We start from the raw sequence: 72,089 nt of genomic DNA, 5'->3' as shown, positions 1-72,089 counted from the left end.
TACCATGATACTTGTAGATTAGGACACTATAGGTAAAGAAAATTATAGACCAATATCCCTAATAAATATAGATGCAAAAATTCTCCACAAAATATGGGAAAACCAAATTCAATAGCACATTAAAAGAATCATACACCATGATCAAGTGGAATTCAACCCTGGGATGCAAACATGGTTCAACATATGCAAATCATTGACTGTGACACACATTCATAGAAAGAAAAATAAAAATCATATGATCATCTCAATAGATGCAGGAAAAGTATTTGAGAAAATACTTTCAAGATAAAAATTCTCAGTGAAGTGGTATGGAGGGAACACGCATCAGCATAATACAGGCCATATATGACAAGCCCAAAGCTAATAACATCCTCAATGGTGAAGTGTTGAAAGCCTTCCTTATAAGGTCAGGAACAAGACAAGGTGCCCACTCTCACCACTCTTGCTCAACATGGTACTGGAAGCCCTAGCCAGTACAATCAGGCAAGAAAAAGAAATAAAATGCATTCAAGTAGAAAGAGTGAAACTGTGTTTGTTTGCAGATGATAAGATCTTTTATATAGAAATGCAATAAAAAGCTGCTAAACTAATTGACAACTTCTATAAAGTTACAGGATTTGAAATCAACATACGGAAAACAGTTGTGCTTCTATACTTCAATGACAAAATATCTAAAAAAGAAATAAAGAAAACAGTCCCATTCACAGTCACTTTAAAAATAATAAAATACTTTGGAATAAATTCAACCACTAAGTGAAAGTCTGTACATTGAAAACTATAAGACTTTGATGAAAGAAATTAAAGAAGACACAAACAGATGGTAAGATAACCTGTGTTTAAAGATTGGAAGAATTAATACTGTTAAAAATGGAAAAATGAAACAAGACAAAACCGGAGAGGGAGACAAACCATAAGAGACTCTTAATCTCAGGAAACAAACTGAGGGTTGCTGGAGGGGAGCGGGCTGGAGGGAGGGGTGGCTGGGTGATGGACACTGGGGAGGGTAAGTACTATGGTGAGCGCTGTGAATTGTGTAAGACTGATGAATCACAGACCTGTGCCCCTGAAACAAATAATACATTATGTTAATTAAAAAATGGTAAAAAAATAAAGCCTTGGATAAGGCTGAGTACAAATGAGGAAATTTTATCTATATAAAGGATTAAAATTAAAAATCTGAAATACAAAAAAAAATGTCCACACAACCCAAAGCAATCTATAGATTCAATGCAGTCACTATCAAAACTTTAGTGGCATTTTTTCACAGAAATAGATAAAAGTCCTCAAATTTTTATGGATCCACAGAAGACCCTAGTAGCCAAAGCAATCCCAAGAAAGAACAAAGCCAGAGGAATCATGCTTCCTGATTTCTAACTATACTACAAAATTATAATAATCAAAAAAGCATGTCACTGATGTAAAAATAGACACATAGATCAATGGAACAGAATTGAGAGCCCAGTAGGAAAATCTTGCATATGTGGCCAACAAATATTTGATAAGGGAGTCAAGAATACTCAATGAAATTGGACCTCTCTGTCACACCACTCAAAAATTCACTTGAAATGGATAATAGACTTAAACGTAAGACTCAAAACGGTAAAACTCCTAGAAGTAAACATAGGGGGAAAGCTCACTGGCATTGGTATTGGCAGCAATTTCTGGGTATGATACCAAAAGCACAAGCAATGAAGTAAAAAATCAATGAGACTACATTAAACTAAAATGTTTCTGTTTAGAAGAAGAAACCATCAACAAAATGAAAAGCAACCTATGGAACGGGGGAAGATATTTGCAAATCATATATCTGATAAGGGGTTAATATCCAAAATGTATAAAGAAATCATCTAATTCAATGGCAAAACCAAACCAAAACAAAACAACAACACAAACACAACAACAACAACAAAATAAACCCCACAAATAATCCAATTCAAAAATGGGCAGAGGAACTGAATAGACAGTTTTCCAAAGAAGACATTCAAATGGCTAACATGTATATGAAAGGGTACTCAACATCACTAAATATTAAGGAAATACAAGTCAAAATTACAATGAGATTTCACTTCACACCTGTTGGAATGACTATTATCAAAAAGACAAGAAGTAACAAATGATGAGGATGTGGAGAAAGGGGAGCCCTCGGGCACTGTTGGTGGGAATGCAAACTGATGTAGCCACTATGGAAAACAGTATGGAGGTTGCTCATAAAGTTAAAAATAGGTGATCCGCCAATTCCATTTCTGGATATATATTCAAAGGAATTGAATGGAATATCATTCAGCCCTGAGAAAGACAGAAATACTGCCAAGTGGGGTAACTTGGATGAATCTTAGGGGCATTATGCTAAGTGAAATAAGCCTGGCAGGAAAAGATAGACTCTATGATATTACTTTGTATATGAAAGTGTAATATAAAAGATGAACTCAGAGAAACCAAGTATCGTGGTGGTTATCAAGGGCTGGGGAGCTGGGGAAATGATGAGATATTGGCCAAAGGGTACAAACTTCCCGTTATAAGTCTAACAGATTCTGGGGTCTAAGGTACAGCATGGTCATTATAGCTAATAATACTATATTGTATACTTGAATGCTGCAAAGAGAGTAGATCTTAAATGTTCTCATTAAAAAAATGTTAATTATGTTGCAGATGGAGGTGTTAGCTAATACTATGATGGTAACCACTTTGCAATATATAAATATATCACACCAACATGTTGTACACTATAAACTTACACAATATTATATGTATGTGAATTATATCTTAATAAAATTGGAAAAAATAAAATACAATAGAAATAAATAAATTCAAAGAATGTAAGCCCATCTGGATTCCAAAAACATACACACATACATCTCACCATTAGCTATCTTTAGATTATATCAAATGAGGCCAAATGATGTCTCCCATGGGATTTTGAAAATACTATAGCAATTCAACATCTGGACACTGGAGTGCATATCAAATCAATCTGAGCACATGTGTCTTGGATAAAAAGATAAACAGACTGGTATTAGCTACCATTTATTGACCATATGCTGTGTGCTGTACCTTTTATATTCATAATCCTTTTTATTGTCACAATAGCCATAGAGATAAGTAGTGTTGTCCTCAAATGCTGAAGCTTACAGAATTTCAGTGACTTGCTCAATTTCACATTCTATTAAGTGGCAGAACCCAGGAAGGTCTGACTCCAGAGGACTTGCTCTTCACACTACATTAAACTACTGGTGATGAGGAAAACACAATTAGAAAAGTCTCTCATCTGCTATTTGCATTTCTCTTGTTGTGGTCTTTTTTCTTCTTTCTCTTAGGGAAAAATGTCTACTTTCCTTAAAATTAATAACATCCGCAAACAAATGACAGAGTAAACACATTCGACAAATGTATTAAATCTAAAATGTTTATTTTCTAAGGAGAGATTTAGGAGGAGCCCATTCATTTGTTACATATACAATATTCTACTGATGCCTACAATCAGGACAATTATTTGTTACACAAAATTAAGCTGTTATCTATAAGCAAGACAGAGAATTTTCAGCAAACTGACAAGTGATTACATTTTACACTAAGAAAACCCCCTGGAGTCCTATAGAACACTCCTTAATTGTTTCTCTATCATTTTATTTAAAATATCCTATCTTGAAATATAGCAATGTGCATGAATGTCATTTCAAAGCTTATTAGGTTCATGATGGTAGGGCCCACTGTCTGCTCACTTTTGTATACCCTAGAATATCCAGTCCTTTGTTCTTCCCAAAGGGGTAGGAATTGGGGTGGTTCCCAAAAGTCTGGCATCATCTGGGAGGTGGGCAGATGGAGGAGGATTTGTCATAGTAGAGACTAATGTTAATAAAGGTGATCTCATGGGAAGTTGAATGGCATGTCAGGGCAGTGTGTGTAAATCTGTCTGCTGGACACTGAGGATGTTTCATTTGGGATAATTGCAGAGCTATGGACATAGCCCACCATCTCTGTCAATATATGCTGTGCATGGAAATGGAAACTCCATGATCGTAGAGGCGATCTTTGAGATGTAACCAGAATAAAAGTGAGCAGTTTCAACAGGCAAACCTGTTCAATCAAGTTCTTCTCATGGAGGGTCTAAAAAAAAATCAGTGTAGATTTTTGACCAACATTTCCTGGTTGATCCCCCCCAAAATTCAGGGGTTTGGGAGGGTAAAATCTTGCATTGTAGTGACGGCCTATTATGTACATGCCTTCCTGATTGTTTATAAACCAGAAAATTGTGAAACGTGGACTGGCTCATTTGGAAGCACCGTGACAAAGCCACGAATGCACTTAAATGTGTATCTGAACATCTGTTATGTGCGTCACACTCCTTTTCTCTGGGCCAGATAGCAGCTCAGTGGCTTCAAGGAGGGTGGCGAGGCGCAGGGGGGCTAAACCAACCCAGTCACTGGATATGCTGGACACAGTCCTTGTGTCTAGAAAGATTTTTATTTTTTTCTTTAAAAGGGATCTGTAGTTACTGTCTTTCAGTCCTACTGTGTTTATTACTCTAAAGACATTGATTCACTCCTTCACTCAATAGATAATCATTGAGCTGACGTGACCAAAACCACCATCAGTGCAGCAACAGGACTTTTAGGAGTCCTTGTCACTTTCGTCATTGTGAGCCCTTATTCTTTCCTTTGAAAAAAAAATTCAAACATTCTGTTTTACAACTACACAGATATAAAATAAACATAATCCAGGCTGGATTCATTATTATATGCATGTTATATATAACATTATATATATAATGTTAAAAATAACATTACTATTGTATTCATTTTTGTCTTCAGATTTTAAATAAATTAAAATGAAAATCTTTTTATGGACCCTAAAAGCATAGAGGGCCTTGGCACTGTGCCCTGTGCCTAACAGAAATGTTGGCCCCGACCACAGTGTGCACTCCCCTGTGCTATGCACGGGATCCAGTCTCTTGTGCACTCAAAGCATAAGTGATAATACTTGCATTATTTCTCACGGTCATACATATTTAATTTAGCAACCAGATAGATCATCTGAAAGTGGAATCCACTCTTTCTATGGATTTTGTGGATGACTTCCTCCTATTGTCCAGCTACATTCCTTTATGGATAGCAGTGAGTTTGTGAAGGTAAAATCAGGGTCAGGATTAGGCCGCTTCCTCCACCTTCTCTAGTAGTTAGATGGTCGAGAAGATACAAGAGGTGACCAGGACCAAAGAAGCTCTGTGCATTCATTCTCTTGTGATATCCCCTCTGCCCCAAGACGGATTTCCTCAAGTGGGAAGAAACCAGTCTCAAGGCACAGGGCTGACTGCTCTTGGGGACTGATTTGTGCTACCCAAGCCCACAGGAAGCTAATGCATAAACCAGACTATGTCATTCTACCAAATTGCTCCCTTTGTCTTTGTCATGATACTTGTCATTATGTGAGATTATCACACTTATTTCTGTATTAGTTCTTTCTTCCAACTAGAACGTCACCTTCTGAAGCATCTTATATTTCTACCATGCCTCAAAAATAGTAGGCAATTTTGATGCCTCAAAAATAGTAGGCAATTGATTATTATTTATCAACTATCTTACTCAAATATTCATGCTTGAAAGTGTTGAAGAACTTTTCAAGGAAACATACACAGTTCATTGTGTGTTAATCAGGGCTTTGCTAAAATACAACTTTGCTTCTGAGATCCTTTCAAACACCCTCTTTCTGAAGCGCTGAGATGTTCCACAGATTCTAGGCATTTCAGGTTAAGACCTTTAATCACGATGCACCTTGTCAGGTGAAGACTGTTGGGGTTCTTGAAGTGGCATCATCAGAGATCAGTTGCTCCAAGGTTGGGCAAGGTCAAGATTTGCAAAGGTGATGTTCTGTACAAACAGAAAACACTGATTGCAGGCATGGAGGAGGGGCCTCATATGTGAAGTTTTGGGGGGACATTTGTGGTCTTCAAAAAATCTTTCCCTGTCCACTAGAGTTTATGCTGGCAGACCAATACCATCTGAGGACATGAGTGGGCTGGCCCAGGCTTAACCGCAGTGGGACAGAGTAGGACAGGAGAGGCCAGGACAGGTTCACTGAGTCTGAAAAGACAGTGCCAGTGGTAGATTCTGGACATCCTATCTGAACCAAAGGCAGTAACAACAGATAGGAGGTAGAGTTTCTCTGAGCAGATGGGAGACTCAGCACCAGTAACCTAACATCTTGAGAGTGGGGCAGGCATAGAAAAATATACATGACCTGGATGGACAAATAAATATGAAGACTGAAGCCTGTCAGCCCTTAGAATAAACAATAAAACACAGCAAACAAAATCAAACAAGCCAAACAAAACCCCAAAATCAAACATCTCAATGAGGAAGGCATCGGTCTTCCCTTGGAAATGGCCAGTTTCCAGTTGAGTGCGCAATTCTTAAGGCTAGCATGGAATTGATAGAGATGACCCGGTTGCCTTTGTTGGCATGGGCTCTTTAGGATAAGATAAGAGGACGAGTGACCCTATCTTTCTGCATAGACCAGGCCAGAGAGCCTACCTTTGTGTAGTCTCCTTCCCTGGCTCCTGTAATGCCTTGTGTTCACCACTAGTATTATACAATACCCTGGAGTGTTGGCTTATTTACTTTTCTTCTCAGAATCTCAGAGTATGGGCTGGCTCAGGGAAGGGGGCAGACTTCTATGTGCCCAACATGGTTTAATGCTCTCTTGCAGATGGCTGTTCTCTCCAGGTGATCCAAGGAAACCATCTGTGACAGTTCCCACCATTAGCCAGCCAGGTTGCTGCCGGTGGTTCCTGACCCTTCTTGGCATACTCGTCTGCCTCTGTTAACAGCAGTTTACCCAGTGAAGGCAGTTATCCATCTGTTATTGGACCCCCAAGACCAGGTTCTTGAGTCTCAGTGTCGTAGAAGTGAGCAGTGAACTCGAGACAAAGAAAGCAGGCAGTTTATTAGAAATAGCTGTGTACAAGGGAGCCGACAAGAAAGAGGAATGTCACTCCCCGAAGGGGTAGTATGCAAGCCTTATAAAGGCACTTTTCCAAGGAGTGATGGATTGGGAGTAGGCAAGCATCCTTCAATCCCACTGTCATCTTGTGCTTGTTACTTTTTAGTGGACACAAGACAATCACAGGATGCCTTTCTCCATGGTCGACATTCTTTTAGGGCTCCCGGAAAATAGGAAGACTTGAGCAAGCAGGTTTTAAATTGTTACTTCTAATTTTGCCCAGACAACCAGTACTCCTGGACGGCTGTTATCTCTCATTTCTTCTCTTTTTCCCAGCAGGAGTATTTGTCTCGAAGCCTATGGAAACTTTTAACCCTTGCCTCAGACCAGTGACTTCACAGGAGTTAAGCTCTTGCTTTCCCTGTCTCACATCTGCCCACCATCTAGGCTTTTATAATTCATTCATGGCTACCATTCATTTGTTTGTCCGTTTACCACAAATGTGTGTCAGTATTGTGGGAGGCAGCTTAGGATGGTGATATGATCTTGAACAGACTTGGTTTGAATCCTGTTTGGGCCATTAGCTTACGTAGCCTAAAGGAAACTACTTATTCGTCTCTAAGTGTCAGCTTACTTTTGATGGAGACAATACTTGCCTTTCTCCTTCCCTTTCATTATCCACTCACCCCAAGGTGGCGGTCCAAACCAATTGGGGTTATGGACAAATATTAAATATATTTTCAAAGTATGGAGAGCAATAAAGAAATAGAAGGAAACATGCTGTAAGTTTTTAAAGACAACATTCAAATAAGCAATGCAAAATCCCAAGTAGCTGCAGTTCCATTAGAATGAGATGAACATCTCCTCAAGGTGACCCAAGGAAGGGAGCAAAATCTCTCAGGTTGTAAAAAATCAAGCCCATTTGTTAAAAAAAAAAAAAAAAAAAGGTAGCAGGGAGAAAAAAAGCCAGTCATCCTACTTTATAGCATGTCTCATACATTTTCTGTTTCAAATCTCACTTATACTAACAGATAAATGTTTCTTTGCACCACTCCAAAAATGTTTAATTTAAATGCTGCATGTTTAGTTCAATCCAGTTTTCCACTTAGAACAAATAGCTTTTTTAAACTATATGGAGGATGAAAATGGCAATTATACTGTCCAGCATTTGACATAAATACACTCATAAAATTTGGGACAAAATAATATAGTTAAATTTTCCTTTCAAATCATAAAGTGGGACAAACTGCTCAGAATTAGCTTCATGTTTAGAATGAAACTTTTAGCTATAAAGTGCACATACATTTGCAGCCTGATCAGGGATTTGCCTTTGTGCCATCCTTGTTTCCCTGTTCCCCTAGTGATCCTTAAATTGTTAACAAAAAGAAAAAAGAAAACAGAATGAAAGTGCTTTGGGTGCGATTCCTTTCCAGCCATTTGAACATTGCTTGACAAACCTTCCCCTAAGCTGCCCTCTTCTCTGTCGGGATTGATCACCCCGACGGAAGTCAGATTGGAGACCAGAGAGCAGACCCACCATTCACAAAGTATGTCTTGAAACAGTATCAGTTTCCCCTTGTTTTTAATTTTTGTGTATGGGTAATGCATTTATGTGATTTAGACATCAAAAAATTACAAGAAGGAAGACAATAAAAAGCTCCTTTCCCGCCTTCCCCATTTTCCGTATCTGTTCAGTCTCCAACACCCACAGCAGGCAACTACTGTTCATCGTTTCTTCCTGTATAGTTGTATATGCAAGCCTTTACAGGCATGCGCATATGCATCTACATGCACACCCTCATAGACACATATAAGTTCATTTGATTAGTTTTCTCTTGCTGCTATATCAATGGCTTAAAATAATCACATGTATTCTCTCATAGTGTTAGCAGGTCAGGAGTCTGGACATGGCTGACCAGGGTCCTCTACTCAGGGGCTCACAAGGCTGTAGTCAAGGTATCAGCCAGGCTGGGTTGGTAGCCTGGGGCACCTCTCTGAGTACCCATGGCTGTTGGTAGACTTCAGTTCCTTGTGCTTCTGTGGGTCTCACCTCCGAGCGGCTGTGTGAAACCCTAGCACATGGTCTTGTCTATAAGCTGTTCACATCATGACAGCTCATGACTACAAAGCCAGCAAGGAAATCTTCTTAATTCTTAGGGAGGGTCCAGTCTCTTTTAAGTATTATGCCTTATTAATTCAGACCCAACCAGGGTACTCTCCCTTTTGATGGACTCATAATCAACTGATTTGAGGTTTGCAGTTTCTGCTTTGATAGACAAAATACTTGGAAATCACTTATATTTTAACAACAACTAAAAAACATGAACAAACCAAATTAACACTTTTCTGAGATCAGAGAGTCGAGGTTACAGGGCAAACTGCCAACCCAAAATTGGGCAAACAGATTACAGTGAAACACAGCATGCTGGGAGCAAAAGCCTGGGGGTGTGGGGGCGGGGGGCAGTATAAACTGAAAGGAAGCAGAAGGAGAGAAATAATAATGGAGGCCCAAGATGGTGGCATAACATCACCTCCTCCCATGGACATACAAAATCTACAGCTATATATGGATCATTTTCTTCTGATAAAGATCTGAAAACTATTTGAACTACTTCTCCACAACAAATAATAGAAGGAGCACCTCAAGATGGGTAGAAGAGGCAGCAACATGGTCTCACAAAAACAACTTCACTTTCTGCATAGAGACACATAATAGGGAGGGATCTCACCAGTTAGGCAGTTACTTCTCCTGGAGGAGGGAGGGGCTGATGCTGCACATCAGACACCAAGGTCCCTGGGATCTGCACTGAAGAGCCAAACCCTCTAGAACATGTGGCTTGGAAAAGCAATGGGATTGATGTGCGGGGTTCTCGAAATGCTAGAGGATACTGAGATTCCTCTCTTGGAGGACTCATGTGAGGTCTCACTCACCCCAACGCCCGGCAAAGAAACAGCAGTTTAAAATGCTAGGACTGTACGTGAGAGGGATTCATTTGCTAATCTGAGGACATTGGCTGGAGGGGCAGGGCTAGTTGAAATGCTCCCTGGAGATGGAGGCCCTGGCAGATGCCCTTGCGGCAAGCTCCATAGAGCCTGACAGTGCGGGCTGGCAGGCTTGCACATGGCCCTGGTGTTCTCTCACTCCCCAGCTAAAGTCTGTGAGCTCAGGCAGTTGTGACACTTCCCTGTCCCCAGCATGGACTGGCAAACACGAGTGGTAGCAGCATTATCCCACTTCCAGCCTAAACCTGGAAACCGAGCTCAGACAAGTCACTCTCCCGCTGCATTCGTGGAGCCCACAGGCCATACCGCCAAGTTATTGTCCCACTGTCTTTCTGAAGTTGGCAAATGTGTCCCACCCCATACACTCTCCAGTTGCCTTGCTAAAGCCAGCAGGAGTGCACAGCCCATAGAGGATACCCCTTGATCTCCTGGCCCTGGTGACCAAGGGGACTAGTGTTCCAGGGCTCCCTGGGACTGTAACAGTTGGAAACACAGTTGTGGCAGGCCACCACCACCAGGGCTCTACATAGACAAACTAAAACAGGACTCCTGTCTTCCCATGGAAAAGATCTATTTACCTGGCGTGGAGCTTCAGCCTGAGGGACAGGCTTCAGGTCTTCCACACATCCAGAGGCTAAGGGGGTGCTCCCAGGGAATGTAAATTGGGAGACACCATGATTATGTACTCCCTTAGCCTCACTACACCTTGATGAGACTTCCCAGAAAGAAAGTTAAACATTTGTCTGGGGCCCTGATTTTTGCAACTATCACCCAGGAGAAACCTCCAAATCACCTTGTCTGGATGCCAGCAGGGGTTATAATTGCAGCCCCACAGGACTGTATATATTTGCTTATATTAAAAGCCTGCTGCCTGAGGGTCGGACTTCCAATCAGCCCGAAACTCGGTGCTAAATGAGATTTCTCCTCTTGGATCACTGAGAGGTCTTGGCACACCCTCAACAATGGAGGTATATCATGAATAAATCAGGGGGGTTAAACAATCACAATGGCTCAAGAGACAACCAAGAGCTAGGGACAAGTTGAATGAGAAGGATCATCAACTGCACAAGCCCATTCCTTCAAAACAGAGAGAGGTAGCCGTTTTTACTTATTAGTACATAAAAACATAGAAAGTCATGCAAAATGAAAACATAGGGAAATATGTTCCAAATGAAAGAACAAGACAAAGACCTTAATGATACAGAGGTAAGTAATTTATCTGATAAAAAATTCAAAGCAATGGTCCTAAAGATGCTCACTGAACTTAGGAGAAGAATGAACAAACACAGGGAGAACTTCAACAAAGAAGTAGAAGATATAAGAAAATATAAGAAAGCACTAGGGGCACCTGGTTGGCTCAGTTGGTTAAGCATCTGCCTTCAGCTCAGGTCCTGGGATCAGGCCCCGCATCGGGCTTTCTGCTCAGTGGGGAGCCTGCTTCTCCTCCCCCTTTGCCTCCCGCTCTGCCTATTTGTGCTTTCTTTCTCTCTCTGTGTGTGTCAAATAAATAAATGAAATCTTAAAAAAAAAAAAAAAAGAAAATATAAGAAAGTACGAAACAGAAGTCACAGAACTGAAAAAATACAGCAAGTGAACTGAAAAATACATGAGAGGGGGTTCACTTTGGACTGGATGAAGCAGAACAGATCTGCAAGCTGGCAGATAAAGCAGTGAATTCACTCAGACAGAGAAGCAAAAAGAAGAAAGAATTTATGAAGATGAAGATGACTGAAGAGGCTTATGGGACATCAAAGGGGAATAGTACTTGTATTATAGGGGTTCTGGAAGGAAAAGAGAGAGAGAGAAGGGGGCAGAAAACTTATTTGAAGAAATAATGGTTGAAAACTTCCCTAACTTGGGGAAGGAAAAAGACCTCCAGATCCAGGAAGCCCAGAGAGTTCTAAATAAGAACCCACAGAAAGCCATACCAAGATACATTGTAATTAAAATGTTGAAAGTTAAAGATAAAGAGAGAATCTTAAAAACAACAAGAGAAAAAGAAGTTCTTACATAGAGTTAGAAAATAAATAAGGCGACATTGGCCTTAAATGACACATTAGACCAAATGTACTTAATAGATACATATAGAACATTCCACCCCAAAGCAGTGGAATAATTTTCTGCTCAAGTGCACATGGAACATTCTCCAGGATAGATCATATGTTGGGCCACAAAACAAGTCTCAATAAATTCAAGATGGAAATCATATCAAACATCTTTTCTGAGCACAGTTGTATGAAACTAGAAAATTAATTGCAAGAAGAAAACTGGAAAAATTTACAAATACATGGAAATTAAACACATGTTATTGAACAATTATTTGATCATAGAATAAATCAAAGACAAAATAGGTAAAATATTTAAAGACAAATGAAAACAGAAATAAAACATACCAAAATCTATGGGATACAGCAAATATGGACTTAAGAGGGAAGTTCTTAGCAATACAGGCATGCCTCAAGAACAAGAGAAATGTCAAAGAAGCAATTAAACTCTACACCTAAAAGAACTAAAAAAAGAACATATGAAGCCCCAAGTGAGAAGAAAGAAGGAAATAAAATTCAGAGCAGAATTAAATGAAATAAAGATTAAAACGACTAAAGAAAAGTTAGGGAAACTAAGAGCTCGTTCTTTAAGAAGATAAACAAAATTGACAAACCCTTATCTAGACTCACCAGAAAAAAAAGGATGGGGTTCAAATAAATAAAAATCAGAAGCAAAACAGAAGTTACAACTGATTACCACAGAAATACAAAAGATTATGAGGCTACTATAAACAGTTTAACATCAACAAATTGGACAATCTAGAAGAAATGGATAAATTCCTAGAAATTTAAAATCTTCCACAGCTAAATCATGAAGAAATAGAAAATCTGAATGTATCAATTACTAGTAAGGAGGATTAAATCAGTTATCAGAAACCTCCCAACATACAGAAGTCTGGGACCACGTGGCTTCACTGGTAAATTTTACCAAACATCCAAAGAAGATTTAATAACTATTTTTTTTTCAAACTCTTCCAAAAAACTGAAGAGGAAGGAAACATTTCAAAATCATTTTATGAGGCCAACATTATCCTGACACCAAAACCAAATGAGGATACCACAAAAAAGAAAATTACAGACCAATATCACTAATAAACAGAGATACAAAATCCTCAACAAAATATTAGCAAAATGAATTCAACAATACATTAAAAGGATCATACACCAAGATCAAGTGGGATTTATTCCAGAGATGCAAAGATGGTTCAACATTCATAAATCAATCAACATGATACACCACATTAACAAAATGAAAAATAAAAACCATACGATCATCTCAATAAATGCAGAAAAAGCATTTGACAAGATTCAACACCAATTTATGATAAAAACTCTCAAAAAGGTGGGTATGGTGGGAAAGTGCCTCAATATAATAAAAACTATATATGACAAAACCTCAGCCAATATCCTACTCAGTGGTGAAAAGCTGAAAGCTTTTCCTGTAAGATCAAGAATGACAAGGATGCCTACTACCCCCACTTTTATTCAGTATAGTATTGGAAGCCCTAGTCACAGCAATTAGGCAAGAAAAAGGGATAAAAGGCATATAAATTGAAAAGGAAGAAGTAAAACTGCCACTATTTGCAGATGGCATGATACTATATATAGAAAATCCCAAAGACTCCACTAAAAAAACTGTTAGAACTAAAAAGTTAATTCAGTAAAGTTGCAGGATACAAAGTTAATATACAGAAATCTGTTGTGTTTCTATACACTATTAATGATCACAAAGAGAAATGAAGAAAACAATTCCATCAAAAAGAATGAAATACCAAAGAATACATTTACATTTATTTAAAAATAATATGATCATCTCAATAGATGCAGAAAAAGCATTAAAAGCACTGAAAACTATATGACATTGATGAAAGAAATTGAAGACACAAATAAATGGAAAGATATTCTGTACTCATGGATTGGAAGAATTAATATTGTTAAAATGTCCGTACTACCCAAAAAATCTACAGATTGAATGCAATCCCTATCAAAATTCCAATGACATTTTTCATAGAACTAAAACAAATAACTCTAAAATTTATGGGAAACCATAAAAGACTCCAAATAGCCAAAACTATCTTGAGAAAGAACAAAGCTGAAGGTATCTTGCTCTCTGATTTCAATCTATACTACAAGACTATAGCAAACAAAACTGCTCCAAGGCTCCAAACTCTTAGCATATGCTCCATTGTTTCAATAGACTTCACTTAAAAAACACAAATTCGAAGATAATATTATTAAGAATTTCAAGATGGTGACCATTAGAGCATTAAATCCCAAGTATGAGGCTCTTCTGAGTTGGGAGGGGGTCTACATTGGTTCCCTGGTCCATGAAGTCAGCTAAAGTAGTGGTTTATAGAGTGGTTCCCCAGGTCTATTTTGGAAACTATGTCAAGGTGCTTTGAATTGTCACAGTGATTTTGGGCTGTGATTGGCATTTTGTGTGTGGTGGTGTGCCAGAGACACCAAACCTCCTGAATGTGCAGAAAAAGTCTCATATGATAAACATTTGTCCATGCCCCCAAATCATGAATGTCGATGGTCCCTAGGCAATCATATGGATGAAAATCTACTCACAAGGCTCTGAACCTAGAACCTAACTATGTTTAGCATACAATTTTTATATATTTTTTGCAATTTTAATATACTTTGGGTTTCCAAAGAAAGCAGCTGCCAAGTAAATTGAGAGAAAGTTGTACTTTGTGTTGTTTGGAATTTCCTTATTTATCATTTTGGAACATCAGATCTCCAGTGACACTGATCCTCAGGGTGTTTGAGTCACCACCTTTCCTGGCTGTCACAACTGCAAGGTCATAGAGACTTATACCTATATGGACACGGGTATGCTTATTTATCCCTTACATCAAAATGTCAAATATAAAGAAAATTATTGACATTATTCAGTTCAATATTTGTATCCTTTCCATTTGCAAGTTATTTATTATAATTAGGCATGTACCTATGAATATTTCATTTGTCTTCAAATAGAAGAGTGACTACCCATTTGCATATGAAATATAAGCCATTTTTTAAATGTAAAATTTTATCACAGTGTGGTCATAATACTGATTGACATTTTCTTTTGAACTTTTGTGCGGAGGTAGATTATCATCTATGAATTACATTCCAGGATGGGTTAGACTGCCACACACATAGCATCGAGTCTTCATCCTGACTTTAGTGGGAAGGCTTCTAGTGTTTCCCCATTAACAATGTGCTGGCTTGGGGACAAAATAGCTATATTTTATTCCTTTTATTGACTAAAATCTTTAAAATCAGGAGTGAATATTGAGTTTTGTCAAAACCCTTTTTGCCATCTGTGGAGATGATAAAATGATGTTTTTTTCTTTATACCTAGTTGATATGCTGAATTATATTAATAAATTACCCATCATTGAGCAAGGTTTCCTGGTTTCTCTAGTATAAACCCTATGTAGGCATTCTTATTGGGAGAAAAACAATGCAGAGGGAGAAGCTGGGCTGTTCATAGTCCTTCCAGCACACCGATTTCTAAAATGCAATTTGTGACTTGGTAAATTTACAAACACTGGTCAATCCCAGGGTTTGGCTATAAAATCTGCAAATGTTCCAGAAGTTGACCACATATGCTGGGATAATGACTGAGCATCTACCGACAAAAATGGTTTTGGAGAGAGTGAGAATGTCTTTATGCAATCCCTTTACAAGATTCCTAACTCATTGTCCCTGGGATCAAGTTCTCTGGGAGCATTTCTCTTCTTTTCCCTCCTATGAACCTCTCACTGTTTGTGACCTTCTTGCACAATGCAAACAAGGAGAGTGGAGAGAACACATCCACTCCAAACAAGTCAGCCAGGTTGAAGGCACTTGTTCCTGCACACATGGCCTCGAGCAGAAAGACAGACAATGAGCCAATCAACCAGATGACTGGATGTGAACAGCCAGTGTGTTCACAGAAAGCCTTTCTAGGCAATACCTGATTTTCCTTCACAGCAGCCTCTGCATAGGTGCCGTCACGATTCCCACACGACCCATCAAACATCTGAGACTCAGGGTTCTTTGGAGCTCAAGAACATGGTTAACAAAAGGCAGACCAAGCCTGGGCCCTGGTCCAAGCTCCTCACTCAAGAAGCCTTCTGGAGTATACACTTTGTTGCTGGCTGAGTGAAGTTACGGCAACAAATGGCCTCAGGAAAAAAACCACTCAGCTTGTTGAGTATGGGGCTCCTAGAAAGTTCAAGGGAGAATGCAGCAGTGGGAAGGAAGATCATGGGACTCCAGCTGGGGGGGTGGGGAGAAGGTGTGGGGGAGGCCCCGCCTCTGCTGATCCAGTGCTGCTTCTCCCCATCCTGTGGGTCCTAGGAAGCTCTCCATGGCTCTCACTCTCCATCTCCATGACTCTCTCTCTCTCTCTCTCTCTCTCCTCTCCAAGGAGGAAGCAAGAGAGAAAAGGGAGGAAGGAATACATGCAGTGAATTCTGTTATTGTTTTATTTTTATATTTTACTTAGAAATAATTTCACAGAAAAGTTGTCAAATACTACAAGCAATACCTGTATATATTTTACTCAGGTTTAACTTTTGTTAATCTTTTATTCCAGTTGCTTTCTCATTCTCTCTCTCTCTGCATGCATGCGTGTACATATGTGTGCATGAATACATGTGCAGAGACTCACATAACATGTTATGAACCACCTGAGTGCAAGTTATATCATGGCCCTTCACAGCCAAATAGTTCAGGGGGTATTTTCTGTAAATAGAAATATTCTCTTATGTAACTATAGTACAGTTAACTACCTCAGTAAGTTCAATAAATTTAACACCAATACACCATTTTCATCTAATCCATTGTTCATATTCCAATTTTGCTCATTGACCCAATAGTGACCTTCAGAACATTCTTCCCTCTCCTTGTTATAGTTGTCATGTCTCTTGTGTCTCTTTAATCTGGACTTCTTCCTCAGCCTTTTTTCTTTATAATATTGACATTTTTGAAGTACGTCTGATCTTGTTTTTGTTAGAACATGCCTCGTCTCAGGCTTGTCTGATGTTTGCCCCTCATCTAAATCAGGTTGGGCATTCCAGATGAGAATACTGCGTAAGTGACATTGTGTCCTCAGAGTACCACGTGTGGAGGCTCATGGTACAGTTGCAATTCCATTTTAAAAGGGGCTGAAATGAAATTTTATTTAGAAGGGAAGGAGGGGCACCTCTGGGTGGCTCAGTCAGTTAAGCGTCTGACTTCAGCTCAGGTCATGATCTCAGGGTCCTGGGATCTAGCCCTGCATCGGGCTCAGGACTCAGTGGGGAGTCAACTTGCCCCTCTCCTTCTGCCGCTCACCCTGCTTGTGCCCTCTCTCTCTCTTTCTCTCTCTCTTTTTCAAATGAATAAATAAAATCTAAAAAAAAATAATTAAAGGAGAGGTGTGAAGGAGTCCCCAGTCTCCTGGTTCTGCTCACCCTTCTCGTAGGTGCCCACATGATCTTTTTAAAATACCAAGTGACACTACCGTCCCGAAATCCCTTCTGAGACCTGATCCCACACCTCCTGAATCAAGTCCTACATTGGCCAGGCTTCCATTCCCATACATAAATCATTCATGTTTGTCATTTTTGCACATGGGAGTAAATGTTCAATAAATTGAATGCATTAATTAATGAGTAAACGGACAAAGCTGTGCCAATGGCCAAGTTCATCATTTGGTTCAGGGTATGCTTTCTTCATCTTATGACGGAAGAGGGGGATTGCTTTAATTGCTCTGGATAAAACAGCACTGTGGCCAAAAAACAAGGAATCAGCAAGAAATAGTCAATTCAGCCCTATATGTAAAGACTGCTAGGGTTACAGTTAATGCTTTCAAGTAATTTCATGGTTTCAGTGGCTTTACATCTAGTGATAAAAACTTTTTATTTACTTATTTTTTCTAAGAAAGCCCATCATATATTCAGTACTAACCTTCCTCTCTGGAAATACTATTGCAACAGCCACTTTCTTGGTTGGGAAATGTTTATGTTATGTCGTACTCATATCTGACTCATTCTAACACACAATGACCAGGTTATGTAAAGAAGGAAACTCACCTTTGTGCACTGTTGATGAGATATAAATTGGTGCAGCCACTGTGGAAGACAGTATGGAGTTTCCTTAAAAAATTAAAAATAGATATACCCTATGATCCAGTATTTCCACTACTCATTATTTACCACTCCCCCCAAAATGAAAACACTAATTCAAAAAGATATATACACCCCTATATTTATTGCAGCATTATCTACAGTAGCTAAGATATGGAAGCAACCCATGTGTCCATTGATAGATGAATGAATAAAGAAGATGTTGGATATATACACAATGGAATATTACTCAGTCATAAGAAGGATAAGCTCTTGCCATTTGTGACAACATGAATAGATCTAGAGGGTATAATGCGAAGTGAAATAAGTCAGACAGAGAAAGACAAACACCATATGATTTCACATATATGTAGGATCTAAAACAAAACAAAACAAACCAAAACCAAAAAACTGAACAAAGAAACAAAAAACTGATTCAGATACAGAGAACAAACTGGTGGTTGCCAGAGGGAAGTGGCTGGAGGGATGGGTGAAATAGATAAAAGGGATTAAGAGATACAGACTTCTAGTAATAAAATAAATAAGGCATGAGATGAAAAGTATAACATAGGGAGTATAGTCAATAATATTATAATCACGTTTAGTGACAGATGGTGGCTACACATACATGACAAGCATTGAGTAATGTATAGAATTATTGAATCATTATGTTGTACACCTAAAACTAATATAATATTGTATGTTAATTATACTTCACTTAAAAATAAATAAAAATAAAGAAGGAAACTCATTCACTTGTAGTGACCTTAAACAGAAGCTAACTTCATTGTTTCAAATTAGGCAATTCTCTCTCTTTTTAACTCTGAAACATCTTGGACTGCTTGGACTGAGGTTTCTTTGAATGCACACTTATCCTGGTCCAGCTACATATATATTCCTCCCTTGTTCTCCCATAGAACCTACAGGGTCCTCTCTCTCAGCCCCTACCTTACGGTGTTTGTCTGTTTATTGATGCTTTCCCAAATTAAATAAAAATGTCAGGAGACAATTGCTTTTTTCAGTTTTGCATCCCTTGTGCTGAAGGGGAGCTCAATTGGAACAGTGAATATTTGTTAGTTGAATGGATGGAGGGACAGATGATGTTGGACATGAGATAAGTCTTGAACGATTGAACGATCCTGGAGGCAGTCTGCCAGAAAAGAGGGAAAGATGGAAGGCAAATGCAGAAGCTCCAACTTTTCTTTCTTTTTTTTTTTTGAGAGAGAGAGAGAGTGCACACGAGCAGGGGGGTGGGGAGTGGGGCCGAGGGGAGAAAGAATCCCAAGCAGGCCTCACCCCTAGGGCAAATCCCGGCATGGGGCTCTATCTTATGACCCTGAGGTCATGACCTGAGCCGAAATCAAGAATCCGATGCTCAGCTGACTGAGCTGCCTAAGTGCTCCTCCAACTTTTTAGTAAATCCTACAACCCTTGCTTGCAGGCTTGGCTCTAACATAGTTGACTGTGCAGACCAGTTGTCTGAGGAGGCTATCTGCTTGTTCTGGGGGTTCTGTCATGCTTCTGCCCAGTTTGGGATCACCTCTGCGAGAACTGGTTCTAAGTCTCTAGCACATTTTTCTGAAAGTTCTTTTTGCTGGCACATCTTTGTTTTTTGAGATATGATTGAAATTTTGGAAACAGGTCAAAGACATTTCAAGCAGAAACTTTTTTACTTCGGAGTTCCTAATACGTACAGTAGCGCTAGCCACATGGTGGGTGCTCAAAAATGTTTATTGAATATGAATGAAAATATTCTTTTACTCCGAAATCAAGCTTGACTGAAAATAATTAGGCTGTTTTTCTCATGTGACTCAGAGGCTTGATCCAAGGGCTGTTCCCATGGAGAATTCCAAAAGTGTTTGAGGAGAAAGAGTAATTGAATAAGACTGTAGCCACCGAAGTCATTTCAAGGGACACTCAGATAAATGATCATTGAAAAAATATTAGTCTTTTTATATTGTAGTTGCACCTATAAATAAATGTTTAATATCCATTTTCAAGGTACAAATGAATTACTCAACACTAGACCACTGAATGGGTGGGCTGAGGATTTCTGAGGGTACAGGTGGAGCTGAAGTGGCCTCCAACGCATTTTCAGAAAACGGTTTCTCTGTATGAGATTTTTAAAAGTTAATTTCTTTACAGAGAAGGATCTAGAAAAGGGAGTAAGGACTCAGAGACAGGTAAAGGTAAAGGTAAAAATGTGTAAGTGAATGCAGACACAGACTTTTTCTCCAGCTCTGTCCAGGAGGAGTATACAAACACCTTTCTTGACGTGAAGGAGGGAACCAGACTAAGAATTGACTACATTTTTTGGATGGTAAGGATGTTAATTGTTCATGCTAAGTTATTACTGGTTGTAAAGAATGTTCAGACAAAACATTCACAGTCATCCTTTACTCCTAGCTTTCTCTCAAAACTTGTGTGGAAGGCTTTAGAAATTCCGTTAAGTACAATCTTAAAAAGAGATCAGACCACTTTAAACCAAAATTCCAATCCATTAACATTGCTATTTAGTTTCATGACCTGAAGTTTGAAAAACAGTGCTCTAGACAAAAGACTGAAGAACTTTGCAACTCAAGCCCCTCAGACTATAAGAGTATCATTTGGTGCATTCTCTCAGATCTAATTAGACAGTTTTCTCTCACTTTTCATCTACTGTTTGAAAAAGAAACTTGTGATTTCCTATGTTGAAATTACTTGATTACTATTTGAGTAGAGGAAAATATTTGTTTCACCATTTGCTGGTGTAAAACTGCCCTTCACACTCAGGAGAGATTTTAAGTCTTTAGATTGCTTTTCTCCTGCTTCCTGTGTATGCATTTGCCTAGCTTTTGTGAAGAATGTAACACATTAAAAAATACCTTATGGAACTCAACTAGAGTATTTATCGATCGAAAACCAGCGCTGTCTCAGTGCAATGCTGCCTCGCGGTTGGTCTGTGTTCACAGGACATTGGAAAACTAGTGAGAGCTTGAATCTCTTGCAGTTTATTTCAGGAATAAAAAGTAGGACCTGGGGAGGGTTGACTGGTGAGGGAAAGTTTCTATGTTTCCCTGTCCTCTTCAGAGAGAAATGATAGGTAGCTAAGATCAGGATTACAAATGAGCTATGAGGGATTACTACTTCTTAACATCAAGGGAGCTTTCTTGTATTAGTATTGTATTTGTGTTATGTTATTTGTGCGTATGAGTCATTTCCCCTCTGTCCTAGGTGCTCTCTGTGAGGGCTTTCTCATCCAACTTGGCCTATAACAAAGTCTAACATACAGAAAATGGTCAACCCATGTTGGTAAATCGATGAAATAAAAACATGTATTATATACTGCTTTGATGGACAGGTTGAAACAGTGGAAAATCTATGAAAGAGACATGATACATGAGCAAACACACAGGAGCGATTCTTAGAAGGAGCAAGTGCAGAATAAACAAAGAAAAGGAATAATAATGGAGGCTGAGAAAAAAAGTGGTTTGTTTTAAGACACTTTCTAAAGCCCAACATATTTTATTTGAAATGGAAGAAACCTCCATTCTTTACTTTATTATGATAGACACAAAGGGAGTGCCGTAAATTTCCTCCTGGAATGACCATTTGGTAAAACAGATTGGAAGTCCCCACCCCACCCCCCACCCCCTGCTCATGCCTGGAGTCCATTCCCTTCTGGCAACAGGTGGACACTCACTGTCAGCCTTGGGAGCATTCTGGCTGCTCTTTGGGGAAGTTCTGCTCTCCCTCTCACTTCTCTGCTCATGCTAACCCTTCTGGCCACTCCCCTGCCTTTCTCATTCATTTCCTACTGCTCCTGGTACTGCCTCCTTCCTGCCTGGCCCTCAGGCTCAAATCAGTAGCTGGGTTCTCACCTCTACCTACACCAAGTCCCATCCCCACCAGATCGAACTCTACACGTCAGTGTAACTGCACAACTCCTGGCTCAGCTCCGCCCACCCCTGGGTTTTGATGCCTCTCATATTTCTTTTCTGGTTCCGGTCTGTCAAAGGCGTTCTCAGTCCATTTTAGGGCAGTTGGTTCTTTATCTCCTAAACACATTGCTCTCTGTCAACCCTTAGAAGCCCCCACAAGATGTAAAAGGCCAGCAGTGTTGGCCTTTTCCTGTAGCCTCACCTGTCCCAGGCAGAGCCAGCTTGTAGGTGGATGACATTGTGACTGACCCAGAAGGTCACTGGGAGGGTGCAAATTTAGCAGCAGGTGCTGGAGGGAAGGGACTTTGGAGGAAGAGAGGCCTTAGGACTAGAAAGGCAGAAGCCAGGGGCCAGGAAGCTTCCAAGATGGAGAAAGCCTGGAGGTAGTGTCAACTAGTGTCACTCCCTGGTGTGGGACAGCTACCATGTCTCAGATCGTGTCACTCTTGATGACCACACTTCATTTCTACAAGTAACGCCTTTTCAGAACTCCTCCAAAAGTATTGCGTTATTAGGCAGGCTTTGAGGGAAACTGCATGTAGAACCAGTGCTCTTTTACGAAAGCAAGGAGCAGTTTGCAAAAGTAGGAAAGGAGTTTACAAAACTGAAACAGGAGGATTAGGATTTTTGTAAGGCTTGGAAAAGGTGCGTTCAAGGTCGGTGGGTGATCAAATCTAATGCAATCTAGATTTCCAAGGAATTCCGGCCTTAGTTGACAAGAGACTGCACAAACGATTTGTTTTACCAAGTACTCAAGGATCTTGGCCCTCGTGGACTTTCAGAAATTTTTACTGAGGTAGAGTTTTAAATGTAATTTTTTTTTATGTTGTAAATAGGCAATAGGGCTTGGGATTTCAGGGAACATTGGGATCCTTTAATCCAATGGTGTTGCACATCATGGTCTCAGTCTTTTATTGCCTATAAAATGAGTTTAATGGGTCATCTAACCAAAGAATACAACAAAATAGGAAATGTCAGCATCCATCCCACATGGTAAGGGTAAATATTATTTAAAGAAATTTCCATTTCCTTTACGTACATGTACATATGTGCATTTACATGTACATATGAGCTCAGCAAAGGATTTTTCTTTTGGCAAATGGCTAAATGTTAAAAATCAGTATTTGGCTGAAAGAGATAAAATTTGATGACACCATGAAAAAATAAATTTCTTTTTTTTAAAGATTTTATTTTATTTTTTTAATTTAATTTAATTTTATTATGTTATGTTAGTCACATACATCATTAGTTTTTTGATGTAGTGATACATAAGAATAAATCTTAATTTAAAAATATATTATTCTCTATTACAAGCCTTTCAATGGTCATTTTTTTTAAGGATTTTATTTATTCACTTATTTCAGAGAGCGAGAGAGAGCATGAGTGGGGAGAGGGGCAGAGGGAGAGAGAGAATCCCAAGCCTGATGCGGGGCTTGATCTCAACAACCCTGAGATCATGACCTGAGCTGAAATCAAGAATCCGAGGCTTAACCGACTGAGCCACCCAGGTGCCCCAATGGTCATGTTTTTTAAGGTGGGCTTTAGGTACAGGAACAAATGTTGAGCATCATCAGTGGCTGGACTGCTTCTGAATTCACCGTACTGCACATTTGCAATACCGGAAAGGACTAACTTTAATTGAGGTCGGTAGGTGGCAAGCTATTTTTGGGTACCATCATTTCTCCTAACAGTCTATTCTTTTCTTTGCTTTCTTATAGTATTTATGTTGCCTGTGTACTTCAACTGACTGAGAATGCACCATGTCCAGGGCTCAAGGACAAGTCACATCTGAATACCTGGGCAGTTTTAGAAGAGTGCAAAAAATGATACAACAGTGTTGGCCCCCACACTGAGGGAAGTGGTCTGGACTTCGTACCTCTGTGTCAGTCAGTTGTGGGCAGCGGGCTTGCCCCTAGGGTTGTGGTATGGGGGCGCGGTGTGGTAGTAAATGACTCTCTGGGACAGGGTCTCCCGTTTGGACAAGTGCATTCTCAGAAGAAAGAATTGGAGGCATCTGTGATTCGTAAGCCAGTTAAAGAGGACAGAACAGGGAACCGGTGATATCATGGCAGCATCTCCCCACCTTTAATTCATCTTCACACACCTAGATTGTGAATCATCCTAGCCTCCTGTTTATTTGTCTACCAACTCCATTTCTTCTTACGGCTAGGCACCAACCACTTCCCTGAACTCCATGTGAGAGCTGTCTAATCATGTGCAGAATGATGGTGTCTGTTGATGAGGTGCTATATTTTAATTAGTGCAGCCCAGGAGCTCATTATCTTTTTTGGCACCGCCTCAGCAGTAAACACAACTTTTGTTTTTACGTGCTGCAGCAAAGCAATATTTGTCCCATCTTCCATTTCTAGAGCTATTTTTTGGACCCAAGTGCAAGTCATGTCATCTTTTCCTTATTAAATTTCAACTTGTCAGATTCTGCCTATCATTTTATCCTGGGAGCCCTGATCCAATCAGCCAACACAACTGCTATCTTGTTGAGCTTTAAAAAAGACCAGGAATGTGATGATCATTTCTCTAAATTTTAATCCAAGGCCTCTCTCCTTTTCTACATACTCATAAAATGTCCTGGACAAGTTAACTTAGTTATGGTTTATGCCCACCACTGTCTCCTCCTTCAAAGGCAAAGCCACATCTATCCATCAGCAGCTACAATGTGTCTTTCCCATTCTTTGCCCTCCAATAGGAATCATTAGTAGAGGGGCGCCTGGGTGGCTCAGTCGTTAAGCGTCTGCCTTCGGCTCAGGTCATGATCTCAGGGTCCTGGGATCGAGCCCCACATCGGGCTCCCTGCTCAGCGGGAAGCCTGCTTCTCCCTCTCCCACTCCCCCTGCTTGTGTTCCCTCTCTCACTGGGTCTCTCTCTGTCAAATAAATAAATAAAATCTTTAAAAAAAAGGAATCATTAGTAGAGACTTGGTGATTTCATTCACAATTTCCTCAGTGACTGGCATATAATCCATTTTTGGCATCGACATCAATCTGTTGAGTGTTACTGGGTACAATCACACATAGGCAGAGACATGTACACATACATGTGCACAAACATATTCCATGTAGCTTATATTTCGATTCTCCTTTATAAGTGATTGCTTCATTCCCTCTAATCTCTAAGTCATTTTCCTCAACATGGAAGATTCAAGTTTTCTTTTGACATCAACCAGACTTTTTCTAACAATGGGACATCTCCATCTTTGTTATCTTTGTTCTGAATATGACTTCTAAGAAGTATTTTTGAATCATTGGTTTGGTGATTTCAGATAGTCTTTTCATTTTGTGAATCTTTAGGACCATATTCCCTTTATTTTTTATCATTTTATTCTTTCTTTCTATATTCTTTTGGGTCAATGTTGAAGCCCTCCTTCTCTGTTAGTCCAAGTCTTTCTTCATAGTTTTCCAACTGTCTTCCTTGGACCAGCCAGTGGGTTCCCATGTTGGCTGCTTTTCCAGCCCTTGTCTGTGACTTGTCCATTTGTGTGCATATATCCTTGCTCCTAACTGGGAGAATTCAGTTGCCTCTTCTTTCCAAACTTTTGCTGCCGAGATGCATTATCTTTTTCTGCAAAGTCAAATTAATCCCTCTGCTCCAAATTCTTTTGCTGCACTTGATTTCTGCTGTCACTTGATCTCCCAAAACAGCATGGTATAACCCTTCTACAAATCAAGTAACACTGTTCATAAATAAACATTGGAAATGAAATAAAATTTATGTAACTGGGTAACCCCTTTGCTTCCTTTGCATTTATCATATTTAGACTATTCTTTTGTGTCTATGTCAGAATTAAATGAGAGTTGGAGAACAAAACAGAGAATCAGTACTAGGAAATTCATTAACTAAAGTCATGTTTGCATTCTTACTGTCAATTTCATTTGAACCAAATTCTCCTAAATTTAATGTGATTCTTAAGCTTTCTTAATAAGAAATAGTATGCCTGAGTTTTTGACTACATGCGAGTGCAGGAAACTTGCATTTCTAACAGAATATTTAATGAATTAACTGAATAAAGTATTTCGAACAATCCCTGGTATGTGATAAGTGCTCAGTAAAAGCTAGTTTTTAGAATAATAATTTTTTTATTCCATTGGCATTTTCACATTATGAAAGGTTGTCACAGTTCCATTTAATGATGTATACAATCGTTTTAACAACAATAGAACAGGAATCTACACAATGACTCTGCTGATTGGCCTTCTCCTATTCTATCTTATATTACTTATGACCCTTAATATAATATTGTCATAATCTACACTAGAGTTAAATATAATATTTTTAAATGTCAATTGTTAAAGAAATATCCTTGTCCATGAAGCCTTATGTACTGAATCCAAGAATAGAAAATATATAACTCACACCAAGAAAATTTACTTTTGGGTTTCTCTAAGTAACCATGTCTACCAGAGTAGCATCCAATCCTTGATGTCTGCGATCCTGGTTAATGTGTATTTAGGGGACTTGGGTCAGAATTTTAATCAACACACTACTTCCTTCATCAAAAAGGCCTCCCTACTAAAAAAGTGTCAGATAAATAAAGAGGGTGCCTCATGATGCAGTTGATTTATATGAAACCAGTTGGCAGTAGCAAACCACTGAAGAACTGGCAGTGGTTGGCAGGACACATTTTTGAGTAGTATTGCACTAGAATATTTAAAATAAGTCCATTTAAAAATTTGCTTCTTAGATAATTCAACCTGTAAGATGTATGCTGAGAGGCAATAAATAGTTTATATTATAATTAAGCAATAAAATGACATGACTTTTTTTTCTTTCTTTGGTTGAACGGCATTAGACTATGAATTTTATTACTGCCATTCCAGGTTTGCTTATGATTATTACACAGGTAGGGTTGCTGGATATAGCAAATAAAACTACAGAACACCCAGTTAAATTTGAATTTTAGATAATCAGTAAGTACTCTTTTAGTATAAGTGGGTTCCATGCAATATTAAGGACATACTTTTACCAAAACAAAAAAAATGTTTACTGAAAAATAAATTTAACAGGGCATCTGGTAAACCTATAGATAGACCTATGGGCTTACTCTTAGGAAGTACCTTACTACAATATTATAAGTGACCAATGGCCACAAAAATGCCTTTTTTTTCGCCTCCAAAATCTCTGACTTTAATTTCCTGGATTGACAAGAAAGGTTAATTCATTGATGTTAAGAGTTAAGAAGGATGGGTAAATTGTGAAAGCCTTCATGAAAGGGAAGTTTCTGTTTTATTATCCATTAATCTTGATATGGCAGGTAACTAGGGAGATTCCTTTCCAATATTGTTCAAGCATGAAATGACAAAGCTGATAGACAATTGAAGCAAATATCATTTTTGATTGCATAATGAGTTTTGGGCATATTATTAATAACCATTTTACTTACATTAATTACAGGAGCTTTATTTCTCCTGCTGGGTTTTCAGGATAGAGAGTATGCTTTAAGATTCTCTTTCCATTTAAGAATTCAGTAGAGTGAAATACGGAACACAGAAATATGAGCATGATCCAACTAATTATATCAGTTAATCATAATTGAGGGTAAATAGAAATGAGATGAGATCGTTTTAGCTAACTTATGTCTATAAAAAATCTACTATGTGTTAGACAGTTTCACCTGTATTTATTTTATTTAAATGCATAATAACACATAGAATGTAATTAGCTGATATTTGGACTTGAATCCAGGTATGACAGCTTTAGAGCCCCACAGTTCGAACCATGCTGCCCCCCTACATCCTTTCCCTAGGCTAGAACAGCAGCTGGCTTTAGTGTTACTAATGGCAATAGCCAATGATCTTCATTTCCTACCTCATTCCCCTAGAATCATGCCATTATGTACGTATTCTACCTTCATGCTTTCTACAATTCCCTGTATCTTTAAATTACTTACTACTTCAAATTAGTGTTTGAGTCTACTCTTAAAAAAAAAAAAATCAAAATCTCATGGTAATCTTATAGAATAGGAATTTGGGGCTAAGTGACCAGTCTAAGCTTAAACTGTTAATCATGAGGCACCAAAGTCCAGAATATGTAGGGGCACCTGGGTAGCTCAGTTGGTTAAGTGTCCTACTCTCGATTTCGGCTCAGGTCATGATCTCAGGCTCCTGGGATTGAGTCGGGCTCTACATTCAGTAAGGAGTCTGCTTGAGCTTCTCTCTCTCCTTCTCCCTCTGCCCTTCCTCCTGCTTATGTGTGTACTTTCTTTCTCTAAAAACAAAAATTAAAAAATAAAGATAAAATAAAGTCCAGAATATCTAACTCTATTAAAACAACAACAATAACAAAACCCAATGGATTGTATTTACTTATACTGTAAATACATTTTATTAGAGAAAAATATGCTTGGTGAATTATCCGTAAGTGAACACATTCATATAACCTTACCTATGTCAAGAAAGAAAATAACCAGGCTGTCAGAGGCACTCTCTTATGCCCTCCTGATTCCTATTTATCCAGCTTCTCCAGAAATAACCACTGTCCTGATGTTTTACTCCATAGATTAGTTGCTCCTGGTTTTGAACTTTTTAAAAAATGGAATCATGCATTATATATTTGTAAAAAGCCTCCTTTACTCAACGTGATATTTTCGTGATTCATCCACACTGTTGCATGTAGCAGCAGTCTGCTCATTTCAAATGTTGGGTGGTACCCTGCTGTAGGAATGTATCAACTCTCAGTAAATCTGTTATGCTCTTTCTATTTTTAAGGTACTATAAGTAATGTGGCAACGAACATTCTTCTACTTATCTTTTGGGTATAAATATACACATTTCTGTTGATTTCATATTCAGAAATCTAATTGTAGAATAACAGGATAAATGAGTTAAGGTTTGTGCAAGAAAAAAAATGGCACAAGGAAGCTGGAGATAATTCTTGGCTTTTTTATTTCCATGTGAATTTTAGGATGTGCTTGTAAGAAAAAATTCTTGATATTATGATTAGAATGGCATGAATCTATTGGTTAATTTGGGAAAAATTGATACTTTTATATTTAGTTTTCCAACCCAATGCATATAGATTATTGATCTATTTATTTAGTTTTATCTCCTTCGATTTTTTTTGAAATGTGCCACCTTATTTTATTTTATTTTTTTATTATGTTATGTTAATCACCATACATTACATCATTAGTTTTTGATGTAGTGTTCCATGATTCATTGTTTGCGTATAACACCCAGTGCTCCATGCAGTACGTGCCCTCCTAAATACCCATCACCGGGCTAACCCATCCCCCCACCCCCTGCCCTCTAGAACCCTCAGTTTGTTTCTCAGAGTCCATAGTCTCTCATGGTTTGTCTCCCCCTCCAATTTCCCCCCCTTCATTCTTCCCTTCCGCCTATCTTCTTCTTCTTCTTCTTCTTCTTCTTCTTCTTCTTCTTCTTCTTCTTCTTCTTTTAACATATAATGTATTTTTTGTTTCAGTTCCATCATGGAGCTCAATCAGGGCTTGAACTCATGACCCTGAGATCAAGAGTCAGATACTTAACTGACTGAGGTACCCAGGTGCCCCTATTTATTTAGTTTTTTTAAAAATAATGCTTTAGGGTTTTTTTCTGCAGAGAAACACTTTTATTTTCTAATTGATTCTGGTTTATTAAAATATCATTACTATTTGTATCTTGATTTTGTATCCAGCATTCTTGTTTAATTCATGTGTTAATTCTAGCAATTTACCTATGAATCCTTTTGGAATTACTACATATGCACAAACTTTAGTTCTATAAAGAAATGACAGTTATATATTTTCCTTGTGTCATTTCTTTTCTTTTCTTTTTCCTTTCTTTTTCTTCCTTTCTTCCTTTCTTTCTTTTTCTTCCTTTTCTTCCTTTCTTTCTTTCTTTTTTTTTTTTTTTGTCTTACTGTGATTTGAAGAGATACTATGATGTCAGACAATCTTATCTTACTCTTTGGCTTAAGGGAAAAGATTTTAATAGGTTACCATTAAGTATAGTGTTCATTTCAGGGTTTTTGTATATACCTTTTATTAAATTAAGAAAGTGTTCTTTATCAAAATTGTTTTTCTGCAGCACTGCAATGAATACACACACACACACACACACAGTTAGTGAATGGTGAATTATACTTACTGATTTCTAACCTTGTACTTGAGGAATATATCTTTCTTGGTTCTGATGTATTATTATTTTTATATTACAATATATTCAGTTTGTTAATATTTTCCTTAGTACATTTCCATATGGTTTCGGAAGAGTTCACCTGGATTTAAGCATTCAATTTTTTTTAAGTTTTCTTTAAATCCCAGTTCGTTAACATACAGTGTAATTAATGTTGTACATACACTGATGTACAACACAGTGATACCTCACTTCCGTACATCAACCAGTGTTCATCACAAGTGCTCTCCTTAATCCTCCTCACCTATTTCCCCCATCGCCCCACCCACTTCCCTGCTGGTCCTCCTCAGTTTGTTCTCTATAGTTAAGAGTCTGTTTCTTGGTTTGTCTCTTTCTCTCTATTTTTTTCCCTTTACTTTCTTAACAGCCATAGAATGTCCTTTTCAGAGATTGGTACCAAGGTTATGCTGCACTCATAAGTTGATAAATGAGCACTCATAAGTTGATAAGTTAAAAATAGAACTACCCTATGGTTCAGTAATCACACTATTGTGATTTACCTAAAGAATACAAAAACAGTAATTCAAATGGATCCATGCTGCATTATTTACAATAGCCAAATTATGGAAACAGCCCAAGTGTCCATCCATAGGTGAATGGATAAAGAATATGTGGTACAGGGGCACCTGAGTGGCTCAGTCAGTTAAGCATCTGCCTTCAGTTCCAGTCATGATCCCAGGGTCCTGGGATCAAGACCCACATCAGGCTTCCTGCTCTGTGGGAGCCTGCTTCTCCCTCCCCTCCCCGCTTGTGCTCTCTTTCACTATCTCTGTCACTACCGGTCTCTCTCTCTTATCATAATGATAAAATCACTGAAACACTAGAAAGACAAAAACACTCTAAATGTATAGGCACTTAATTATATAGCCTCAAGATATATTTAGCAAATATATACAGAATTAAAAGAAATAGACAAATCTAGAATTATGGGAAATTTTAATAAAAACCTCTTAGTATATAATAGAAAAAGTACAGGAAAAAAACAAGTACATAAAAATATGAGGTGGTATCTCATTGTTGTTTTGATTTGCATTTGTTTTGATTTGCATTTCCCTGATGATGAGTGATGTTGAGCATCTTTCAAGTGTGTGTTGGCTATCTGTATGTCTTCTTTGGAAAAATGTCTATTCATGTCTTCTGCCCATTTTTAATTGAATTATTTATGTTGGGGGTGTTGAGTTGTATAAGTTCTTTATATATTTTGTATATTAACACTTTATTGAATATGCCATCTGCAAATATCTTCTCCCATTCAGTAGATCACCTTTTGGTTTTGTTGATTGTTTCCTTTGTTGTGCAGAAGCTTTTTATTTTGATGTAGTCTCAATAGTTTATTTTCATAGGGAGCTATACACTTTTGTTGCAAGCATCTCTCTTGTATGTAAGTTATCCTTAAATAAAACATGTTAAAGAAAAAACAAAGTTTGTCAGACTGACAAGTTGAAAAATTTTAGGAAACATAACCATATGCTACTTAAAAATATTAGGATATAGAAAGGTGAAAAGTAAAAGGACTGAAAAAGAAAGAAAGTTATAATTAACTCAAGCTATAATTAACTCAAAACAAAGTAAATACTAAAGCAATAAGTATTACTTAAGTAATGCAAATCAAAACAACAATGAGATACCACCTCATACTTGTCAGAATGGCTAAAATCAAAAACACAAGAAACAGTGTTAGCAAGGATGTGGAGAAAAAGGAGCTCTCTTGCACTGTTGGTGGGAATGCAAACTGGTATAGCCACTGTGGAAAACATTATGGAGATTCGTCAAAAAGTTAAAAATAGAACTACCCTATGGTTCAGTAATCACACTATTGTGATTTACCTAAAGAATACAAAAACAGTAATTCAAATGGATCCATGCTGCATTATTTACAATAGCCAAATTATGGAAACAGCCCAAGTGTCCATCCATAGGTGAATGGATAAAGAATATGTGATACAGGGGCACCTGAGTGGCTCAGTCAGTTAAGCATCTGCCTTCAGTTCCAGTCATGATCCCAGGGTCCTGGGATCAAGACCCACATCAGGCTTCCTGCTCTGCGGGAGCCTGCTTCTCCCTCCCCTCCCTGCTTGTGCTCTCTTTCACTATCTCTGTCACTACCGGTCTCTCTTTCTCAAATAAATAAATAAAATCCAAAAGAAAAAAAAAAAGAATATGTGGTACAGGAGTGCCTGGGTGGCTCAGTCATTAAGCATCTGCCTTTGGCTCAGGTCATGATCCCAGGGTCCTGGGATCGAGCCCCACATCGGGGTCCCTGCTCCGCAGGAAGCCTGCTTCTCCCTCTCCCACTCCCCTGCTTGTGTTCCCTCTCTCACTGTGTTTCTCTCTGTCAAATAAATAAATAAAATCTTAAAAAAAAAAAAAAAAGAGTCTGCTTCAGCTTGGGTCATGATCCCAGGATTCTGGGATCAAGCCCCACATCAGGCTCCTCACTCAGTGGAGAGTCTGCTCGTCCCTCTCCCTCTAACACTCCCCCTGCTTGTGCTCTCTGTCTCGCTCTCTGTCTCTTTCTCAAATAAATAAATAAAATTTAAAAAAAAGAAAAAAGAAGATGTTGTACATATATACAATAGAATACTACTCAACCATTAAAAAAAGAAGAAATCTTGCCATTTGCAACAACATGTATGGAGTTAGAGAGTATAATGTTAAGCAAAATAAATCAGTCAGAGAAAGACAAATTTCATAGGATTTCACTCATATGTGAAATTTAAGAAACAAAACAAACAAGCAAAGGAAAGAGAGAGAGAGAGAAACCAGAAAACAGAATCTTAACTATGGGGAACAAACTGATGGTTGCAAGAGGGGAAGTGGGTGGGGGGATGGAGATTTAAAAGTACACTAAACATGATGAGCACTGAGTAATGTATAGAATTGTTGAATTGCTATATTGTACACCTGAAACTAATGTAACACTGCATGTTAGCGATACAGGAATTAAAAAAGTAATAATAAAATAAAATTCAAAAATTAATTAACTAATTAATTAATTAATTAAATTTTTAAAAGGATATAGCTTCCTAAATTGTCATCGATAGAACACACCTGTGTTACCATGTCTTGGATGAAGGAACAAAATATAACCAGCACTTCAGCAGTCCTTCTGTGCCCCTTCCAGTCATTACCCATCCAAGGGCACCGTAGAGTAAAGGAAGCCACAGGCTGTAGCTGTCAATTCACCATTCCCTCCAGGGTTTTCAACTCTCACCAAGATTTTCACACAGACCCTTGCCCATGGAGGGTCTTGGTCTCCCCAGCACTGGGCAATCTCCACTCTTCCAGAAAATTCCACTCTTCCTCTGTTAGGACAAGTCCAAATGCCCAGAGTCAGTAATTGCAGCCAAAGGGCAACTGAAGGTCCTCAACTCACCTCTGAAAATTTCTCTTCTCTCTCTGGAACCTGTGTTCCTCTAGTTCTTGTGCAAACAACTTTCAAAGTAACATGATTTCATAATGGAATCAGTTGTTCTCAGTGGGTCTGTTAGAATGCCATGACCTATTTCATCTTACCTGACAGCATAAGCAAATGTACATTTTTCATCTTTTTGTCTACTCTGTTTAAATTGAACAGAATGACATATATTTGGTTTTAGACCTTCTATCTTTCTACCCGATTTTTATTTTACCCATCTGTTCCATATTCTATAGCTATCATTCTTTGCCTTCTTTGGGATTATTTAAGCATATTTTATCATTATGTATTTTTCTTCTAGCTCTATTGCCTTTTTAGTTATATATGTGTTTATTATTTTTTTAGTTGTTACCCTAAGAATTTCCACATATATTTATTCTCATGACATTTTGAACAGTAGGAGGACCTTAATAAACTTGATCACGTTTCTCTTCTCCACCAACTTATGTCTGTGCTTTTCATTCTTTTATCATTTAAATGCCACATTATTATTATTGTATTTCCTACTATACATACAGATATTTTTACATATATTTACCCTTTCTGTCACTTTTTATTGCATCTCTGAGCTACCATCTGGAAACATTTTCCTTCTGCCTGAATTTCATCATTAATATATCCATTAGTGCATGTCTGTTGGTGATAAATTATCTGACTTTTTTGTTTTTCTGAACAAAATGTTCCTATTCCATTTTCAATTTCAAGAGTTGTTTTCATTCTAGGTTGCTGTTATTTTTTTTCCCAGCAATTTGCAGATATTTTACTGTCTTCTGGTTTCCTGGTTTTCTGTTGAAAAGTTTGATATCAGTCCTATTGTTTCTCTTCTGTTTTTAATTGGATGCTTTTACATGTTTTTTTCTTTGCCAATGGTTTTTAGAAGTTTAGAATATGCCTAGGTATAGCTTTTGTTTGTTTGTTTGTTTTTTGTTATGTTTTCCTGTGTGTATTTATCTTACTTTGGGATTAGTAGAACATTCTCAACTGATTTCTAGATACAGTGCTATCAGTTTTGGAAAATTCTTAGTCATTAAATCTTTAAGTATTGCTTCGGTCTATCCATTCCTTCCTTTCCTTCTGGAATCCCAACTGTAGATGTTGTAGAACATCCCCCATTGAGGTATGTATCTTCTGCTTTTAACCCCATCCAATGAGTTCTTCATTTAAGAGTTTTAATTGTTGTATTTCTTTAGTTCTAAAATTTCATTTGATTTTATTTATAGTTTCAATTACCCACGCAAATACTCTTATTTTTTAATTCCTTGAACATATTCACTATAGTTATTTCATGCTCTGTTCTGAAAATCTTATTTAAATTTTTGTAAATCTCTTTTATTGTCTGCCTTTTCTCTTATTTACCTTATCCTGTTTTCTTGTATTTCTAAGCCTTGTTATTTTTTATTGAATGCCAGACCTTTTGTATAAAAATTCTAGAGACAAACTGAGATTTTGAATCATCTTGTTTCTTTGCGAAAGTTTTCACTTTTGCTCCCAATGACTTTTAGGCTATAAATCTAGAAATCCTAAATTATCTTAACCTAATTAGGGCCTGAGGCAAATGAGATGGGCTCTGGCCCATGGAAGATTTATTTCTGGTTAACTTGTACTCCTAAACATAGCTTTTCATTGTTCCAACTGTAAGTCTGGAATATTGAAACTGTACTTCCTGTTTGGCACTTCCTGATTCCACTTTTGCCCCTTTAGCTGGAAACGCTGCTCAGCTGCTCAGCCTCTTAAGGATTCCTTCCAGAATTGACAAATACTCCAGAGAGAAAAGCAGCACAAATCCTTGTCTTTTCAGTCTTCATTATGTAAATTCTTTGTGCTTACAGGTTACTTTTTTTTTTTCTGTTTCTTTCTTTCTTCTTTTTTGTCTAATTAATCTTGTTTTTCTTTTTATGGCTGGTTGAGTTAATGAAAAACTGGTATATTGTGCGTGGAAACACAAGTCCACTTGGTGGAATATTTATGTGCCAAACATCAGAAATTCTAAATATATTAAGTGAACATTGATAGAATTGATGGAGAAATAGATAGCAGCATAATAATAGAGACTTTCATACCCAACTCTCAATAATAGATAGAATAATCAGACACAAGATCAATAAGGAAATAGATCACTTGAACAACTCTATAGACCAACAGAACCTAACAGACATCTACAGAACACTCTATCCAAGAACAACAGAATAAACATTCTTAAACACATGTGAAGCACATCTCCAAGACAGACTACATATGAGACCACAAAGTAAGTCTTAACTAATTAAAAAGATTGAAATTATATAAAATATCTTTCTGATCATACTGGAATGAAACTAGAAATCAGAAGCAGAAAGAAAACTGGGAAATCCACAAATACACAGAAATTAAACTACACACTCATACACAAAGACTCAAAGAAGAAACACAAGGGAAATTAGAAATTCCCTTGTGACAAATGAAAACAAAAACACAATATAACAAAACTTATAAGATGCAGTGAAAGGAGTACTAGGAAGGAATTTTATAATGATAAATACTTACATGAAAGAAGAAAAAATATTTCAAATCAATAACATAATTTTACATCTCAAAGAACTACACAAAACAACAAACAAAACCTAAAGCTAAAAGGAAGGAAATAATAAAGATTATGGCAGAGATAAACAAAAGAGAATAGAAAAAAAATCAATGAAATGGAGTCAGGTTTTTGAAAAGATCAACAAAATTGACAAAACCTCATTTAAATTAAGAAAAAAAAGGCTCAAATAACTAAAATCATAAAAGAAAGGGGGACTTGCAACTGATGCCACAGACTAACAAGCCAAATTCAACAGCACATTAAAAAAAATTATTCACCACAGCCTAGAAGGATTTATTTCTGCAATGTGGGGATGATTCAACATATGAGGATCAATGAAAGAAATATAATACATTAACAGAATGAAAGACAAAACCATATGATTATTTCAATAAATGCAGAAAAGACATATGATATAATTCAACACTTTTTCATGATAAAAACACTCAACAAACTAGGAACAAAAGACAACTACCTCAACATAATAAAGGTCCTACATGAAAAGCCCAGAGCTAACATCATACTCAATGGTGAAAGACTGAAAGTACTTCCTTTAAGATAGGGACAGACGAAGGATGTCACTATCACCACCTCTATTCAGCACAGTCCTGGAAGTCCTAGCCAAAGCTACCAGGCAAGAAAAAGAAGTAAAACTCATCCAAATCATAAAGGACAAAGTAAAATTATCTCTGTTTGTAGATGACACAACCTTACATTTAGAAAACCCTGAAGATTCCATAGAAAAAGCTATAAAAATTAATGAATGAATTCAGCAAAGTTATAGGATACAAAAAAAATGCAAAAATCAGTTTCATTTCTATACAATAACAATGAACTTTCTGAAAAGGAAATTAGGAACACAATTCCACTTACAATGGCATCAAAAAGAATAAAATACTTAAGAATAAAGATCTCCACAGAGGTGTAAGACTTGTACAATGAAAACTACAAAATTTTGCCAAAAGAAATTAAGGAAGACATGAATAAATTGAAAGACATCCTAAATATATAGATAGGAAGAATTAATATTGTTAAGATGTCAATACTACCTGAAGTGACCTACTCATAATAATATCATGAGTAATACTCATACTTCAGGTATGAGTATTAAAAACTCATACAACTCAATAGCAAAAAAATAAATATTTAATTTTAAAAATGAACAGAGGAACTGAATAGACATTTTTCCAAAGAAGATATACAGTGCAATCCTTATTAAAATCTCAATGGCATTTTTGCAGAAATAGAAAAACCCATCCTAAAATTCATATGGAATTATAAGGGACCCGAAATAACCAAAACAATTTTGAAAAAAAAAAGAACAAAGTTAAAGGTCTCATAGTTCATGTTTTCAAAGCATATTACAAACTGATAGTAATCAAAACAGTAAGGTTTTGGCATAAAAATAGACCTATAGACCAATGGAATAGACTAGAGAGTCCAGAAATAAACCCTCATACCTATAGTGAAGTGATCTTAGATGAGAATGCCAAAGCTACCCAATGGGGAAAACATAGTCTCTTCAACAAATGGTGCTGGAAAAATGGCATATATATGCCAAAGAGTGAAGTTAGATTCTTATTTTACTCCATATACAAAAATTAACTCAAGATGGATGAAAGATTTAAATGCAAGACCCAAAACAAATTTTCTAGAAGAAAACATAGGGGAAAAGCTTTATGGCATTGGATTTCACAATTAATTCATGGATTTGATACCAAAATCACAGGCAACAAAAGCAAAAACAATCAAATGGGACTACATCAAACTTTAAAATTTCTTTGCATCAAAGAACACAATGAACAGAGTGAAAAAGGAAACATGTAAAATGGGAGAAAATATTTGCAAAACAAATATTTGGAATATATAAAAAACTCCTATAGGTCAACAGCAAAAAAACAAACAACCCCATTTTTAAAATGAGTGATTTCAAGCTATATTATAAAGCTATAGTAAACAGAACAGTATGGTACTGGCATAAAAACAGATACATATAACAGAATTGAGATCTCAGAAATAAACCCACGTGTATTCAGTCAACTAATATTTGACAATGGACCCAAGAATACTCAGTGGAGAAGAGGCACTCTCTTTAATAAATAGTGCTGGGAAAAGTAGATACTCACATGTAAAACTATGAAACTAGACTTGAATCTTACATTATACACAACAATTAAATCAAAATGGATTAAATATTTAAACAAAAGCCATGAAACTATAAAAGTCCTAAAAGAAACACATTAATAAAGGCTCTTTGATATGGTCTTGGAAATGATTTTTTGGATACGACATCTAAAGCACAATCAACAAAATAAAAAATTAAAAAAACAAGTAAGATTACATCAAACTAAAAAGCTTCCTCACAGCAAGAGAAACACTCAGCAAAATGAAAAGACAATCTACAGAATGGGAAAATATTTACAGATCATATTATCTGATTAGGATTAATATATAAAATATTTAAAAACTCATACAACTCAATAGCAAAAAAATAAATATTTAATTTTAAAAATGAACAGAGGAACTGAATAGACATTTTTCCAAAGAAGATATACAGATAGGCAACTGACGCATTAAAAGATGTTTAACATCACTAATCACCAGGGAAATGTGAATTAAAACCACAAGATATCATCTCATACCTGTTAGAATGACCATCACCAAAAAGACAAAAGATAAACGATGGCCAGGATGTAGAGAAAAGGGAACCCTTCTGCACTGTTAGTGGGAAAGTAAATTAGTGCAGCCACTATGGACAACAGTTTGGAGGTTCCTCAACAAGTTAAAAATAGAACTACCATATGATCCAGCAATTCCACTTCTGGGTATATATCCGAAGGAAATGAAATCACTATGTCAAAGAGATTTTTGAACCCCCATGTTCATTGCAGTATTATTTGCAATAGCCAAGACATGGAAACAACCTAACTGTTCATTGACAGATGAATAGATAAAGAAATTGTGGTGTATATATACAGTGGAATACTATTCAGCCATACAAATAATGAAAATCCATTATTGACGTCAACATGGATGGATCTTTAGGGGATTATGCTAAATGAAATAAGACAGAGAGAGAAAGATAAATACTGTATGATTTTGCTTTCATGTAGAATATATTTTTTAAAAAACACACCAAACTCGGATTGCCTGGGTGGCTCAATAGATTAAGCATCTGCCTTCCGCTCAGGTCATGGTCCTGGAGTCCCGGGATGGAGACCCGCATGGGGTTCCCTGCTCGGCGGGGAGTCTGCTTCTCCCCCCCCTTCTGCTGCTCCCCCTGCTTGTGCTCTTTCTCTCTCTCTCTTAAATAAATAAATAAATAAATAAATAAATAAATAAATAAAATCTTAATGAAAAAAAAACACACACCAAACTCAAGAAAAAAAAGATCAGATTTGTGGTTACATAAGGTTGGGGGTGGAGGGGTGGGGGGAAATTGGATGAGATGGTCAAAATGCACAAACTTCCAGTTGTAAGATACATAGATACTGGGGATGTAATGTACAACATGATGACCAGAGGGGCGCCTGGGTGACTCAGTCGTTAAGCCTCTGCCTTCAGCTCAGATCATGAGCCCAGGGTCCTGGGATCGAGCCCCGCATCGGGCTCCCTGCTCGGTGGGAAGCCTGCTTCTCCCTCTCCCACTCCCCCTGCTTGTGTTCCCTCTCTCACTGTATCTCTCTCTGTCAAATAAATAAATAAAATCTCTAAACAACAACAACAACAACAACATGATGACTGTAGTTAACACTGCTGTATGGTATATTTAAAAATTGCAGAGTAAACCCTAAAAGTTCTCATTATAAGGATAAAAACATGATTTTTCTTTTCTTTTTTTCCCTCAATGAGGTGATGCTTGTTAACTAAATGTATTGTGGTAATCATTTCACAATATATGTAAGTCAAGTCATTATGGGCGCCTGGGTGGCTCAGTTGGTTAAGCGACTGCCTTCGGCTCAGGTCATGATCCTGGAGTCCCAGGATCGAGTCCCGCATCAGGCTCCCTGCTCGGCAGGGAGTCTGCTTCTCCCTCTGACCTTCCTCCCTCTCATTCTCTCTCTCTCAAATAAATAAATAAAATCTTAAAAAAAAAAAAAAAAAAAACCTTTAAAAAAAAAAGTTGAGTCATTATACTGGACACTTTAAATTTATACAGTATTTATGTCCGTTATATCTCTGTTAAACTGAAAGAAAAAGAGAGACGTGGCTTAAATATATATTACCCCAATTATGATATACAAATGGCCAATGAACATATAAAAAAGGGTTCAACATTACTAATTATTGGAGAAATACAAATTAAAACCAAAATATGATATCACCTCACATCCATTAGTATGGCCACTATAAAAAATAAAAAAACTCAGAAACTAACATGTATTGGTAAGGATGTGGAAGAATTGGAACCATTGTGCACTGTTGGTGGGAATGCAAAACTGTATAGCCACTGTGGAAACCGGTGTGGCAATTTCTCAAAAAATTAAAACTGGAATTTATATGATCCCTCAATTCCATTTCTGGATATCTACTTAAAAAAATTGAAAGCAGGGTTTCAAAGAGATATTGTACACCCATGTTCATAGCAGCATTATTCACAGTAGCTAAAACATGGAAGCAACCTAGGTGTCTATCAACAGACGAATGGACAAGCAAAATGTGATACATACGTAGGATGGGCTATTAGCCTTAGAAAGGAAGGAGATTCTGACACCTGCTTCAATATGGATGAACCTGGAGAATATCATGCTAAGTGAAATAAGCCAGACCAACAATGACAAATAATGTATGATTCACTTATATGAGCCATATAAAGTTGTCAAATTTGTAGAAACAGAAGTCAGAATGGTTGTTATCAGGGGTTAGGTGAAGAGGACAATGGAAAGTTACTCTGAAATTGGTACAGAGTTTCAGTTTTGCAAGATGAAATAGTTCTAGAGTCTTGTTGCACAACAATGTGAATATACTTAACACCATTACACTATATACTTTAAAATGGTTAAGACACTAAATATTTTTTTTCCACGACTTAAAAAAAAAAACCTTGAATGGTTAAAAAAATAATAATCATAATCATAACAGTCCCTGAGCCCACAGTATAATCACACTGGTATTGGAGTTGGGTTGATAAATCTCCAGAAGGAAAAAGGAACAAGGACTACAATGAACTTAGCAGGAGGTAACATGATAACATAAGTACAACTTCCATGACATGATAGAAAAGGAAAAAAGTCAGAGAGAAATTAAATACACAAAGGATGGACAAGGTGGGACATCAGAAGGGCCTTGAAGCATGCCTAAGATTTTGACCAGTGAAGTTGAGGGGAGAAATCCCACTCATGCCCAGAGAACAGCTCAAAGAGCATTGGGATATGCGGATGCATGGTGGGAATTGAAACTGGAGATGTTTGCCGTAGTCAAAGCCCCGAGTCCAAGATGAGTGAGCATGGTGAAGACTTGGTAGTGGCCAAGGGCAGATGGAGGTAGTTCAGGGCTCATGTTATTTGACAAAGGTGGAATACCCAGCAGGAGTGGATAGGCTGACAGGCTGTGCTGTGGGAAAGGAGTCTAGTCAGGAGGCTCACAGCCTGGTGACCAGGACACTGACACACCGAGGGGGCTTTCAGCAGGGGCTGTGGCTGCCCACCCTGTGCCTGACACCACGGCGCTCTGCTGAGGGGAGGTGTGGACTGGAACCTGCTTGCTTTCTGCTCTCCAAACTCTTCCCCTGCACAAAGGAGGCCTTTTCTTTATTTGCAGGATGGTGCATTATGGGAAGGCAGTGACCTGGGTACTAGTAAGGCAGACCTAGAGACACTGGTTTTAGGATGAATCACAAATGCCCTGGGAAGTTCCTGTCGGTGAGTCAGTGAGAATAGAGGTGATAGTAATAGAAATTGGGCAGGGGACAGGGGGGAGTCAGGAGAGGATGGGTATGTTTAGGTGTGTAGGCTTTTTAAGAGAATGTTCAGAGCTTCAAATATTTCAAAACAACAAAAACAACAAGATCTAATGGAAACACGTTGCAATGAGGCATGTATATTACATGACAGTAGATATTAATGGAGGTCTGCAGATACTGGGTAAGAGCAGTTCTTTGGATGTGCTAATAACCCATATTCTCTCCATTTTTTTTTTTTTCTCCCATGCCGGCTAACAACTCGGTGATTTTAGAGAACCCTGTGCAAAAAAAAAAAAAAAAAAAAAAAAAAAAAAAAATCTTTCCCTCAATTATTTTTTCCCACTCCAGTAAATTACAAGTAAAAGTGTAATTTATTTACAATTTATCTGAGTTGCAAAAAAAATAATACACCTTGATTTGCAGCAGCACTAGGGAGAAGTGATCAGGATGAAAGGAGCAGGAAGCATTCCCATAAACACCTTTGTTTTTCTGAATAATACTGCTGCCACATTTTATCAAAAAAAAAAAAAAGAGTTTTAGGTAGCTTTAAAATTTAATTAAATTTTTATATGGAAAATTACAACTTACACAGAACTTGCAAGAATATTACAAAGAAGTCGCATATATCTGTTCCCTAGAGTGACATATTGTTAACATTTTCCCTTATCTCTCTCTCCTTTATATGTATGAACACATTTCAATTTTTATTTTTTATGAACCATTTGAGAGTAAGTTACATAGATCATGACCCTCCATTCCTAAATATTATCTTAAAAATATATTCTTTCACATGTAAATGCTTTTAAAAAGAAAAGAAGAGAGGGAGGGAGGGAAGGAGGGAGAATGAAAAGAATCAGGGAGGCGGAAAGGGAGGGAGAGTAAGAACATTGAAATAATAGAGGAGACTCATCCTTTCATTCCATGTAATGAGCTTTTATCTGAGTGAGGGTCTAGGGTCTCTTCATTTGGTCTCAGGGCCCAGAGGTCTCTTGTAGAATGAGCATCTAGGTGCACTGAGCCTAAAGATAAATTTAAAGAGATAATAAAAATTTTGGCTAAAAGTGAATTTTCTTTGTGCATTGCCTCTAAGAACCTAAGCTCCATGAAGCACGTGAGTCCACCGTGCCAGCTGACCGCAGGACATTAGCAGCAATTTTATAACTAGTGATTAATCATATTTCTGTGAATAGTCTTTTTTACTGCTTTTTAGAAAAAAATGGGTATTGAATGAAATTGCTCTATAAAATGGACTGAAGGTCAAAAATCAGAGGCACCTGGGTGGCTCAGGCCGTTAAACATTGGACTCTTGATTTCAGCTTAGGTCATGATCCCCGGGTCGTTAAGAATCAAACCCCACGTTGGGCTCCGTGCTGGGTGTGGAGCCTGCTTGGGATTCTTTCTCTCCCTCTCCCTTTGCCTCTCTCTCCCTCTCTGAAAAACAAAACAAAACAAAACAAAGCAACAACAACAAAAAAAACCCAGAGATCAAAAATGAGTTTATTATAAAATAAGAAAAAGAATTTTATTTTACTTTTTTTTAAAGATTTTATTTATTTATTTGAGAGAGCGAGAATGAGAGAGAGAGAGAGAGAGAGAGAGCACATGAGAGGGGAAGGTCAGAGGGAGAAGCAGACTCCCTGCTGAGCAGGGAGCCCGACGTGGGACTCGATCCTGGGACTCCAGGATCATGACCTGAGCTGAAGGCAGTCGCTTAACCAACTGAGCCACCCAGGCACCCAGAAAAAGAATTTTAATCACTTGAATGTTAATCCATTTTGTGATCAAAAGCAGAACAATCAAGCTGACAACATATGAAATAGAAAACACATGATGTGTCTTTCTTCTATTGGAATCAACTTTGGTTTCATTTAAAAAAAATTAGATTTTTTTAAATGGAGATTTTAATTCTATTGGCTGTCTCATTTTGTTTATATGGAATTTGTAAATTTCTTTTGTATTTATTGCTGTATGAGAGCTAGACACATTAGACTTTTTATTTTTTTTCTTGGTGTTTGTAACATACATTTATTGACTGAACTTAAACTAAATATAAATAACTTTAAAAGGCAAGGTTATCCATGGAATATTTCATTAAAGGGCACAAGAGTTTTCCTTTCTGCTTTTATGTAAAGGACTTTTTATATTCAGTTATGTTTACATATTTAACATCATAAAGGTTGATGCTGGTGTTTGGCAAGAATTCTTCCACTGGAAGGGAGAATATTGCTCAAGTTTGAGATGCACAGGCATAGGAGGCCAGTATAGAATATGGGCTCTGCCGTGCAAATTCAAACTTGCATCTGTCTCTGAGCCTCAACTTACTTATCTGTAAAATAGGGAAAATACGTTATAGGAATATGGGGAGCACTGCGTGAGATCATGTGAGAGCTTATCAAACCGGGCCCAGTGCGGAGTAGCCATCAACCCCTCCCACTTCCCTCCTGTTTTCAGCTGATGTGCACCCATTACCCCTCCTTCTTTCCACAGCTCCCAGGGCACAGTGGCTAGGGCACGAGGCAGAACTCTGTGGGCCCAGTCAGTGGTTGTACTCCTTATTCCTGGAGATCAGTGGGTGGCTCTATGTGTCCCCTCTGTAGGGATCTCCTGCCCTGTTCACAAAGTTTCTCTATTCCAATCCCCAACCCTTCTTAGTTGTTTGAATGTCTTCCTTTCAGTCTTCCCATCATCTGCCTCTCTTTCTGGGTGCCTTCCTGCTTCTCAATCTTTCTATCCAGCCCTACATGTTCATTCATTGACTTATTATCCACACACTCATTTTTTTTAAGGCTCTGTGCTGGGCAGGATTCTAAGATATTCCCCAAGATCCCAGCCCCAGGTATGCATGCCCTGTGCAATATCCTCTCCCTGGCATGTGGGTGGGCCTGACCTAATCAGAGGAATGTTTTTAAAAGAGAGTTACAGGTCAGATACAAAAGTCAGAGAGATTCCAAACTGCAGTGGAAGCTGTCTGTTGGCCTTGAAAGAACAAGCTACCATGTTGTGCAGAGAGTCATGGGGCGGGAAATCACAGGTGACTTCTAAGACCTGAGCACAGTCCCTGTTGATGGCCAACAAGAAAGCAGTGGCCCATGACTACAAGGAGCTGAACTTTGCCAACAGCCACATGATCTCAAAAGAAAACCCAGACCTCCAGAAAGGAAGGCAGCCGGTCCAATATCAGGCTTTTGTTTGTTTCAGCCTCTTGAGACCCTGGGCAGAAGATCCAGCTAAACTGAATTGACATTTCTGATCTATAGAAACTGTGAGATAATAAATGCGTGTTCCTTGAAGCCTCTATATTTGTAGTAAGTTTTTGCACTGACATGGAAACCTGATACCAGCTATGCATGATTCCTGTTAATTCATCTCTGGACCCAAGTTCTAGAGCTTCCCAATTCCCTAGTCCTCTTACACAGTGCTGGCACCACTATCTTCCTTTCCAAAAGCATAACCAGGATTCTTGATTCCCTGGCCTTGCATGGAATTCTCCCCTGGGAAACTCCTCTCTGCTTTGCTGATCTCCTTGTTTTGACTTAAAAGGCACAACTCATGAACCAATATCCGAGCTAATTGACCTCCTGTCTGGTTCACTTTTGCTCACAAATTTCACGCCCATCCTATCCTTTACCAGTCCCTTGGTATAGACCAACCCTTTCTTGTGGCTACTCTGAGATCTGCTATTAAAGAGAAGAAGGACTTTTGATCAATAAGCAAAAGCAAAATCATCTTAGAAAACCAGACACTATTTTTTTTTCTGGTTAAGATAACCATCTAAGATAATGAAGGGCGACATAAAAATAATGCCTCATCAACCATGAACAACTAGTTCATTACCAAGAGATAATCTTGAGCCTCTCAGAAATGTTTGAGAAGATCTTGGGCATACCAATAATTTGGGGGTAAATTCAGGGTAGTAGAGGAGCGTTGTTGCAACAAGACCTCACTTGATGAAGCTGCAAAGCACGCCATGCCCTAGCAGAGTCACATGGCCTCCATTCCTGGAAACTCTGCGAGTGCCCGTGTTTACCACCCAGCATAGCAGCTGCTCTGTTTGGAAAAGAGAAGAGAAGGTCCCCAGTGTCGGGGCTTGTAGAAGTTCCAGGTAGAGGCAGGAGTCAGGTACAGAGATTTTTGTCCACTACAGCAGTTCTAATCCTAGAATTCATTTCTTTTTTCTTTTTTTTTTTTTTAAGATTTTATTTATTTATTTTGTCAGAGAGAGAGAGAGAGAGCACAAGCAGGGGGAACGACAGGCAGAGGGAGAAGCAGGCTTCCCGCTGAGCAAGAAGCCCCATGGGGGACTCGATTCCAGGACCCTGAGATCATGACCTGAGCCCAAGGCAGACACTTAACCAACTGAGCCACCCAGGTGTCCCCTAGAATTCATTTCTAAGGCACTGTAAAGTAATAGAAAAATATATGCTGGTCTCTGCTGTCATTTCCTGGCACAGAGCCCCTTGTAATTTCCTAAATGATAAGAGCACTAGGAGAATCTTTTGTTCTAAAATTGGTCTTGGACCTCCAGTTACTAACACAGAGGTCCTAAATCCCTTTGAATTTTCTGGCTAATAGGAGTGCCTTTTGTTCTAAGGAAGGGACTCTTGGTGGGCTTCTGGATGGGGGCTGGTCACCAAAAAGACCACGCTGTGACTACAAGCCTGGAATTTTCAGCCCTGCTCCCACTCTCCAGACAGGGAAGAGGGGCTCAAAATAAAGTTAATAGTTGGCTAGGCCTCTGTGATGAGGCCTCCATAGAAACCCCAAAAGTAGGGGTTTCAGAGAGTTTGTGGGTTGGTGAACACATCCACACACCAAAAGGGTGACACACCCCAATTCTACTGGGACAGAAGCTCCTGAATTGGGGACTTTTCTGGACCTTGCCCTGTGTACCTCTTCATCTGGTTGTTCATTTATAGCCTTTATTATGTCCTTCATAAGACACCAATAAATATAAGTAAGTGTTCCCCTGAGTTCTGTGAGCCATTCTAACAAATAATTGAACCCAAGGAGGGAGTTGTAGGAACCCCAATTTATAACCAGTCAGTCAGAAGTACAGGTGACAAGCTGGGACTTGCAGTTAGTACCCGAGGTGTGTGAGGGGAGCAGGCTCGGGGGACTGAGCCCCTAACCTGTGGGATCTGACCCTCTCTAGGCAGATACCTTCAGAACTGAGCTCACCTGGGGCCACCCTGCCGCCGCTCTGTGTGGGTTTTCCCCATGTCAGAAGTTAGCCTGGGGTGCCTGGGTGGCTCAGTCGGTTAAGCGGCTGCCTTCAGCTCAGGTCATGATCCTGCAGTCCTGGGATCCAGTCCCGGATCGGGCTCCCTGCTCATTGGGGAGCCTGCTTCTCCCTCTCCTCCCCGCTAGTGCTCTCTCTCTCTTTCTCAAATAAATAAATTAAAAAAAAAAAAAGAAGTTAGCTTGTAGTGGTGATGGTAAAGGAAGCTTAGGAGGAGTCTAGTGTTTTCCTCACTGGAATCTGCAATTCTCTCACACTGGTCTTTTCTCCCCCTTATTCCCACCGCCCTCTTTTCCCTCTGCCAGTGCTTTTTTGTGGTTGCTTTTTTACATCTTTAGGAGGAGAATACCATCCCCAACTCAGAGGATGAGTCATCTTTCATTTATACTCGTGTTTTGGGGAAATTGTGTGCTGCTTCATATGGCAAATGTTTCATAAAATAAATTGCACGACATGCCTAGGTAAGGAACAGCATTTTTTTTTTTTTTTAAATAGCTACTACTTTGAAAGAAAAGGACTTAAAAATTTCAACATAACTTTTTCAGGATTTTTTTTTTTTTGAGGGGTGGAAAAATCCTAAAAGAATGGAAATTAATGACAAAGAGGATGAACACATTTTCTAACAATCTCTCAGTACAGAAGTCATTCTAGCCAAATGAGGCAGTGGGATATTGTTCATATTTTTGTGAGGTGAGTTATATGGAGATAGTGGCTGCATTTGCCAAGTTGATAATGTGAAGCTTGGAAATGTTTAATATGAGTCTCCACTGCTTGATTGACAGTCATTTAGAGGAGACCAAGTCCTAAGGGTGAGGAGAAAATCTCAGGCATTGAGAAAGAGGTAAATGTGTCTTCACCCTCTATCCTTTGCTTCCTGGCAGCGTGTCAGGTAAGTTCACAGGGCTTTAGAGTGTGGGCTCTTCTGACCAAAGTTAGCAGCAACAATTCTGAGAAGAGCTGCAAGGTATTTTCTTTTACAGAAAAATTTACATTGAAGATGACTAAAATGAATCACCCTAAGTACAAACTTCTCAAATTATTATTACATATTAAGACTTTGATCTCAAGAAATACAATCCATGGGTTTAGGAAAATGAATGGTTGGAAAATCATCACGTGGCTTAAGTTGATCATGAATGCAAAAAAATAAAATAATAAAATAAAAAGGTGGCATATTGACTCTTTGATCAATTCATTTAGAGAAGGCCCAAAGCCATTCTGGATAAACCATATTTACAGTGAACTCTCTGAGTTGTCTTCACAGATTAAGGATTACACTGGGGTTTTCCCACTTTGCAAAGAACTAGCTTTGTGCTTCATATTTATAAAATTCTTGCAAAGCCAAGTAGCAACAGGAACAGATCTGAGGGTCAGAAATAGGAAAGAGCTTGCCCTGCCTCGGACTAGGATTGTAATTCTATGAAGTACAGTGAACTACCTATATTTCCTTAGGCTGTTTGCAAGCACTTGTTTAAGAGTAAAAAGGAATCTGTAACTTTAAGAAACAGCAAATCCAGAGATAGCAAACACCACATAATTCAAATCTATATATCTCCAAACCTGTAATTGCTGCCCTGTTACATTTCATTAACTTTGAAATGAGTTTACAATTTATTCTAAAATGTACCAAAAGTAATTTACTTGGAGCTGTCAGAACGGACTGTTAGCTGGGGCTCTGAACCACTGAATAAAAAGATTTGTAATGGGCATGCAGATGTATTCTTAACTCTGTAGCAGAGCCCACTAAACTGGGATAATTACTCTTTGGTCATTTTCAACTCTTAGGTATCACTTTGATGGTTGATACAACAGAGCTAGTTCCTTTTCTCCTTTGATCATAGAAAGTTGGATTTTTAGTGATTACAGTTGTGAAGGTTTTTCTCCTTGATGAAAGCACAGAGGAAGTCAGAGCCTTAATTCTGTCCATTAAAGTAGGACGGAAACCTTCTCACAGGGGAGGACGGTCATTGAGAAATGGAGGCTCGAGTTATTGGCCTCCATTGGGCACTGTTTTCTGCAAAATACTTGAGTTCTGTATGACTTCCACCTCACCCTTTCATTTTGGCATCCTTGACCTCCACTGCCTTTCCCACATTTAAAATCATTATGGGCGCCATTTTAGGGATTTCTGCCGTTCCTTTTCTCAACACGCTGTTCTTTCCTTGACTATTCCACTCTTCATCTCTGTAACTGGTGCTCCCTCTTTTCTTATCTTATCAACACCTTGTTTTTCCTAGGACAATTTCCATCTACCCACAGTTGGGCTGGTTTGTGTCTCTCCCAGGGCTTGTCCCACAACTGTGCATATAACACCATGATGCTACATGGCCCTTTCCCTGAATGCAAATGATTGAACAACTTACAGGGTGCCCAGGACTTGCAAACAATGTGCAGGATTCCCCAGGATTCTTTCTTTCTATATGCTAGTTTGTTACTTCATGGGATAAACTAAGTAGCAGTTTTACATTTTTTTCCGTAATCTGGCACTTTGCATGTGTGCTTTTGGGAAGTATTATATTTTTTAAAACTCTCCAGCTGGCTTAAAATGGATGGCCCACAGTTTCTTGCACATTCCTGAGATGGCTGTTTGTGCTCCCTGCTATTTAGAGTCAGGAGTTAAATGACAATCCTGAGCATTTTTACAGTTGCTTTTATTGTGATGTGTTGTATCTCTGTCAGACACACTTCGAACCTGGAGCAGAGACAATAGGGAAAATGTGTATAATTTTAAACATTAATGCTGTCACAAAGCTACATTCTCACCCCAAGTCTTAATGGTGAATTTAAATCAAATTCTGAGTTTTGTGGAGGCTTTTCCCAGTTAATATTTTTTTGTTTTTATGTATATATAAAACTCATCATGGTGCTTAAAAGTGTTGTCTTTTTCTCGCTAATCTTACTGAAGTCTAAAACCTTTCCAACATGCTGGGACTATTATCTGCCTGAGGAAAAAAATTAAAACTATCTGTAATTAGTAGATCCTGTTGTGAAATGCAACCAGCATACATGGGGTATTCTCAGGCTGTGGGAGATTTAAAAATTGGTTATAAGCTATAAAGAAGAAGTTTGCGAGAAAATGTCTTGACATGATAAGTCTATTTCCAGATTGGTTTTTCTGCAAAGACAATCCTGCTGGAGACGGGAAATGTAATACTGAAATGCAATGTGAAAGTACGTGGATTCCGAAGAAGGTCAAATTTTCTATTTAGCTTCATCAGAGTCACTCCTGTTTTTATATTTTATATACTGCATTTCAAACATACTCATGAATAATCATTTCAACAATCAAAGAATAACACTAGTCATGTCATCGGAAATTTGTTTTAAAGTACAACAGCCAAGATTCTTTGGGAAAAAAAAAAGTCATCTTAATGATAGTAGGATGATTAACTCATGGGCTGCATGCATCTCGTGGTCCTTGGGAGAGCCTGTGTCAGCCCAGGTGTGTGGGAGCTCAGGGCACATGTGGCCAGGTAGAGAGAAGTGCTGCTCAGAATCCTGTACAGCCTGGGCTCTCGGCTGTGGGCGCTCTGGGGAGAAGGAACCATCAGGGATACTCTGACATAGCTTCCCAGCCCCCTTGGGTTGAGTCCAGATAGTGATCTAGAGAAAGTCAGTGTCTCACCTGGAGGCTACAACAGGCTAGAAACTTGCTGGACATTGAGTGAACTTCTGCTGAAGCTGTAAGCTCCATCCTGACCTTCCATCTACTCGCATGCTTTTCCCAGCTTAGCTCATTTTTAAACTGGCCATTAGTATTAATGGTTGCATCGCAATAATCCAGACCAGGTTTTGAAGACCTTTCTTTTGTCTTTCAAGCGTCTGCTTTGGTCTTGTGTAGTAGTGTGTGAGACCACATGCAGGACAAGGGATGCTCTCTTACTAGGCAATTAAATACAGAAGACCATCAGTAATCCCTTGTCTTTCTTTTCCCAGCCCTTCCTGGTTGCATAAGAATTAGTGCCTCCCTTTCAATGTCAGTGTGCAAGCGCTCCCTGCTAAAACCAAACCCACTGAGACACAAGTGGTTAGGTAAGGTCTGTTCTTTCTGGTCTTAGGCGCCAGGAGAAGCATCCAATCCTGATGGTGTGCCGCCACAGGGCATGCCAGCCCGCTGCGCCATGACATGGTTATTGAGAGCCTGGGGACATCATTCACAAGGGTCCGTGAAATATGCGAGGGAGGTCCGGTCTGAGCAGGCGTCTTCTCAGAAGTGCAGAGAGTAGTCTGGCTCTTTCTCCAGGGGTTTTGTCATTCATGTAGCGTGTAGAACTGCAATGGTATTTCTTTTATTGTTTGCTTTTTAATTTTGCAATCCATCCTTTTAGCAGTCATGAGCTTCAAAAGTGAAAATGCAAGCTTAATGAAAAATAAAGTATTAAATCGTTGTTTCTCAAGAGAGTTGATGATAGACATGTAATCTGTACAGAATGTTTTTTAATCTTTACCATCCACCGTAGGGATCTAGTGATTTCATAGAAGCTCAAAAACCAGAAGACACACATCTGGTAATGAAACATCAGCTCCTATTTCCTTAGTTAGTAGTCATTTTATGAAGTCTGTGCCCAAAGATGATGTTTAAATGAGTGCCATTGCAGAAGGTGCTCTATAACTCACTCAGCAAAACACGGCTTTGCATTTAGATTACATGTCTGTTGTTCTAAATTAGTTGTGCACATTTTTCTCTACAAGGTTCTATATATGCGTGCAAAGAGAGCTGATAGCTTTCAATGGGTTACTAGGAAAGAACCTGGTGAACAGTTAAATTCTTCCACTTTTAATCAGGCATTTAAGATGCTTCAAATATAAAATAAGGTAAAGCCAAAGATTTTTTAACTTTTTTTAAACCCAATTCATGAAGCTAAAGTAAACCTTTTACACATTTTTTTCCTGTGAAAGATAAAATATCTGGCATAATTTGTGAATGCCATTTTAAATTTAAGTAAAATTTAACTTTGAAGATAAAATTATTTGCTTTTGTGATTACATTGTGACTATCAATTTTACTGGGTCATAGTATCAAACAATGTTCTTAACTAAATTAAAAAAAAACACAGAGCAGACATGTCCTTGAAATTAGCTGTAGCATAAACATAGTCCATAATGCATCCAAACAGGGTGCATTATTCTACCAATTGAAACAGGTAGAAATTTATAAATCTTTATATGTCTATATATATATATATATACATACATATATATATATACATATATATATGTATATATATATATGCATCTGAATCACAACTTTTTTCTGATAAAATTCATGTTGAATAAAAATACATAAAACTTAAGTTTTGCGGTATGAGTTTTTCCTCTTTGCTGTGCATTGAGTAATATTTTAGAAATGTTTGAGCTTCTACAAAGGATTACTTTTTTCTTTTTTTTTTTTTATCCCCATGCCTCTCTACCCTCTAGTAACCATCAGTTTGTTCTCTATAACTGTTTCTTGATTTATCTCTATTTCTTTCTTTTTTCCTTTTGCTCATTTGTTTTGTTTATTAAATTCTACAGATGAGTGAAATCATATGGCATTTGTCTTTCCCTGACTGACTTTGCTTAGCTTTGCACTCTCTAGCTCCATCCATGTAGCTGCAAATGACAAGACTTTATTCTTTTTTAGGGCTGATAATATTCCATTCTATATATATGCCACCTTTTCTTTATCCATTCATCAATTAATGGATATTTGGGTTACTTCCATAGCTTGGCTTTGTAGACAATAGGGGTGCATGTATCTCTTTGAATTAGTGTTTTTGTATTCTTTGTAGTACCCACTAGTGCAGTTGCTGGATCATAAGGTAGTTCTATTTTTAATTTTTTGAGGAACCTCCATATTGTTTTCCACAGTGGCTACACCAGCTTGCATTCCCACCAACAGGGTACGAGTGTGTTCCTTTTTCTTCACATCCTCACCAACAGATGTGTTTCTTGTGTTGTTGATTTTAGCCATTCTGACAGGTGTGAGGTGATCTCATTGTAGTTCTGATTTGCAGTTCCCTGATGGTAAGTGATGATGAATATCTTTTCATGTGTCTGTTGGCCATTTGTATGCCTTCTTTGGAGAAATGTCTGTTCATGTCTTCTGTCCATTTTTAAATTGGATTATTTGGTTTTGGGGTGTTGAGTTGTATAAGTTTTTTATATATTTTTGATACTAATCCTTTATCAGGTACAAATATCTTCTCCCATTCTGAAGGTTGCCTTCTAGTTTTGTTGATTATTTCCTTTGCTGTGCAGAAGCTTTTTTATTTTGACGAGGTCCCAATAGTTTATTTTTGCTTTTGTTTCCCTTGCCTCAGGAGACATACCTAGAAAAAAGTTGCTACAGCCAATGTGAAAAGAGCTGCTAAAACTGACAAATGAATTCAGTAAACTTGCAGTATGCAAAATCAATCTACAGAAACCTGTTGCATTCTATACACCAATAATGAAGCAGCAAAAAGATGAATTAAGAAAACAATCCCATTTGCAATTGCACCAAAAATAATAAGACACCTAGAAATAAACCTAACCAAAGAGATGAAAGACTTGTATTCTAAGAACTATAAAACATTGATGAAAGAAATTCAAGATGATACAAAGGATTGCTTTTAAATCAACCCAAGTGTCCTACATGATATTAAATATTTTTTTGTGACAAGTGCTCTAAATTTTGATTGAACTGTGTTCAAAACTGGTTGGAAAATTTTAATTAAATAATTTGACAAATGGAGTACTGAAAAAATTCAGCTTTCAAAACTTTTAGTAAATTGCCATTATTAAGAACAAAATTTGCAAATAGGAATATAATGCAGTTTATTCCTACAAAAGCAGAAGAAGAAGAGAAATCAAATGATGAGAAATCACACTGTATATAAGAAATGATTTTGGCATTTATACCTTTGGAATACCTTGAATGATAGGAAGAATATTTTGGTAGTCCTATTTTTAATAGGAAACTTTGTATTCTGAACTAGGGTATAATAGAAGCAAGAAGATCTACAATTCTATATCATCAAATTGGGCACAATATTCTAAAACATAATAGAGATCAATTTCATATGAGTTTTGTCTTTTAAAAATATTTAGAAGAAAATTATTTATTTAAATATTAGGTTATATTTAAAATTACTTATTGAATGGAGTATACTTTTTGATACACAAATGATTTTAATTGAGAATATCTTTCATTTGGTGGATTTTGATCTAAATTTGTCAAGTATCTGAGCACTGGTGAGATTATTTTCTCCTTTAAAAGTACCATTGTCAGCCACCTGGGTGGCTCAGTAGGTTAAGTGTCTGCCTTCAGCTCAGGTCATGATCCCAGAGTCCTGGGATCTAGTCCCACATTGGGCTCCCTGCTCAGCGGGGAGTCTTTCCTCCCTCTCCCTCTGCCCCTCCCCTGGCTTATGCTCTGCTCTCTCTCGCTCACTCTCTCTCTCAAATAAATAAATAAAATCTTAAAAATAAATAAATAAAAATACCATGGTCTCCAAAGATGAGTCAATTAAAGGTGTCAACAATTTCAAATATATTAAACATAAATCTATATAAAAGAATATTGCAGGTAATTTTTTGAAAAACACTAAAAAATTAAGATTGTATTGAATTGCCAACTCCAGAAAACTAACAATGACATGATAGAGGAGAGATGTATGGCTCAGAAACTGATTGAAGTATTGACTATGTTTCAAAATATATATATTTTAATTCAGATAATCACTATAAAGTTTTTTAAACTTTACTTACTATGCACATATTCACACACATACACAAATAAAGATTTTATTTATATATATATATATATTTTTTTTTTTTTTTGACTTGGAAAATGAATTTTATTCACTTTGTAATTTTGCCAGAAACAGGTCCTCTTTCTAGTTTCTAGTTTCTAGATCTGGTGATGAAACTTTTTTTTTTTTATGTTATGTTAATCACCATACATTACATCATTAGTTTTTGATGTAGTGTTCCATGATTCATTGTTTGCATATAACACCCAGTGCTCCATGCAGAACATGCCCTCTTTAATACCCGTCACCAGGCTAACCCATCCTCCCACCCCCCTCCCCTCTAGAACCCTCAGTTTGTTTTTCAGAGTCCATCGTCTCTCATGGTTCATCTCCCTCACCGATTTCCCCCCCTTCATTCTTCCCCTCCTGCTATCTTCTTCTTCTTCTTCTTCTTTTTTTAACATGTATTATTTGTTTCAGAGGTACAGATCTGTGATTCAACAGTCTTGCACAATTCACAGCGCTCACCATAGCACATACCCTCCCCAATGTCTATCACCCAGCCACCCCATCCGTCCCACCCCCCACCACTCCAGCAACCCTCAGTTTGTTTCCTGAGATTAAAAATTCTTCAGATCAGTGAGGTCATATGATACATGTCTTTCTCTGGTTGACTTATTTCGCTCATATATATTTTATTTATTTAGAGAGAGAGAAAGCATGAGCAGGGGCAGGAGCAGGAGGAGAGGGAGAAGCAGGCTCCTCTCTGAGCAGAGAGCCTGACGCAGGGCTGGATCCCAGTACCCTGAGCCAAGATCATGACCTGAGCTGAAGTCAGATGTTCAACCAACTGAGCCACCCAGGCGCCCCAATTATTTAAAAATAGATTTAGAACAAAACTATTGTATAGGTCAATATAATAATATAAGACCAAATAATCAGTCAATAAATAATTACACCAGTAGTATTTAATTTGAATGATCTCAAGCATCTCACAGTTTGGATGATAAATTATCCAGTCATATCAGCATCAGTGGCTGGCAGTCCCCCTGTGTGTCTCACTGCTGAGGCGAGGAGCACACAGTGCTCCTGCTCACTGCCACATGAGGCATTTCTGCCTGTCTTGCCTGCCCAGCACCTAAGCCCTACTCCTGTCTAGATTGCAAGGACAGATCTGTGTCGGATCCAGCAGTGGTGTGCAGAGTCCTGGCCCAGCGGCCACAGTGGATGCTGCAGCGGAAGGTGGTGGAAGGTGGTAGAAGGCACAGGGGAAGGTGCACTGAAGCACGGCGTTCTTTGGGCTTCCCAGACTGGCTGTGTCCACAGATTTGGCTGAGATGGCATCTCCTGCCCAGCGTCTCTGTTGCCACTCCTTTTCTAAGGCTTCTTCTCCTGGCTGCTCTGTGATTCTGTGATCAACCCAGCATGTAAGAAAAAAAAAATAATTTCTTTTTCTGCTTTTATCAATCAGAGTCATTTTCTGTGGCTCCATGAACATCCAGGAGCATCAAGTGAAAGGATCAACAAAATCCTACATCCCTAAAACTCCCTCTCGGTCATTTTTGCTGGCCAAATCCCCATTGGACTTTGCCCTCCACTTTCTTGCTGAGTTTTTCCAACTTCTTCCCTTATTCCCAGAAACCCCAATTGATGACTTTTATTACATCGAACAACTTGTTCTTGTTTCTTCACTTTATGAGCTATGTCTTGAATCTCCCTTTTTTTCCTAACTATGTGACTCATCCGTGTATTTGGTAAACCAAAAGCTATCTACTTTAATGGGTGATTGTGCTTCTCTGGAGAAGACAGAATTATGGTTATAAATACAAGGGTTTTTTTTCCCTCTACTATACTAGGCTGTAATAATACAGTACAATACAATATAATACAATACAATACACAAAAATAGGAAAAAGCCTATCTGAACACCCAACCAGTGATAACCATTTAGACAGGTCAGGTAGAGTAAGTGGAAGTGGAAAGAGGGACGCCTGGGTGGCTCAGTGGGTTAATCCTCCAACTCTTGGTTTCAGTTCAGGTCATGATCTCGGGATGCTGGGATCCAGCCCTGCTTCTGCCTGGGTGCTCATCAGGGAGTCTGCTTGAGGATTCTCTCCCTCTCCCTCTGCCCCTCCCCCCACTCATGTGCGCGCGCGCGCGCGCGCGCACACACACACTCTCTCAAGTAAATAAATAAATAAATAAATAAATAAATAAATAAATAAATAAAATTTTTTAAAAAGTGGAGGGGAGAGCAGGATGAGTGCAGGACATGCAGGTGAGTAAAGGAGGCCCAGGGCAGAGTGTCTCTCTCTCCAGGGTGTTGGGGACCAGGGCAGGATTTACAGGGCTAAGGTCAAAGTGAACAACATGGGGAAAGGTGTGGAGGCAGGCAGAAACACTCCTAGAGAGGATCGGAAGGTGGGTTCTGGTGGGACTGAGAATCCTAACAGGCCCGGCAGCAAAGCTACACCCGCGGAGTTCGGAGCAGGGCTCCAGTACGCGCGCGCCAGCCGCGAAGTGACAGCGAGCAGCAAACAGGCCCGGGGATCAGAAAAACCACATCGAGGGAATATTTTCTATGTCCAAGTGGGAGCACCGGGGGAAACAGAATGTTCTGGAGGTGTGGTTGACATGCTGAGAGAGAGTCGCCAAAGGTGGGCTGGAGACCAGGGCAGGGGGTGCGAGAAGGGAGAGGTGAGAACAAAGGAGGAGGTGAGTGAGATGCAGGGGAGGGGTGGGGAAAGGGAGCCAGGCAGGGGAGGCAGAGACACTGAGGAGCATCGGGAAGAGGGGCGCGCTTGTATCTGGCAGCTCCTTTCCCTCCTGGGCATGTCAGCTTCCTACACAGATTTGCTGCCAGAGCAAGGAAGCATAGAGCTCTGTTCAAGCAAGCCACGTGACTAAACAGTGGGGGACTAACGGGGGACCCTACAGAACCAGACTGACTAGTTACCTTAGCTTAAGGAGGAGGACTTGGCAGGAAGTCAGAGGTGATCTGCTTCTCACCTGGGACTGTGGCACTGGCGTTCTAGGGGGAGTTGGGTGATGGGCAGTGTTCCTTGGGTGTCGTGCTAACTGGAGAGGCCACTGACAATTCGTGGGTAGGGTCACATTTTGTTACTTCACGTTTAGTTATTGTCCTGCACTCCACCGGTCAGCCAGATCACCTTCAAAATGCAGATTGTAACCCCTTGGGAGAAGCACTGGAAAAAAGCATTATAGATGGATTTGGAGTGAGGGTAGGGAAGGGAAACCGAAGCAGGTGAGCTATAGGAGCGAGAAGAGAGAGGGAATGGATGATGTGAAACATCACTGCATTTCCATGGATGCATTGCTGGGCAATCACGCTGCTGAAAATAAGCCCACGATCATTCCTGTTGTGGAAATGAGGACTGTAACTAAGTAGAGCAGAGGAAAGAAGGCAGAAGAACGGAAGGGAGTGGAGAAACAGGTGCAGGAAACACAAATGAGGGCTGTGCACATCACCTTTTCCCTCAGGCTCAAGAGAACTTATATTAGAGCATTCCCTGGTCAACCTCACTGGCTCCCTTTCTCCACCTTCCCTCTACCCGAGCTCTTTGAGGGGCAGGTAGTAAGACTTTTTTTTTAAATGTACCTGAGATTTGTTTTTACTCCAGGATAGTGGGGCCAGCAGAACAGGAGATGACTGCTTCTAAAAAGATAGTCTGTTACTCACAGATCCCAAGAGGAGGGGACACACCATGCCATGTGGGGCCACATGGGGAAGCACCAGGTCAGTTGGGTGGTAGAGGGAAAAGGAAGGACTGAGAGCAAGAGCCTTTATTTTGGTGGGATGGAATGGGCAAGATCAGGTAAGCAGGTTTAGGATTAGATGATTTGAATAATTTGAGCAGGTTCTGGAGAATCTGGGTGGTATCTAGTTGTCTGATATCTGGCCTTGGGGTGATTTAAGGCAGGAAGTTGGTGTCCCAGACTTCAGGATCCTGATAAATGGAGACAAGTAAGAGTATGGACCCAGGATTGATTGGTTTGCATACCAAAGGTGTGCATACTGTCTCTAGGAATTAGCTAATGCTGAGTCTTCAAAGCCCCAAGAAGCCAAAGTGTCATAAAACTCAGAAAATAAAAAGAAACATGGTTAATACAGAGATTAAGGTGGTGACAGAACAATGCTCAGGAGACCACCTACTGTGAAAGATCCTCTTTTCTCATCCTGGCCCCCTGGAGTGGGTGGGGGTGCATTCTCGGTACGTCTGCTGTCTGGCTCCAGCTTGGCTAGCCAAGTTCATTGGTATGGACTTGCCAGATTCAGCTGCCATATGAATATCACTGGTGACATTTAAAACTTGAGACACTAATTTTAGTTTTCCTCACACTTCATTCATTCAACAGACCTTTCTTGCACAGCCAAGCACTGAGTAGGCCCTGTAGGATAAGTCATAGATTGATTGAATCAATGGCTCTGACTGATGGCCTCCCTAAATGTAGGATCTTTATAAAGTGACTTTCCAGCTCTTCTCATTAAGAGATAGAATCTATTACCTTGGGTTAGCCTTGGGCCTTGCTGTGGCCAAAAGATGGTCTAGTTCTGAGGCCGGGTTTCTTCTGTGATTTGGCTTTCTCTCCTAGAACTTCACTTCCATCAGGAGAACAATCTGAGGTAGCCGACGGGAGGACAGTCCTATGGAGCAGAGATGCATTTTCCTAGCTGAGGCCATCTTAGCCAGCCAGTCCCTGACAGCAGGTGCATAAATAAACAAGCCCAGCCACCAGCAGAACTGCCCAACCAACCCTAGATTCATGAACAAAATATATATCTAATGTTGTACACTAGTGAAGGTTTTGAGGTGATTTGATATGTAGCATTACTTGGGGACGATAGATAACTGATGCAAAATACGTAGGTAGAGGACAAATAGTAGTGGAGACAGGTAGCTCAGACCAGAGTGGGAAGCTTGGGCTCTATGGCATTGTATGGAGGAGGTTTCCAACCCAGACCCTTTGGTCAGGAGAGCTTCTGGAAGAGCTTAGGTCTGAGACTGAAAGAGACAGAAGATAACCAGTGACAGGAGGGAGGTAAATTGCAGGTGGAAGAATGGGTACATAGGTTTAGGGGTGAGAGAAAGAATGTTGATTGGCTGCACGACCTTCAGGATGGCTGGTGTTTACTGTGTGGGGGGTGTGTGTGTGCACACACAGGAGAGGGGCCAGTGTGGAAGCAAGGATCTGTCAGGTCATCTTGGAACTGGTGTCATGCTAAGGACTTTGAACTTCATTCAGAAGTCAGTGGGAAACCACTGAAGATTTTAAGCAAGGGAGTGACAGGATTCAGTGGACATTTTGAACCACATTTCCAGCAAAGTCTTGATGGCAAGTGGCCCTGCCAGTTTCTGTGAGACCGATGAGGAGGTTATGGCTTTAACTGGAGTAATCAATGCTGGAAGCCTGATATAAGGTAATGCCTAGGAGATGGATAAACTTGAGGGTAAAATTACACACAAAATATGTGAAACTTGCAAAGCATGTAAAATAATGTGCAAAAAATTTTAAAAGATAAATTAAGAAGCTTCATTATGGCCAAAATGAATATTACCAACCACTCTGACTCTTCTCTGTAGCAGATTGGATCTCTGGGCCAGGCATATTTTGGTTAATGGTAGAGCTAGCACTTAACTGCATGAGTGAGATCCTTCTGGCTGGCTTCTCCTGGATGTTATCTGTGTCACTAAGTGGTGTCTGTCCATTACTTTGGCAGTTCTCTGGCTTTATGCTCCAAGGAGTTGCTGAGACAAATGTCTACCTCAAGTCCTCAGACTGTCGTGAAACTTGCAAGCATGGTTGGAAGGATGCCTCTGTCACAAAGGGATGGCAGAATGGCTTTCAAGGTGAAGGTGTTCAAGACACAGCCTTTGACGGCTCTGGACAGTTGCCACTGACACCCAAGTGAAAGCTGTCCTCAGTCCAGCAGACAGGAATCTAGATTGCACTTGCTCTGCACAGATTGTTCATACTATCACTATCCCAGGAGGGGCCCCACGAGGCCCAGCCAACTGCAAGGGGGTGGGCTGGGTAGAGGCTCCAAGCCAAATCCATTTGAGGGGACAGATCTGTTGCAGATTTCTGCAGAGGATGGCAGGGGCTCTGTCCCAACAGAAGACAGAACGGAGGTAACCAAGTGGTGTTGTAGCCTAGAAGAAATGGCACCTGGCAGGGTTGTGTTTGGCCCTGGGAGATCCCAGTTCTGGTTCCCAGAGGTGGTGAGAGGGGTGGGCAAGCAAAATCTCAGGGAAGACAAAATCTTAGACCGGGGAAGACATGCAGAATAAGACACACCAAAGATGGGAACCCGTGCATAGGGTAGAGTGTGAAGATTCACTAAGGGGATCCAAACTTTCAGGGATGGATCATCAGAATTGTTGCTAGACCAGCCTCAATCCATCTGACTCCTGCTGGAATTGGACCTATAGGTGAGTGGTTTGTCTCACAGGAGTAGCACGGACATGGAAATAATTGCTGAGTACACCTCCCTGACCACCTATTTTCCCTCCTTCTTTTATATCAGAACCCTAGATTTGAGTGTAGCACCTGGTGAGCCTACATAAACCCGACCTGTCCATGCTGCCTTGCAGCTGGCCACGTACTTAAGTTCTGGTCACCAAAATGTAAGAGAATGAAATGGGCATTCTCTCAGAAGTGTTCTTTAAGGAGAGTGAGCATGTCATTTTTTGTCACTTTCTCCTTCCTGCAGACTAGAAGGTGGACATGATGGCTGGAGCGTAAGCAGCCATCCTGGGCTAGGAAGTGCCATGAAAGAGTGTCTCACAGCCCTGGCCTCCTCTCTTCAGGTTTGTTTTTTAATGACTGGGAGTAATAAATGTGTATCTTATAGGAGCCCCTTGAGTGTCCACATGTAAGTACATTATATTGCAGCAAACCCAATCCTGCCTGAATCGTTGAGTGTCTGATTCCTGTTTTACTTCCAGACTAGGGAAATATTTCTTTTTCAAAGATCCATTCAAATCAGTGAAGCGTTTATATGGGGTTGGGAAACGGCAGCAGGAACTGTTACATAGATGCATTCTTTATTATCCTGTCCTATTTCAGCACTAACTTTTTCTGGAGATGGTTTTAGAAGTTGGAAGAATTGTTTTATTTTAAACCCTGCTTTCCATATTCAGTTGTCCAATTGCAACTTTAATGTCTAACACAAAAACTGTTTGGAGAAACTGAACCAATATGGTTGGCACACATTAACCAAGATGCACACACTCCTTAATGCCATCAAAGAGGCACTTACCTCCAGCTGCAATGTCTAACATTCCCGAGAAGATTCAAATAAAATATCACGGACTCTAAGAATGGAGCTTTTGTATTTTTTTTTCAGCCCAACAAAGACCAAAAATTCATTTTAACCCCTATCAAATATAAATCTGGAAAGAAAATATAAAAGCTCCTCCATATGCCCAGACACCCCACCATTCTGAACTAAATGCAAAACACAGTCTTATCATATTTTCTCTATTTATCTTCATGTGGAGATGAAGGAGGATGGGGGGAGACACTGTGTTTAGGGTGATGGATGCTTTCATGTGTGTTTCCCTCTACATCCTGAGACATGGACTCTTCTGGAATGGTTTGCACATCCAGAGGCACCACAGTATGAACCACAAGATGATCTGGCTAAAATCCCAGGGGCTTGGTGAATGTTATCCATCCTCCACTTGCTCATCTGTAGACAGGATAACAGTCTGCCTCATAGAATTGTTTAGAGGGTGACATGAAATAATCAAGTGGAAAACATGTATTCATGGCCTCTCTAACCCTTTCCTGTCTAATAAATATACTGTAGGCTGAAGTCCATTTGAGGGAAAACAATTTTTTTTTTTAAACTTCTCAATAGTTATTTGAGTATAACGCCAGCTAAGGGAGAGGTGCAGGGGCACGAGTTAGTTCTTTTATGGCTGGGTTCAGGCACAGTCTTATCCACTCACATTGAATCTTTGAATCATAAATTTGGGTTCTCCACCTCTGCATAATGACAGTGCCCCATCTTCCCCACCTCTGCATAGTGACAGTGCCCCCTTCCCCACCTCTGCATAATGACTGTGCCCCCCTTCTCCACATCTGCATAATGACAGTGCCCCCTTCCCCACTTCTGCATAATGACAGCACCCCCTTTTCTCCACCTCTGCATAATGACAGTGCCTCCCCTCCCCACCTCTGCATAATGACAGCATCCCCCTCTTCTCCACCTCTGCACAATGACAGCGCTTCCTTCTCCACCTCTGTGTAAGGACAGCGCCCCATCTTCCCCACCTCAGCATAATGACAGTGCCCCCCTTCCCCACCTCTACATAATGACAGTGCCCCCTTCCCCACTTCTGCATAATGAGAGTGCCCCCTCTCTTCCATTTCTGCATAATGACAAGCCCCTTCTTCTCCACCTGTGCATAACAACAGTGTCCCCCCTTCCCCACCTCTGCATAATGACAGCGCTTCCCTTCCCCACCTCTGCATAAAGACAGCACCCTTCTTCTCCACCTCTGCATAATCACAGTGCCCCCCCTTCCCCACCTCTGCATGACAGCATCCCCCTCTTCTCCACCTCTGCATAATCACAGAGCCCCCCCTCCCCACCTCTGCATAATGACAGGTCCCCTCTTCACCTCTGCATAATGACAGCGTCCCCTTCCCCACCTCTGTATAATGACAGTGCCCCCCCTTCCCCACCTCTGCATAATGACAGTGCCCCTTCTTCCCCACTTCTGCATAATGATAGTGCCCCTCTTCCCCACCTCTGCATAATGACAGCGCCCCTCTTCTCCACCTCTGCATAATGACAGCGCCCCCCTTCCCCACCTCTGCATAATGACAGTGCCCCCCTTCCCCATCTCTGCATAACGGCAGTGCCCCCCTTCCCCACCTCTGCATAATGACAGCATCCCCTTCCCCACTTCTGCATAATGACAGTGCCCCCTCTTCTTCACCTCTGCATAATGACAGCATCCCCTTCCCCACCTCTGCATAATGACAGCACCCCCTTTTCCCCACCTCTGCATAATGACAGCGCTTCCCTTCCCCACCTCTGCATAATGACAGTGCCCCCCCTTCCCCACCTCTGCATAATGACAGTGCTTCCCTTCCCCACCTCTGCATAATGACAGTGCCCCCCTTCCCTACCTCTGCATAATGACAGGTCCCCTCTTTTCCACCTCTGCATAATGACAGCGTCCCCTTCCCCACCTCTGCATAATGACAGTGCCCCCCTTCCCTACCTCTGCATAATGACAGGTCCCCTCTTTTCCACTTCTGCATAATGACAGCGTCCCCTTCCCCACCTCTGCATAATGACAGTGCCCCACTTCCCTACCTCTGCATAATGACAGGTCCCCTCTTTTCCACCTCTGCATAATGACAGCATCCCCTTCCCCACCTCTGCATAATGACAGTGCCTGCCTTCCCCACCTCTGCATAATGACAGCGCCCCCCTTCCCCACCTCTGCATAATGACAGCGCCTGCCTTCCCCACCTCTGCATAATGACAGTGCCCCCTCTTCCCTACCTCTGCATGACAGTGCCCCCTCTTCCCCACTTCTGCATGACAGTGCCCCCCTTCCCCACCTCTGCATAATGACAGCGCCCCTCTTCTCCACCTCTGCATAATGACAGCGCCCCCCTTCCCCACTTCTGCATAATGACAGCGCCCCTCTTCTCCACCTCTGCATAATGACAGTGCCCCCTCTTCCCTACCTCTGCATGACAGTGCCCCCTCTTCCCCACTTCTGCATAATGACAGTGCCCCCCTTCCCCACCTCTGCATAAGGACAGTGCCCCTATTCCCCCCTCTGCATAATGACAGCGCCCCCGTTCCCCACCTCTGCATAATGACAGTGCCCGCCCTCCCCACCTCTGCATAATGACAGTGTCCCTCCTATACCACCTCTGCATAATAACATTGCCCCCTTCCCCACTTCTGCATAATGACAGCGCCTCCTCTTCCCCACCTCTGCGTAATGACAGCGCCCCCTTCCCCACCTCAGCGTAATGACAGCGCCCCCCTTCCCTCTCTCTGCACAATGACAGCGCCCCACCCCCGACCCCCATAAGGCTGTTCCATGTGCCTAAAGGCTGGTCTGGCTTGGAACTCCCACGGATCTGTGGCTTTCTCATTCCCAAGGTGTTTATCTTGGTGCTCACTGTGTTAGCAAGTGAATATTCATCAGATGTGAGCCCACTCAAGTCATCTGGAAATAGTCTGAAGAGAATGTGCATGTGGCACCCTCTCTGGGGTGGCTCCGCGTCTCAGTTTCCGGTGTGGCTGTTTGGTTCTGCTGTATGACAGCCCCGGCTCTACTTACGGCCACCTTTCTGAATTTGCTTCCGTGCAGGCAGCAGGATCACGGAAGGGTTTACTTGCATAGGGTGTACCAGAGAGCGGTCTTCCCGAAGGCTACTAAGTATGTCCTGTACCCTAAATCTTCATGGTTCATATTGATATTGGACCGAGTAATGCCTCAAAAGGCCATGGCTTTATGTTTTCATGCCACCAGGCCTTCCAGTGGGCCTACCTTCCCGCTCTTTGCAGGAAGAAAAACACAGGTGTTCCCACACACACATATCTGCGGTCTTCACACACTTTTTTGGGGGAGTGGTGGTAAAGCCAACTGATTGGCAAAATTTTTCCTCTTCTTCCTTTTCAGAGTAGTTGGCAGTTGAATATAAAGGAAGCTTGTTGAAATGGAAAATTTTCCTCCATGTATAATTAGACGAAATGAAACAGAAGCCTATTCTCAATGTGTTTCTTTTATTTTGGGAAACTTTAATTTCTAAAAAAAAAAAAAATGCAAAAAGGAAGCCAGAAATATGGAGGAAACAAGCAGTAGATTTAAAAAGGAATGTGAAATGACTGTATTTTGAAGATGCAAGGACTAGTTTAGGTTTGCACAGAACACATTTGAGCTTTCTGTCGTGGAGACACAGTAATTTCATCGCGCTCAGGCCTGCTGAGTTATAAAAATCTTACACAAACTCCAGAGTTCTGAGTATATCCCCGCCCTCTTTCCTAACTTTTATGAAAACATCCACTTCTTTTAGCGGAGATTTCCCTAAAAAATGAATAATCCCAGGCCTCAAGTATTATCAAACTGATGGCTATTGTGAACATTTCTTAAAAAATTCACTGAAGATGGTAAGGCATTTGAAGCCATTTTCAATAACTTGAAAGATTTTAAAATCAAACTTTAGACCTGAATAAAAATCATGGAATTAAAAACATAGTATGAATTAGCACATGTGTAATAAATGTCCCCATAGGAAACTATTTCTTTAGTGATTTGTTTTTGTATTTTCTAACTTGTCCGATATCTTACATACTTTTATATTATGTAAATATAAATATGTAGCTCTGAAATGATTTCTAGCACCCTCTTTGAGGAAGAAAAACAATTTATTCTAGAAGAGGTGTAATACATTCTGGTTTATTGAATATGACTGCCTCTGAACCTTCTTTTGGAGAATGCAGACTAGTTTTAAAAAAAAACATGTTTTGAGAATCATTTACATTTTAGATTAAATGAAGTATTACTTATGTCTTTACTAATGAATAAGGCATAACAGTTACTACTATAGCTTAAAAAGAGCAACACCTTCTAGGATCTCTGATTTGTTATTCTTTTTATTGTTTTCTTAATTTTTTAATATCTGAGCTTTTTACTTTATACCTAAAGAATACTTGCAAGAAGAGTACAAATAAGTCCCATATATTCTTTATATAGATTCCTCAAGTATTTACATTTTACCACATTTGCTTTATTTTGCTTTCCATCTCTTTCACCCTCCTACTCACTACACACACATATCACATTCAAAAAACTTTTAAGGGTCAGTTTATTATTGTCATGTTGCCCATTTACCTCTGAATATCTCACTGTGACTTTAAAACAAAGACATTCTCTTACATAAGGGCGGTACAATTACTAAAAACCAGGGAAATGGCATTGATGCAATCTTATTATCTACTCTATCAAAATTATTCAGACTTCACCAAGTAGTCTAGTAATGTGCTTTACAGCAGAAGAAAGTTCTGGACCAGGTGTTCCACTTGGCCATCATGTTTCCTCATCTTAATCTCTTTTGATGTGGATGAATTCTTCCATTTTCCCCTACATTTCATGACATTGACTATTTTGAAGAAAAAAAGGACAGTTATTTGGAATATCTTCAGTTTAGGTTTGTTGTCTGTTTCCTCATGATTCGATCCAGGTTTTGCCTTTCAGGCACAAATACCACAGAGGGGATGCTATACCATTCACTCTATGTCAGGAGACACAGGATGCCAATATGCCCCCTTTCTAGGGGTGGTAACCTGAATCCCTTCACTATGATGGGGTCTGAAATTTCCCACTGTGAAGTTACTATCCTCCCCTTGGCAACTAGTCAGTACCTTGGATGAGATAACGAGGACTGTAAATAACTGGTTAGCCCTCACATTCAGACAGAGCATTATCTTCTCCACAGAAATGGTAGAAGCCAGAGGCAGTGGAATAATCCTTCGTGCTGAAAGAAATAGCTGCCAACCTAGAATTCATTAGAGGGAAAATATCCCAGAAGAATGAAAATGGAATACAGTCATTTTATTTTTATTTATTTATTTATTTATTTATTTATTTATTTATTTATTCATTCATTCATTTTTTAATTGAAGTATATACTTCACTAAAAAGCCATTTTAAGGAAAAACAAAAATGATTGTTCACCTGTGATGCTCATGGAAAGATAAACAAGGCTCCCTTAACTCCGGTCTCCTTGTTCAGAGCATTGCAAGCATCACCATCGCTTTGCAGCCCTGCCGTGCCATGCCAAGCTCCGTTGACATGCTTGCCAGCCTGATTTGCAACTCTTTGTCTCATCCCCAACATTTGGAACCTGTATGTTGCCTAACTTCAGGACAATGTCTCAGGTTTTTGGTGCCTTGGAATGCTTGACCTAATAGTCTGCTCATTCCTTGTTTTCCATCCCTGCCTTGTCTTGGCTTTCCCGGTGGTGGTACCTTCTTGCCCTGAGTCAGTGATCTACAGCTGTTATGCTGAGACACAACAGTTTGTAATTTGAAATTCGATATTCGGATCTTTATAAGTAAGCAGAGCATCTCAGAGCACTTTTTATCTCCAGACTCTGCTAACGAATGACTGTTACATGCAGAACTTTGGTCTTCAGACTTCATTTCCAAAGAGCTGTCCCAATCTTTCTGTAATAAATGTGTTATTGCTGGAGGATCCAGATGGTTCCTGATTTAATTCAATTGCTAAGCAAGGGAGAAAAAAAAAAAAAGTCTAATCTACTCCTATCTGAAACAAAGAAATCTCAATTTAGGAAGCGGTTTACCCTACTTAAAATATTGCAAACATTTTGACGGGTTGGATGAGATCAGTGCATCTTGAAATCACCTAGGAGAAGCAGTTTTGCAGGGCATATGGCTAATGTGGTGCATTAGAAGCCTCTCAGTTCCCCTTGGCAGTAATTTCACACCTATTAACGTGGTACTAGAGGAAAAATTTCATGCGTGGTAGAGGCCATTAGCCTGGGTCTGGATCGAGGAGGCCTGGGGGCAGATGCTGAATACTTGCGTGACTTCACCTCTCTAGCCAAGGTAGGGACTGGGATGGATGGTTCCTACAATCCCTTCCCAATTCTAAAATGCTGTGGCTTTAATATTCTTACCATTCAATTAATAATGCACCAGTATCTCATTCATATAGTTAAACCAAAATTTTTATAAATGCAGCAGTTTCCTTTCTCAAGTGAGGAAGAGTGGCTCAACTACTTCGCCACCACCTCGATTATTAAAATAACTTGCTCTCTCTTGGACACACACACATCAACTCTTTAGGAGCAGAAGGCGTATGTGTTGAGGGCAAAAAATGACAATCCTTAAGCCAAAATATAATATCATTTCAGTTCATTATTTGCTATGAAAACTCATTCCTCAGAATTTAGAGTCCTGAGAGATATTAAAAATGTCAAGTGAGGAATGACAGTGTAAAATGCAGAGTGATTTAGGTTTTCAAAATTGATTAGTAATTTGGGGCCATGAGAGCAATTTGTGTGGTGTTTTCACTCTACTAGTTGCTCAAATTGATTAGTGCTTTTTGAGGAAGGTATAGCAAATTGCTATGCTAATCAAGGTACATTAAATCATGAAGTGACTTGATTACCAGTCAGCAGTGCCTTACAAAACAGGGTTGGAAGCCTTCCACATCACAGCAGCAGGTAAGCTGACTATCTCCCATTCTTTTCCTTTCGATTTTGGGGTTTGGAGTAGTGGTGAAAAAGCATCCATGCTCTTCACCTTTATGATTTCTCAGGCTTCCAGAAAAAAATAAGTTGTGGTTTAAGAAGGTTCAAGGATCTATACTACTTTGCATTGCAAAAAAAAAAAAACAAAAAACAAAACTATATCTGTATTTTACCATTTTGGTATTAAATTGCTTTCATTGGGTAAATGGTTTTAACTGTGGCCTTGTCTGCCTGGGGCAGTGATATAATTTGTAGGTTACAGCCTGGAACACTGAGGCTATAGCTTCCCCATCAGACTGGAATTTTGGCATGTCAAAAAAAGCTCACAATCTTTTGCTGTCAGGGTCCAGACAAGATTTTGTGTTGGAAAGAGTGCATTCTTTCCTAATGTCTATAACTTATCTTATGCTTTATTGCCATGTCCTTAGGATATTTGAAGAGTTAAGGTAATATTACAAGAAAATATCCAATTTAAATCCATTCCATAAAAAGAAGCAATCATAACAGCTTTGGATCTAGTTCTATCAACAATTCAAATTAAGTTAAAAAAAAAAACCTAGCATGTTTAAGTTTGAGTTTATCTTAGGCCCTTCATATTATTCAGACAAGCTGCATAAGAATAAATCATTCATTGGATATGAGGCTTCTCATGTCTCGCTTCCTTTTCTTCCCTTGTATTCTTTGAGGAATTTGGATTCATTAGGAATGGAGATTAGTGGAGATTAGAAATTTGTACTATCAGTGAACTCTTCGTATCCAACTGATTTGCCACTAACTTTGAGAACTGGTGACTTAGTCCAATCTCCTCATTTAGCAGATATAAAAAGCTCAAGAGATAAATTACAGTGCATAGGGAAATTTGATAGTAGTAGATTATTATGGAAAACCCCAGATACAGAGGAAATCATCTCAGAAGACCCCATGGAGAAAGTCCCATTTAGAGGTAGGCCTTGGAAGCTGAATCAAGCTAGAATACCAGAAAGGGATGGAGCTGCCACCAGAGGTTGGCAACAGCCAGACAGTGTTATGACCTAATGCTGGAGGGAACTAAGGTGAAGATGGCATCACCAGAGCCTAGGAGCTGGCATCACCCAGCAGAAGATAAAACCGTGGTGGGTCTCTCACACCTTTCCTTGGCCATACCTAACTGGACGCTGGCTGACCAATGAGCACAGAAACTTGTTATTGGAAAATGTTCATTAAAAGTATGAGTCAGCCTTTTTGTGATATGAACAAAGCAGGAAATGGGAGAGAGATGTTTCTAAGGAAAATCAGGCTAAAAATTTGGACCCAGTATGTCTCATCATGGGTTTCGACAGGTCTGCTTGTCACCTGGGCCTCACGAATTTTACACAGTAAGGTTCTTGCTGTGAAAGATGCCTTCTGTTAATTGATTTCTTTCTTTCCAGTGAAGGAGAAATGAAAAAGAAGGAAATGATGATGACAATAACAGTGGTCAATTATTGAGCCCATTAATACCTTCAGGTATGATTGTTACCTCTTTAAAAAAAATATATTTATTTGTCAGACAGAGAGAGAGAGCACAAGCAAGGGGAGTGGCAGACAGAGGGAGAGGTAGGCTTCCCACTGAGCAAGGAGCCTAACACAGGACTCAATCCAAGGACCCTGGGATCATGACCTGAGCCAAAGGCAGACGCTTAACTGACTGAGCCACCCAGGCATCCCCAATTGTCACCTCTTCATTTGCTAGTAACTTCCTTGCTCATTAACATGAGTATAGGAAATAGCCCCCTAATATCAGCATCTTTGGTTTGAAAAATATAGTTTTAGATATATATTTATATCTTAGTTTTATATATTTAATATAATCCCTCATTTCCACAGTTACTTTGTAGAAATATAAGACTTTGTGTCCAGAAAGTATTAATAAATTTTTGTCATTACAAATGGTGCAGAAGTCCCCTTGGAATTTGACTTGGACTATGAAGATAGCCTTAGTCATAAAACATATATGCCATGTGAGCTGTAGATTATCCAGTCCTGGTGTCCTTCATTTCACACTCTAGAATAAAGTTGAGTGCTCTTCTTTAAGGGATCATGCTCTGACTGTCCAACCATGCAAACTGCTCTTTAGCATAGTCCCATGAGGCACTGGGAAACATTATGCAAATGAAGCACACTTCATTGAATTTTACTGAACCCCATTCTTGTTTTCCTCTCCTTAATGGTTACTATACAATGACCCTGAACAATCAGAATATGATCATTTATTTTGATCAATTCACTCTTCTAGGAGGAAAATACCTGCCACATAGTAGTAATCAGGTGGGCCGAAGTAGGAGTGTGACAGGTAAGGCTTTTTTTCTTTTCTGAAATTTCACCCAGTGTATAGTCTTACTTCATGGCTAATCTGGCTATAATCCATGTCAGACCTGAGCTTTAGTTTCAGGGCATCTCTGTTTGTCCCCTTGGGAATTCCATCATAAACTCCCACGGCCAAACTCAAGTAGATCAAATCTTCACCAGCAGTAGCTTCCTGTCTTTGTTCTGATCAGCTGAACAAACTTGTGGCTTTTCTGAAAAAAGACACCTCCAACTTCAACTGACTCTGTCCTAATGAGTAAGATAGTTTAGAAGTTGATTATTTGCATATAAAAAAATTCTTTGCTTAATGAAGAGGTTCCCTTGAGCATTCTTTAGTTCTTTTAAATGTTGAAAGTTTACCCTGTACTGGTACTCTTTAGACTATGGGAATGCAGTGGTGAACTAAAATGATAAAGCCTATGTTTTCTTAAAGGTTATATTCTAGTGGAGAAACCACACTGATCAAACAAACACATAAGTATTGGGTTTTTAAGTCATGATAAGTACTTG

Source organism: Halichoerus grypus, chromosome 10 (assembly GCF_964656455.1).
Source record: "Halichoerus grypus chromosome 10, mHalGry1.hap1.1, whole genome shotgun sequence".
Classification (NCBI taxonomy): domain Eukaryota; kingdom Metazoa; phylum Chordata; class Mammalia; order Carnivora; family Phocidae; genus Halichoerus; species Halichoerus grypus.
Note: the sequence above shows the minus strand (reverse complement) of the source record.